This window comes from Schistocerca gregaria, chromosome 3 (assembly GCF_023897955.1).
Source record: "Schistocerca gregaria isolate iqSchGreg1 chromosome 3, iqSchGreg1.2, whole genome shotgun sequence".
Classification (NCBI taxonomy): Eukaryota; Metazoa; Arthropoda; class Insecta; order Orthoptera; family Acrididae; genus Schistocerca; species Schistocerca gregaria.
In genome coordinates, this window is record NC_064922.1 from 777,224,503 (window position 1) to 777,296,591 (window position 72,089).

Sequence of the window (72,089 nt, forward strand, 5' to 3'; positions counted from 1 at the left end):
GCCATATCATTAACGTCGATATGCAGCAGTATTTTGGAACATATTTTGTGCTCGAACATGAATTACCTCAAAGAAAACGGTCTATTGACACACAGTCAACAAGAATTTAGAAAACATCGTTCTTGTGAAACACAATTAGCTGTTTACTCGTACGAAGTGTTTGAATGCCATTGACAAGGGATTTCAAATGGATTCGGTATTTCTAGATTTCTGGAAGGCTTTTGAGACTGAACCACACAAGCGGCGTGTAGTGAAATTACGTGCTTATGGAATTTCGTCTCAGTATGTGACTGGATTCATGATTTTATGTCAGAGAGGTTATGGTTCGTAGTAATTGTCGGAAAGTCATCGAGTAGAACAGAAGTGATTTCTGCTGTTCCCCAAGGTAGTGTTAAAGGTCGTTTGCTATTCCTTATGTATATAAATGATTTGAGAGACAATATAAGCAGCCGTCTTAGGTTGTTTGCAGATGATGTTGTCGTTTATCGATTAGTAAAGTCATCAAAAGATCAAACCAATTTTGCAAGACATTGTAGGAACGATATCTGTCGATAAATCAGTCAAATCTCAAGGCCGTAAACTCAACTAAACACCTAGGAATTACAATTACGAATTACTTACATTGGAAAGAACACATAGGACAACCAAAGACTGCGTTTTATGGGCAGGACATTTAGAAAACGTAGCAGATTTACTAAGGACTGCCTACACTACGCTGCCTGTTCTATTTTAGAACCCTGCTGAGCGGTGTGGGATTCTTACCAGATAGGATTGAAGGAGTACATCGGAAAAGTTCAAAGAAGGACAACACGGTTTGTATTATAGCGAAACACGGGATATAGCGACACTGAAATAATATAGGATTTGGGGTGGACATAATTGAAACAGAGGCCTTTTTCGTAGCAGTGGAATCTTCTCACGAAATTTCGATCACCAACTTTCTCCTCCAAATATAAGGGAAATCAGGTGTGGGTGTTGGCTTTTCCCGCTTGCTGTTCGAGATTGGAATAATAGTGAATTATTGTGAAGGTGGTTCGATGAAGCCTCTTCCAGGCATTTAAGTGTGATTTGCAGAGTATCCATGTAGATGTAGATGTAGATAGTATGTAGATTAATTATATTAGGCGATGTTGAGGGAATAAGGATAGGAAATGAGACATTAAAAGTAGTCGATATATTTTGTTTTTTGGGCGGGACCGCCGAAACTGAGAGCATGTGAAATCTAGACAGTAATAAGAAAAATATTCCAAAAACGAGAAATCTGTCAGCATCGAATATTAATTTAAGTGAAACAATCACTTTTGTGCAAGCGACTGTCTGGAGAGAAGTCTTGTACGAAAATAGTACGTGGATGATAAGCAGAAATGAAGAGAAGCTCGGTGGATCGAATAGCTAAAGAGGAGGTTCTGAAGGGAATTTGAGAATAAAAGCAATTTATAGCACAACTTGGCTAAAGGAAGGGGTCGATAGGATAGGAAACGTTCTCAGGCATCAGAGAATCGTCAGGTTCATAACGCAGAGAAGTGTTTGGGGGGGGGGGGGGGGGGCTGAAAATTGTAGATAGTAATTCGTATGACCCCTTTAGTAATTGTTTACTATAGTTAAGTTCTTTTATCTTGGTGGCTCGCGCATGCCAGCCCAGACGCGGGAGATTGCTGCGTTGCCAGTTGCACACGACGCACGCGCCAAGAGAAGCAGCGCCATTTTGAAGAGTTTGCAGAGGTAAAAGTCCATAGAGTATACTTTCCGTATGGTCCATTTCACTTGCCACAATGTTGGGAATGAAATGTGGACAAGATACCTAAATTTTATATAAAATTTACTGTGTAACAATATCTCATTTAAGTACCACATAGGCGTCATATGTAATATTGAGAAATATTCTGTCTTTCGCGACTGTAACAAAAGTTTTATTTACATTGGGCACGTTTGGCTTTATTTCAAAGCACTTCAATCAATCAAAAGGAAGTAGACAAAATACATTAAACAAAACTGTGGACTTACAAAAACATTAGGACTTGAATACAGTCCTGGAAATTGAAATAAGAACACCGTGAATTCATTGTCCCAGGAAGGGGAAACTTTATTGACACATTCCTGGGGTCAGATACATCACATGATCACGCTGACAGAACCACAAGCACATAGACACAGGCAACAGAGCATGCACAATGTCGGCACTAGTACAGTGTATATCCACCTTTCGCAGCAATGCAGGCTGCTATTCTCCCATGGAGACGATCGTAGAGATGCTGGATGTAGTCCTGTGGAACGGCTTGCCATGCCATTTCCACCTGGCGCCTCAGTTGAACCAGCGTTCGTGCTGGACGTGCAGACCGCGTGAGACGACGCTTCATCCAGTCCCAAACATGCTCAATGGGGGACAGATCCGGAGATCTTGCTGGCCAGGGTAGTTGACTTACACCTTCTAGAGCACGTTGGGTGGCACGGGATACATGCGGACGTGCATTGTCCTGTTGGAACAGCAAGTTCCCTTGCCGGTCTAGGAATGGTAGAACGATGGGTTCGATGACGGTTTGGATGTACCGTGCACTATTCAGTGTCCCCTCGACGATCACCAGAGGTGTACGGCCAGTGTAGGAGATCGCTCCCCACACCATGATGCCGGGTGTTGGCCCTGTGTGCCTCGGTCGTATGCAGTCCTGATTGTGGCGCTCACTTGCACGGCGCCAAACACGCATACGACCATCATTGGCACCAAGGCAGAAGCGACTCTCATCGCTGAAGATGACACGTCTCCATTCGTCCCTCCATTCACGCCTCTCGCGACACCACTGGAGGCGGGCTGCACGATGTTGGGGCGTGAGTGGAAGACGGCCTAACGGTGTGCGGGACCGTAGCCCAGCTTCATGGAGACGGTTGCGAATGGTCCTCGCCGATACCCCAGGAGCAACAGTGTCCCTAATTTGCTGGGAAGTGGCGGTGCGATCCTCTACGGCACTGCGTAGGATCCTACGGTCTTGGCGTGCATCCGTGCGTCGCTGCGGTCCGGTCCCAGGTCGACGGGCACGTGCACCTTCCGCCGACCACTGGCGACAACATCGATGTACTGTGGAGACCTCACGCCCCACGTGTTGAGCAATTCGGCGGTACGTCCACACGGCCTCCCGCATGCCCACTATACGCCCTCGCTCAAAGTCCGTCAACTGCACATACGGTTCACGTCCACGCTGTCGCGGCATGCTACCTGTGTTAAAGACTGCGATGGAGCTACGTATGCCACGGCAAACTGGACGGCGGCGGTGCACAAATGCTGCGCAGCTAGCGCCATTCGACGGCCAACACCGCGGTTCCTGGTGTGTCCGCTGTGCCGTGTGTGTGATCTTTGCTTGTACAGCCCTCTCGCAGTGTCCGGAGCAAGTATGGTGGGTCTGACACACCGGTGTCAATGTGTTCTTTTTTCCATTTCCAGGAGTGTATACTGTCTATCAGTGAAGTGCTCTGAGCTATGTCAAATATAATTTTTGTGTGTGGCACACACAAACATCATTTATTTGCTAAAACACTGATCAGCCAACACAAACGTTGAATATTGTGTTACCGCAGCACAAAACTACGAAAGGTGACTAGGCAATGGAGGGAGACAAAATACTGTTCACTGAAGGTGCTTCAAAAGAGAGAAACGCGTCTGGTCTAAATAAGTCGCTTATTACAGTTGCAGAAGAGGAATATATTTCAGTACCATTGGTAAAACTGCGACTGTGGTACAAAAACAAGAAAGAGAACACGAGTACCATTGTGTATGTGCCAGACCTTTCACTGACTGAAGTGCTTTAAAATAAAGCCAAACGCGTCCGGTGTAAATAAAACTTTTATTACAGTCGCGAAAGACGGAATATACCTATGTGGTACTTAAATTAAATGAGATATTGTTATACAGTAAATTTTATATGAATTTTAGGTATCTTGTCCACATTTCATTCTCAACATTGTGGCAACTAAAATCGACCATACGGAAAGTATACGCTATGGACTTCTACCTCTGCAAACTCTTCAAAATTTCGTGCAATAGTTAACTACATTTAATGCTGCACAATAACTGCGTTGAACATTGAAACAAAATTCATTTATGGGGGGAAGGTATCATTCAAGAAGACGTGTAAAAATCAAAATTTTTGGGCCAAATAGTTTTTGTGAAATCGAATGATAAGTGTGTCAAAGCAGTGTGAACACCATGTGTCTGCACAGGCGAGCAGTGCAGTGATGAGAAAATCGCGCACAGCGCGGAATGCGGGGAGCACGTGTCTGCAGCAGCGAAAGGGTTAATGAAGAGACAAAGCACTAGAAATTTCAAAAAATTGCATTCAAACGTATATAATTCGTGAAGTAAGGCACTTCGATATTATTTTTAAATAATTTTTTATTTTTTTTATTCACCGGAAACAGTAACAAGTTTTGAACTCATAACCTTTCACGTAGAAGCCAAACACCTTAACCGTTACGCTAACGCAGCTTGTCTGTTTACAGACCGCCATGCGGACTGTAACATGTCACGCAAAATACTGACAGACACTGTTGGTATGACTATGATTTACTCTCGCTTTGTAGAAGTACAATAGGAAATAAACAATTACCGCTGTTCTTTATTGCGAAAAAGCGGTTCGTGAGATTGATACAAGCACCTTTCCTTGCTGTTGCCTGAATTAGGCGTCTTATTGCTTGTTTGGTTTAATTAATTAATAGAATATGAAGCAATTGGTATAAAGAATTCTTTTTCCAAACTTTCTATAAAAGAAAGTCTGCTGTCAAGACATTGCTTTCGTTCTATTACTTTATTTATGACTGAACGTTTCTAAAACTGAAGACACTTGTCCATGCTCTGCACTGCAGTCGAGATCTGGCAACGTCGTTCTCTGTTCATTGGCTGACTGTGTTTTGTGACGTCAGATGCGCAAAACGAACCTAAACTCGGCCGCCAACATAAATGACGCGCACTTTAACAGCTTCTCACACAGTTGCAGATGGCATACTGTTTGCTGAGTAAAAACGGCAACAGAAAAAAAAGCGCACAGAAAATATGTCGCCAACAGCGAGAATAATTTTGAGAAACAAGTTGTAACATACAATAAATAAGATAGTATGAACGTATCCATAGAAACTAATTTCAAAAAACGAATAGTAAAACTGTAATAATGTGCCACTGTGTTTGTGTACCCATGCTATTTTCTGCATGTTTTTAGATTAAAAAACCCAGTGATGATGGTGATGTTTGTCGCCGAAATTAGTTTGGGAGAGAAATGAATAAACGAATAACAAGGTGTTTTGCATCAAGGCGGACTCAGTTTCTGATATTGTTGTTTTTCTATGCAAACACGGACCAAATGGAAGAGATCCAAGATAAAATTATAGTTAGTGAGGATGTGAGTATCCTCTCACGCAGGACTGTGTTTGCTTGTGTGCGCGCGTGTGTATCTGTGTGCGGAGTAACCATAAATGACAGATGTAGACCACCTAGCAATGAAAAGCAATCTGCACGAAATTCACTTAAGCCTTCCACTCACGGGACGTGAAAATGCATGTGGACGGTGAGCTAGTGACGTGACAGCGTGGATACCCGCATACCACTACATTGCGAAGCGAGAAATGAAGGATACGGCATGAGAGAATTTTGTATCCTGATGAAGAAGGTGGCCAATGCGATGCGATATCGCTTCTACGTCGCAGGTGGAACTTAGGAGCCGCCAATTATATTGAGTTAAACTACGGATCTTGTGGCTTTTCTTTCCCACAGACTACGTAGCATTTATTTACGCTATTTCAAAGCATCAGCAAACTGAAGATTTCTCGAAAACGCGTCATTTTAGATACCATTGGTTATATTAAAACGCCATGAAACTGCATATCGGCTTCTTGTATTTGATGTTTTTAGTGCCATGAAATTATAGCGTTTCAGTACTACGGCATAATGATGATCTATCAAAAGCGACTTGTTTTGATACAGTTTATCGTAGTTAGATATCGAATAATGAGAATTGTAAATTTATTTTTTATGCAGTATATGCCATATACAGAGGCTGCGCTCTCATGTCGGAGGTGTAGCGAAGTTGATAGTACGATGAGCTGTGAAAAGAGAGATAAGATAACAGGTTCGCGTCCACCTCCTTCCAATCGTTTTCACATTTTGTTTTCTAACAGATTGTGAGTCTTTCTTAATGATTTAACAGAAGTATTACCAGTGGTAGTCGACGTTATTTATTAGAAATAACGTGTCTGCTGCAATTATTATTGCAAAGGCGAACTAGTGAAATGTTTCCCAAGTGGTCAGAAATCTTAACGTGATTGGCAGTCTTTGTTAGAAAGTAAACACAAGATAACACTGGATGTTTTTGCTATCATGAAACTTTGTGCAAAATAGATTGTATACTTGCTTCTATAGACTGCGTTAAGTTCGTATCTTGTCGATAAATAACTTTTTTGGTGATGGTCATCATCTCCGAAAAAAACTCGTCTTGCATTGAAAGCAAATAACGAAACGAATATGAATCTCGAACTATATGTGATGAAGCACGTTATTTCAGAGTATTGGTAGCCAAGAAAACATCGACAATATGGGTTTTACCCACACACAAACTGAGATTAGACACTAAGTTTATTCAGTGTAAAACCTAAACTGGGATGACAACAGAGGGGTATCTGTTGAGAGGCCAGACAAACGTGTGATTCCTGAAGAGGGGCAGCAGCCTTTTCAGTAGTTGCAGGGGCAACAATCTGGATGATTGACTGATCTGGCCTTGTAACAATAACCAAAACGGCCTTGCTGTGCTGGTACTGCGAATGGCTGAAAGCAAGGGGAAACTACAGCCGTAATTCTTCCCGAGGGCTTGCAGCTTTACTGTTTGGTTAAACGATGATGGCGTCATCTTGGGTAAAATATTCCGGAGGTAAAATAGTCCCCCATACGGATCTCCTGCCGGGGACTACTCAGGAGGACGTTGTTATCAGGAGAAAGTAAACTGGCGTTGTACGGGTCGTAGCGTGGGACGTCAGATCCCTTAATCGGGCATGTAGGTTAGAAAATTTAAAAAGGGAAATGGATAGGTTAAAGTTAGATATAGTGGTAATTAGTGAAGTTCGGTGGCAGGAGGAACAATACTTCTGGTCAGTTGAATAAAGGGTTATAAATACAAAATTAAATAGGGGTGATGCAGGAATAGGTTTAATAATGAATAGAAAAATAGGAATGCGGGTAAGCTACTACAAACAACATAGTGAACCCATTATTGTGGCCAAGATAGATACGAAGCCCACACCTACCACAGTATCACAAGTTTATATGCCAACTAACTCCGCAGATGATGAAGAGATTGATGAAATGTATGATGAGATGAAAAAAATTATTCAGATGGTGAAGGGAGACGAAAATTTAATAGTCATGGGTGACTGGAACTTGATAGTAGGAGAAAGGAAGAGAAGGAAACATAGTAGGTGAATATGGAATGGGAGGAAGGAATGAAAGAGGAAGCCGCCTGGTAGAATGTTGTACAGAGCATAACTTAATCATAGCCAACACTTGGTTCAAGAATCATGAAAGGAGGTTCTATACATGGAAGGATCCTGGAGATACTGGAAGGTGTCAGATATGTTATATACTGGTTAGACAGAGATTCAGGAACCAGGTTTTAAACTGTAAGACATTTCCAGAGGCAGATGTGGACTCTGACCACAATCTATTGGTTATCAACTGTAGCTTAAAATTGAAGAAACTGTAAAAAGGTGGGAATTTGAGGAGATAGGACCTGGATAAACTGAAAGAACAAGAGGTTGTAGAGTGTTTCAGGGAGAGAATTAGGGAGCGACTGACAAGAATGGGGGAAAGAAATAAAGTAGAAGAAGAATGGGTAACTTTGAGAGATGAAATAGTGAAGGCACCAGAGGATCAAGTAGGTAAAAAGACGAGGGCTAATAGAAATCCTTGGGTAACAGAAGAGATATTGAATTTAATAGATGAAAGGAGAAAATACAAACATGTAAATGAAGCAGGCAAAAACGAATACAAAGTCTCAAAAATGAGATCGACAGGAAGTGCAAAATGGTTAAGCAGGGATGGCTAGAGGACAAATGTAAGGATGTAGAGGCTTATACCACCAGGGGTAAGATAGATACTGCCTACAGGAAAATTAAAGAGACCTTTGGAGAAAAGAAAAGCACTTGCATGAATATCAAGAACTCAGATGGAAACCCAGTTCTAAGCAAAGAAAGGAAAGCAGACAGTGGAAGGAGTATATAGAGGGTCTATACAAGGGAGATGTTCTTGAGGACAATATTATGGAAATGAAAGAGAATGTAGATGAACATGAAATAGGAGATGTGATATTGCGTGAAGAGTTTGACAGAGCACTGAAAGACGTAAATCGAAACAAGGCCCCGGGAGTAGACAACATTCCATTACAACTACTGACAGCCTTACGAAACTCTACCATCTAGTGAGCAGACGTATAAGAAAGGCGAAATCCCTTCAGACTTAAAGAAGAATATAATAATTCCAATCCCAAAGAAAGCAGGCGTGGACAGATCTGAAAATTACCGAACTATCAGTTTAATAAGCCACGGCTGCAAAATGATAACACGAATTCTTACAGACGAATTGAAAAACTGGTAGAAGCCGACCTCGGGGAAGATCAGTTTGGATTCCGTAGAAATGTAGGAACACGTGAGGCAATACCGACCCTACGATTTATTTTAGAAAACAGATTAAAGAAAGGCAAACCTACGTTTCCAGCATTTGTAGACTTAGAGAAAGCTTTTGACAATGTTGAGTGAAATACTCTCTTTCAAATTCTGAAGGTGGCAGGGGTAAAATACAGGGAGTAAAAGGCTATTTATAATTTGTAGAGAAACCTGATGACAGTTATAAGGGTCGAGGGGCATGAAAGGGAAGCAGTGGTTGGGAAGGGAGTGAGACAGGGTTGTAGTCTCTCCCCTATTTTATTCAATCTGTATATTGAGCAAGCAGTAAAGGAAACAAAAGGAAAATTCGGAGTAGGAATTAAAACCCATGGAGAAGAAACAAAAACTTTGAGGTTCGCCGATGATATTGTAATTCTGTCAGAGACAGCAAAGGACCTGTAACAGCAGCTGAAAGGAATGGACAGTGTCTTGAAAGGAGGATATAAGATGAAAATCAACAAAAGCAAAACGAAGATAATGGAATGTAGTCGAATTAAATCGAGCGATGCTGAGGGAATTAGATTAGGAAATAAGACACTTAAAGTAGTAAATGTGTTTTGCTATTTGGGGTGCAAAATAACTGATGATAGTCGAATTGGAGAGGATATAAAATGTAGACTGGCAATGGCAAGGGAAGCGTTTCTGAAGAAGAGAAATTTTTTTAACATTGAGTATAGATTTTAGTGTCAGGAAGTCCTTTCTGAAAGTATTTGTTTGAAGTGTAGCCATGTACGGAAGTGAAACGTGGACAATAAATCTTTTAGACAAGAAGAGATTAGAAGGTTTCGAAATGTGGTGCTACAGAAGGATGTTGAACATTAGACGGGTAGATCACATAACTAATGATGAGGTATTGAATAGAACTGGATAGAAGAGAAAATTGTGTCTCAATTTGATTAGAAGAAGGGACCGGTTGGTAGGGCATATTCTGAGGCAGCAGGGGACCACCAATTTAGTTTTGGAGGGGAGCGTGGAGGGTAAAAATCGTAGAGGGAGACCAAGAGATGAATGCACTAAACAGTTTCAGTAGGATGTAGGTTGCAGTAGGTACTGGGAGTTGAAGAATCTTGCACAGGATAGAGTAGCATGGAGAGGTGCATCAAACCAGTCTCTGGACTGAAGACCACAACAACATCAACAGTTTGTATGTCAGATCTTCGTACAGCATTACACGCCGTTCAGGCCATGGACGAACACAGAACCTTCTACGCGATTTCCTCCATTCTTCTACGACAATCGCTAACGCAGCATTTTTCTAGCGCCCCTTTTCGTAAGAAACTGTTAGGTTACGTGCCAGATGCCGTGGACTGCCGCTGGGGAGCGCTTAGGGTCGCAAATCACGATGAGGAGCACGCTTCGGAAGACGTACAGGTGACAATGATTGAACTATATACGAAATAAAATCGTCTTCTCAGTGGTTTGCGTTAGGACGCTCAAACTGTACGGTTGGCCGCGGGGCACAGTGGGAATTTGCATGGGCCTTGTTGTTGTTGGCTATTTGCACTTGAAAATGTCACGGTACAGCGTACCTGAGCGAATAGCGCGTGTGAAGGCCTACTGTGCGAGCAATAACAGCCCAACTGCGGCTCAAAGAAAAATTGTGACCGAATTCAAGCTGAAGACAACTGGTGCAAGTGTGCTAACAGGTAAGAATTTGATTCGCAAGTGTGAGAGAACAGGTAGTGTTCGTGATGACAGTGTTGGCAATGTCGGTCGTCCAAAAAGGGTGAAAACGCCCGAAAACATCGAGAAGACACGCGCTGTGTTTCAAACCATCCCCAGGAAATCGGTCAGATCAGCAGTACAACATGTGGGAATTAACCAGGAGACACTGCGACAAATTGGTGTTGGAGACCTGCATCTCTTCCCATACAAAATCCAAACGCATCAGCCATTAAGCCCCAGAGCCACGGGACAGCGGTTGTGTTTCGCCAACACTAATGTCCACAGAATCGACGAACAGGACTTTGATGTGAATATAAAGCCCACTTTCTTTTGGATAGGTTCGTCAATAAGCAAAACTGGCGCATTTGGGGGACTGAATCGTTATTGTAAATTTGTGGTAAGATTTTATGAAACCAAACTGTTTAGGTCATCGGTTCCTAAGCTTACGCACTACTTAATCTAACTTAAACTAATTTGCGCTATGGACAACACACACACCTGTGCCCGAGGGAGGGCTCGAGCCTCCGACGGGAGAGCCGCGCGGACCGTGACAGGAGGCCTTGAACCGCGCGGCTATCCCGCGTGGCTTGGGGAACTGAGACTCTGCATTCCGCGATCAAGATGTCTCTTCTCTCTCAACGGATGACTGTGTGGAGTGCAATGTCCAGTCACGGAATGATCGATGCGATATTCCTGATGGTACGGTGACTGCCGGACGGTACGTGAGGGTTTTGGAAGATGATTTCATCCCCATTATATAAAATGAGCCTGATTTCGACAAGATGTGGTTCGTGCAAGACGGAGCTCGATCCCGTCAGCGCAGGAGAGTGTTTGATGTCCTAGAGGAGGACTTTGGGTATCGCATTCCGACTCTTGGGTACCCAGAGGCCATTGGCATGGAGCTCGATTGTCCGGCATATTCTCCGGATCTGAACACATGAAACTCCGTTTTGTGGGGGCCGTATTAAAGACAAAGTATACAGCAACAACCCCCAAACCATTGCTGAGCTGAAAATAGCCATTCTACATCTACATCTACATCTACATCCGTACTCCGCAAGCCACCTGACGGTGTGTGGCGGAGGGTACCCTGAGTACCTCTATCGGTTCTCCCTTCTATTCCAGTCTCGTATTGTACGTGGAAAGAAGGATTGTCGGTATGCTTCTGTGTGGGCTCTAATCTCTCTTGATTTTATCCTCATGGTCTCTTCGCGAGATATACGTAGGAGGGAGCAATATACTGCTTGACTCTTCGGTGAAGGTATGTTCTCGAAACTTCAACAAAAGCCCGTACCGAGCTACTGAGCGTCTCTCCTGCAGAGTCTTCCACTGGAGTTTATCTATCATCTCCGTAACGCTTTCGCAATTACTAAATGATCCTGTAACGAAGCGCGCTGCTCTCCGTTGGATCTTCTCTATCTCTTCTATCAACCCTACCTGGTGCGGATCCCACACTGCTGAGCAGTATTCAAGCATTGGGCGAACAAGCGTACTGTAACCTACTTCCTTTGTTGTCGGATTGCATTTCCTTAGGATTCTTCCAATGAATCTCAGTCTGGCATCTGCTTTACCGACGATCAACTTTATATGATCATTCCATTTTAAATCACTCCTAATGCGTACTCCCAGATAATTTATGGAATTAACTGCTTCCAGTTGCTGACCTGCTATTTTGTAGCTAAATGATAAGGGACCTATCTTTCTATGTATTCGCATCACATTACACTTCGCTACATTGAGATTCAATTGCCATTCCGTGCACCATGCGTCAATTCGCTGCAGATCCTCCTGCATTTCAGTACAATTTTCCATTGTTGCAACCTCTCGATACACCACAGCATCATCTGCAAAAAGCCTCAGTGAACTTCCGATGTCATCCACCAGGTCATTTATGTATATTGTGAATAGCAACGGTCCTATGACACTCCCCTGCGGCACACCTGAAATCACTCTTACTTCGGAAGACTTCTCTCCATTGAGAATGACGTGCTGCGTTCTGTTATCTAGGAACTCCTCAATCCAATCACACAATTGATCTGATAGTCCGTATGCTCTTACTTTGTTCATTAAACGACTATGGGGAACTGTGTCAAACGCCTTGCGGAAGTCAAGAAACACGGCATCTACCTGTGAACCCGTGTCTAAGGCCCTCTGAGTCTCGTGGACGAATAGCGCGAGCTGGGTTTCACACCATCGTCTTTTTCGAAACCCATGCTGATTCCTACAGAGTAGATTTCTAGTCTCCAGAAAAGACATTATACTCGAACATAATACGTGTTCCAAAATTCTACAACTGATCGACGTTAGAGATATAGGTCTATAGTTCTGCACATCTGTTCGACGTCCCTTCTTGAGAACGGGGATGACCTGTGCCCTTTTCCAATCCTTTGGAACGCTTCGCTCTTCTAGAGACCTACGGTACACCGCTGCAAGAAGGGGGGCAAGTTCCTTCGCGTACTCTGTGTAAAATCGAACTGGTATCCCATCAGGACCAGCGGCCTTTCCTCTTTTGAGCGATTTTAATTGTTTCTCTATCCCTCTGTCGTCTACTTCGATATCTACCATTTTGTCAACTGTGCGACAATCTAGAGAAGGAAGCACAGTGCAGTCTTCCTCTGTGAAACAGCTTTGGAAGAAGACATTTAGTAATTCGGCCTTTAGTCTGTCATCCTCTGTTTCAGTACCATTTTGGTCACAGAGTGTCTGGACATTTTGTTTTGATTCACCTACCGCTTTGACATAGGACCAAAATTTCTTAGGATTTTCTGCCAAGTCAGTACATAGAACGTTACTTTCGAATTCATTGAAAGCCTCTCGCATAGCCCTCCTCACACTACATTTCGCTTCGCGTAATTTTTGTTTGTCTGCAAGGCTTTGGCTATGTTTATGTTTGCTGTGAAGTTCCCTTTGCTTCCGAAGCAGTTTTCTAACTCGGTTGTTGTACCACGGTGGCTCTTTTCCATCTCTTACGATCTTGCTTGGCACATACTCATCTAACGCATATTGTACCATGGTTTTGAACTTTATCCACTGATCCTCAACACTATCTGCACTTGAGACAAAACTTTTGTGTTGAGCCGTCAGGTACTCTGTAATCTGCTTTTTGTCACTTTTGCTAAACAGAAAAATCTTCCTACCTTTTTTAATATTTCTATTTACGGCTGAAATCATCGACGCAGTAACCGCTTTATGATCGCTGATTCCCTGTTCTGCATTAACTGATTCAAATTGTTCGGGTCTGTTTGTCACCAGAAGGTCTAATATATTATCGCCACGAGTCGGTTTTCTGTTTAACTGCTCAAGGTAGTTTTCAGATAAGGCACTTAAAAATATTTCACTGGATTCTTTGTCCCTGCCACCCGTTATGAACGTTTGAGTCTCCCAGTCTATATCCGGCAAATTAAAATCTCCACCCAGAACTATAACATGGTGGGGAAATCTACTCGAAATATTTTCCAAATTATTCTTCAGGTGCTGAGCCACAACAGCTGCTGAGCCCGGGGGCCTATAGAGACATCCAATTACCATGTCTGAGCCTGCTTTAACCGTGACCTTCACCCAAATTATTTCACAATTCGAATCTCCGTCAATTTCCTTCGATACTATTGCACTTCTTATCGCTATAAACACGCCTCCCCCTTCACTGTCCAGCCTATCTCTGCGGTATACATTCCAATCAGAGTTTAGGATTTCATTACTGTTTACGTCTGGTTTCAGCCAACTTTCTGTTCCTAGTACTATATGGGCGTTGTGACCGTTTATTAATGAGAGCAGTTCTGGGACCTTTCTATAGACGCTTCTGCAGTTTACTATTAGCACATTAATATTGTTATTCCTTGTTGCATTTTGCCTACTCCTGCCTTGCCGCGTCTCAGGAGGCGTCTTGTCGGGCCTAGGGAGGGAATTCTCTAACCTAAAAAAACCCCATGTGCACTCCACACGTACTCCGCTACCCTCGTAGCCGCTTCCGGCGTGTAGTGCACGCCTGACCTATTCAGGGGGACCCTACATTTCTCCACCCGATAGCGGAGGTCGAGAAATTTGCACCCCAGCTCTCCGCAGAATCGTCTGAGCCTCTGGTTTAAGCCTTCCACTCGGCTCCAAACCAGAGGACCGCGATCGGTTCTCGGAACGATACTACAAATAGTCATCGACAGCATCGATGTTCGGACATGAGCGCGTCATGCAGAATTTCGCTATTCGTCTGCGCCACATCATTGCCAATGGTGGCAGGCATATCGAACAAGACAATCTCTGCAGTGACTTTTACATGTTGAATAAAGTATGTGCAGACCATAGTTTGTAACTAATAGTTAAGTAATTGTTATCCTGTAGCAGGTTGTTCCAGACGTACACCACACCTGGCGGGATTCGGAATGAGAAACACGTCTCGTGTGAGGACAGCTGTGGTGGTGTCCTGAAGGTAGATCACCAACACAGTCTTTGTCATCTCTCTACAGCACACTTCAGAGAGGTTGAGATCTATGCCAGACTCTGGAACATTAAGTTCGTAATCATGGATTACTGTCACAAAAGCTCACTTCAGGAATTCGGATGAGACTGCGATTTTTAGTAATTACATTGCCATGGTCGGTTGACGAAGGCCTTGGAAAGAAGGGAGGATCAAAAGTAAATAATTTGTGAAATTTGCGGACCAGAGGAAAGGAAGAATAAAAACGTGTTAGAGCTCTGGAACTATAAAAATTAATAAGAAGCAGAGGCAGAACGACTTTGTAACTCCAAAGGAGGGCTCTCAAATACTGACGACACAGTATATTTGTGTATATGAGCTGGATGTGCACTTTGTTACTGGATGGCAGAGTGCACATACAATCACTTGGCTGATACCTAGCAGGCAGCATGGTATGGGAGGGGACGATGGTAATGGCGAGAATTCCCTTGAACCGTGGCCCGGACCGTAGTGGAGTTGCAGCAAAAGTAAAGTATAGAGCATGTGTGTAATGGAATTATGTGTCAGTCCGATGCTTTATGGAAATCATATCTTACAGCCGAAATGGAGACAGAATAGATGTTAGAATTTATTTGCAATACACATCGGTCATAAAACTTCGAAACCGAAATTAGGCTGTCGAAGGACTCTTATTCATAAAATGTACTTACTTTATTGTTGGGAGTGTAGAAAAATCCAGCATATTTCCACGCCTTCTACTAAGATGAGCAAAGTGTGAGAGATTTTTTCTTTCTTTTTTCAGTTCTAGCAGTTGTTAAGTGTTTAATTTCTTGTGTATCTGTTGCTGTATGTATAATTTTAAATAATGACAGCATTTGGAATAAGAGTGGTCGCTGGATGAGGGTAGTTGCGGGAATGAAGACAAAACATCTTTCAAAATGAACAGGACGATGTGAAAAGCTCATTTCCTTCGCATCGTAAACTTGCCATTTATTGTTTATGACAGTAATATTTACACTACCCTGTTGCTGACTAAATTTAATAATTAATGAGCGAATACAAACACAAAATAAAAGAAGTAAAGAAATGTAATTTACTGCTTATGAAAATATTATTTGACTGTCATCATTTGCTTGTAATTTCTAACTTTCGACCGTAGTATTTACATTTACCTGCTGCTGAAGAGAAGTTTTACGAGAAACACGAATATAAAATACTGAGACGTAAATAAGTGCTAATTGTATAGTTGAGAACGCAGTGTTTACTTCTCAACTGGTATATCACTAAGGCCACAATAACCTCAAATTGTGTTTTGAGATTTTAATTGTTCTTCGTGCATTATGTAAAAGCTTTAGGGCGTAGTAGCAATAGGTAAATCACAATTCAAGGCGAGATTGACAAATATGTTTCTCGTTTCGGTAAGTATATTCGTTTAGAAAAGTCAACTTGCACGACGGGAAGAGATAATGGATTACCGCAGTTGTCACGGTTATTATCTACAACAATACTGTATACAGATTTTCCAGTTAATAGGTGCTTTAAAATAAATACAGTGGTATTTTTGGTTATATGAACATCGATAATAAGTTAGCTTCGTAACATATAGGTATGAAGCTTTTGCCTATGATAGTTAAAAGTCCCTTTTATGATAAAATTTTTCATAAATAGTAAGTCATAGCGAAAAATCGATATGCAGTTCCAGAAGCCGGCTAAACAACTTTCTAACAGTACATCATTCATTCCTGTACGATTAGTATATGTTGAGAAAAAGGGAAGTTGACCTGAGAAATAATATGTATGATCTATACTATTATTATTTATAGTCTTGCTTCTTCTATTAGAAATGAGTATCTTAAACGTATAGGGAACATCTTCTATGCTACTAACAAAAATAAATTAACAAAATTTTCATGAACGTCATTTGCTTTATTTTGCATTATCGTGTTGTATTCCCTTAGGCAACTAAAAATCACGTTGCATGTTTTAGGTATTATTTTAGACACTGATTGTGTGGATACAACTGCACCGAATTTGTGATCTTCGTAAGATCACACGTAGCTAGAAACCGTTACGTTGCCAACAGTCTCTCTTCCTAGATTACACCCTCTCTAACGACTGTATTCTTTTCCATTAAGAATGGTTTCATAATATTCAGTAGCCCCGTAAAGCATGTTTCATCCACTCTTAGATAACTACGAAAATCATCGGCTACCAGCACGGAATGTGGATAAATTTCTTTCTTTGTAGTAACGCCTTCTTCGCCGACAGCTTTCGCTCGGTTTTTCTTAGTCGTCTTACTTCTAAAACAACAAAGGCAAATCCCAGTATTTGTTTCTGTGTCAAACCAAGCGGCATCTCGTCGCATATAATCTCAGTGAACGTGCTGTAAACAATTCTCAGCCAGTGATAGAAAGGGGACGGCTTTGTAATCGCTGAGTGAAATCTGTAGAGACGTGTGTACGCTACTCACGAACTGACCAGTCGTTCGGTACGTGTGCAGGGCCTAAAACACTCGATACAGCCACGAAACTCGATAGCAATCGACAGGTGAAGAACTTCAGAGACGCCATGTTGGATCTAGTTGTTTTTACCGCAGGTCTGAAGCTCATGCAGGGACTTCCGTTAACATGACCTCAGTGCGCTGCCAGGCCACTTGGAGCACTGCAAGTTTATCAATCTATCCTCTCGCTTTTTTTATTGGCTGATTTTTAGTCTCCCATGTAGTTTTCGTTTCGTAGTTAACACAAGGTAGTTTTATCACATTTTGCTACCCATTACAACTCCTCGTGTGACGCACTCTTTTGACTGCAATGTATATATGTTGCTCGTATTCTGATTTAGTTCTGCTAGCATCATCTGGGTGCGGTAAGTGATTCAATATTTGGTTTTTTTTCACATAAAACCGAACTAGTTTCATCATATGGTTGTTGTTGTTGTGGTCTTTAGTCTTGAGACTGGTTTGATGCAGTTCTCCATGCTACTCTATCCTGTGCAAACTTCTTCATCTCCCAGTACCTAAAGCAACCTACATACTTCTGAATTTGCTTGGTGTATTCATCTCTTGGTCTCCCTCTACGATTTTTACCCTCCACGTTGCCCTCCAGTACCAAATTGGTGATCCGTTGATACCTCAGAACATGTCCTACCAACAGATCCCTTCTTCTAGTTAAGTTGTGCCACAAATTTCTCTTCTCCCTAATTCTATTCAATAACTCTTCATTAGTTATGTGATCTACCCATATAATCTTCAGCATTCTTCTGTAGCACCACATTTCGAAAGCTTCTATTCTCTTCTTCAGAAAGGCTTTCCTTGCCATTGCCAGTCTACATTTTATATCATCTCTACTTCGACCATCATCAGTTATTTTGCTCCCCAAATAGCAAAACTCATTTACTACTTTAAGTGTCTCATTTCTTAATCTAATTCCCTCAGAATCACCCGACGTAATTGGACTGCATTCCATTATCCTCGTTTTGCTTTTGTTGATGTTCATCTTATATCCTCCTTTCAAGACACTGTCCATTCCGTTCAACTGCTCTTCCAAGTCCTTTGCTGTCTCTGACAGAATTACAATGTCATCGGCGAACCTCAAAGTTTTTATTTCTTCTCCATGGATTTTAATTCCTACTCCGAATTTTTCTTTTGTTTCCTTCACTGCTTGCTCAATATACAGATTGAATAACATCGGGGAGAGGCTACAACCCTGTCTCACTCCCTTCCCATCCACTGCTTCCCTTTCATGTCCCTCGACTCTTATAACTGTCATCTGGTTTCTGTACAAATTGTAAATAGCCTTTCGCTCCCTGTATTTTACTCCTTCCACCTTTGAAAGACAGTATTCCAGTCAACATTGTCAAAAACTTTCTCTAAGTCTATACAAATGCTAGAAACCTAGCTTTGCCTTTCCTTAATCTAGCTTCTAAGATAAGTCGTAGGGTCAGTACTGCTTCACGTGTTCCAATATTTTTACGGAATCCAAACTGATCTTCCCCGAGGCCGGCTTCTACTAGTTTTTCCATTCGTCTGTAAAGAATTCGCGTTAGTATTTTGTAGCAGTGACTTATTAAACTGATAGTTTGGTAATTTTCACATCTGTCAGCACCTGCTTTCTTTGGGATTGGAATTATTACATTCTTCTTGAAGTCTGAGGGTATTTCACCTGTCTCATACATCTTGCTCACCAGATGGTAGAATTTAGTCAGGACTGGCCTTCCCAAGGCTATGGTGTTTTGTCGAATTTTGCGTATTTGTTACTTCTTACAAATATGTGTGTGAACTGCAGGATTTAAATGCATATTAAATATATTTCTCTTATTCTACTTCATTTTGTTTGCATCCTTTTCGTATTTTCTTGCATTTAATTGAGAACTGCGTGTTAGCAGGTTTTGAAAGTACTGGTATTCAACTTTATTACGTCGTGTCATGGAACGGGGATGTAATTTTGCTTTTACTGGTGTTGCTTCTTGCCACTGAGTGCCACGCATTTCACGGTAGCTTGCAGAGTACGGATGTAGATGTAGATGAGCAAGCTTTGCCGTCTTGTTGATTAGAGCATTCTCCCGTGCATGTTAAAAATGTGACAGTAGTTACACAAATGTTTTCACACTTTATATGCTGGTAGTACAGACTGTACATTTTAGCAGAAGTCGGCGAAACTTTCGGTGGTCTCCGTTAAATGCGATAGTACAAGAAATGAATGGGAACAAAAATAACGTAGAATACGAGCAATGTAGTCTACTTACACTGCCTTTAAATCGAGCAGTTCACACGTGGATTCTTAAGCAGTAACGAATGTACGTGAGTTCGCAGAATATCATGAGACGAAACCAACTTCTGTTTCAAATGAAACAAAAACTTATGGAATCATTTATCTCATCCAATATTGCGGATGAGAACAAAAATTAAGCAGAATACGAGCAACATATTTAGAATGCAATTTAAAAGTACAATACACACAAGCAGGTCGTATAAGGAAAATGATTTCCACTAGATAACTGTCACTCGTTCGAAACTGCAATATTGGGCTTTACATTTAAGTATCCTTTACCATCAGGCTACCAAACTCATCCACAGAGTATAAATGAAATATATTATCGTCTAGTACTCGTATTTCACAAAGCAAGAATAGAGATATCGTGCCATATTTTTCCGAATTCGATGTTCAAGGCCAGGCTACTACGAGCGCTACTGTCGAGCTCTGTTTCCGTGTGGTAACATGGGCCTTGCATTCCGATAGCCGGTGTGGCCGAGCGGTTCTAGGCGCTTCAGTCTGGAACCGCGTGACCGCTACGGTCGCAGGTTCGAATCCTACCTCGGGCATGGATGTGTGTGATGTCCTTAGGTTAGTTAGGTTTAAGTAGTTCTAAGTTCTAGGGGACTGATGACCTCAGATGTTAAGTCCCATAGTTCTCAGAGCCATTTGAACCATTCCGATATTTTTGTGTTCTATTGTTTCTACTTAGGTCCTAAGGATATATGCTGTTACAATCACATCACTCTTGGTGTGATTTGTTATCATTAAACGCCAGTTAATGACATACCAACCTTCAGAGATACTAAAATAAAAGTGTAGGATAAAATCCTAAGATGAAAGTCAAAAGTTGTATCGGTTCGCTGTAACGAGGGGGATATAGACGTGCAGTTACAAAGTCGTAAGAACTGAGTTCACGTCCTGCTACAGTTAAATAATTTTTTAAGCACCTTCACGTTTGTAATCCTTTGACTTATTTATTACTTTGATGGAAGTATGTTATGTAATATTCGATTTTAAATGTATACAAGACCGTTCTCTCTCGAGAGTGGATTTAGCGTTCTGATGCAAGTAGTTTCTGTAGTCACTAGCAAACATATCCACTATCATGCAGAGTATGTCGCCAATAAGGGGCAAAAGCTGACCAGGGCCTTGTGCCCCCTCTCCTGCAGTAGGAACTTAACCTGCCTACCAAGCTCCGTATCTACTGGGCAGTTATCCTGCCTGCCCTCACATATGGCTCCACTGCATGGGCCACGATTAGTGTCACCAGGATGCGGACGTTGCAGCGCCTGCAGAACAAGGTTCTCAGGTGGAGCCTGCACGCCCCGCCACTCAACGTGGATTGTGACTTCCATGAGGAGCAGATACCGTCCCCCTCAAGGAGACCATTCGCAACAACGCGCGGCGGCTCTATGAGGAAGTGGCTGCCCTACGGGACACGGTCCGTGGGCTACACCACCTTGGGACTACAAATCCACGTCGCTGGCATCGTAATCCGGTTCCGCTGACCATCCTCGAGGAATCGGCTTCCGAACAGGAGTAGCGCGCTGGCCTGGCACGCCCACCACAGCTGCCTCCTTTGCCGGGGCTAGCCCTCCATTCCACGTCCACGACTTTACAATCTTACCTGCCCATGTCGGACTACGTTTTTATGCCGGGCAGAAGAGTACTGTCACCGTTGCAGGGCGGTATGGGACTCTAAATCCCACCGCCACACCTCCAAAGTGTATTGCAGTGACGCAATGTCACTGCCCTATGGTTTATATTTACTGGCTCACCAACACAGTTAGACCGCGGAAGCCTGGTGATGCTGTAGTGTACCGTATCACAATTTTTGTTAAAAAAGCAACCATATACAAACTACTAGAGTTTTGTGATCATTTTCGTTTTTTCATCATGTTCAAATGTGTACTTTACAGCAAATTACCTTGTTTCTTTTGCTGCCAAAATAATTACACGCGTTTATGGATTCTACATGCACTTGTAAGTGAAATAGTATTGCATTTCATTTTCAGCTGTAAAAATAACTGGAACGCATTTGTAAAATGAATTTTTTTACCGCGAATGAATCGACGGGCAAAGTATAATTAGTTCGCAGACGACAACGTAAGACATTATGATTTTTCTATGTGTTAACAATAAGCTTTCTGAATTGACGCCAAAATGAAACGCGTGAGTTCATACATCTTGGGATCTCCTGAAGGCTTTTACTGCCAATGTGTGACATTTAGTTGTAAGATTCAAGTGACACAAGCTTCCTCCCTTATAAAAGCGTTCCGTAGGTGCTGGCATTCTGTCAACACGATCACATTATTTATCGTTAGCGGGAAGAGACCTCGTCATTATCGAGGCAACTTCAAGTGAAACCTCTAATCTTCAAACTATCTTAGTTGCCGCTTTCATGCACCTTACTTTCCTAAAAGTCGATGCGACCCCGAAACTCGATAACAGTCGACAAACGTACTGGACAAGTACACGTCGTTTTGACGTCACTTCCCAGTCAACTTCAAGTGAAACCATCTTCTTCCTCAACATTCAGGACGATAACGCTTTTCTGCGTCGCCCATGTACGTCTGCTCGTGCTCTGATCTTACTGCGTAATGAAAGCAAAGTCGTACATCTACTTGGTTTGAAGAGTAATATAATGCAGACTGTTATCGATGCGAGACATTTTCTTATTATTAATACTGTATGTGTCTAAGCGAATTTTTCTCACACTAACTCTCTCATTTTGTTATAGGATGGTGTGGTGTATAAACGGCAGTATTCCACTACCAGAATGTAAGGAACGCTGATTTAACCACTGCTGTCTGTTATTTATGGAGATATTTAAAGTACACGGTAAGTGCTACCAAGTCTAAGTTCAACTGTACATGTAGTAACAATAAATTAGTAGAAATTGGTATGATTGCTTGTGTCTACATGAAATTCAAAATATTACTGTGAGTCAAAAATGAAAGGTACTGGAAAAGGAACACAAGCGCCGATAACCAGCTGTGGATCAGGAGTAAGAAATTCAGAAAATTACACAAAATAGGGTCAATGTTGCTAGATATAGGCCAAAAAGGTGAAGAAGAATACGTAACTACTCACTTGGAAAGTCGACGAACATTTCATTTTGCCTAGCTCCTCTCGCTCCTCTCGTGGCAAAGCAGTTGATATTTCACCATGCTAACGACAAGTACCGTGTGGTTCCAACAACAATTGAATTAAGTGCTTGGTAGGACAGCGATACATCTAGAAAATATTTGAGATGCAAGCGTGGAAGGATGGAGGACTGGAGTTTAATGTCCAGATTGTATCAGCAGATTCTAGATTTCAGCCCTACGGAACCTCCTGGTGACACTGTTGGTGACGGTAGACCTACGAACGACCTCTCAAGAGTAGTTTGTTGTCCAGCGGCAGCACCAGCGGCCCGACAGCACCGCCGTGAAGGTAGGGGCAATTGCCGGAGCTTTCAAGCATCCAGATGTCAGAATTACTGCAGGTGGTTAATACATTTATTACCAAAACCTGAGGGATCTAAGATCCCTGCCGGTTGGTGTCACAACTGTAGAGAGAGGCGTTAGTTCTATTACAGTAAGCAGGTTCAAGTGCATCAATGCTGCAGTAGTTCCACAGCAATGAAGATATTTGGACACACTGGGCTACAGTGGAGAGGCACATCAAAAAAGTCTTAGTATGCAGACCATAACAAAAGAACCAATTTGGTATTTTACGTGTCTACTTATGTTCTAAGATAGCTCTGCAACAACACATTTCAAAGCTTTCAGATTTTTAAAATGAGTTACTGAAACGGTAACTAATGATTATTTTACTAGTCGGGTGGTAAAAATGACCACATCGGTTTAGATCCCTGTAGGCTTATTATAGTAATGTTCTTAATTTAATACAGAGATGCTCCACTGCTATGCAGCCCTTTCAAATTCATGTACCTGTGCTTTAGATCATTTATTTCAACTATAATAGTTAGTAAGTGAAGTTAACTTCTCTTTCATTTTATAACGTGCGAAGAAATGCTGTGACAGTCCGTAAAAAGGAAACTTTCCCTCAACGTTTCCTGCACGCGTGGAGAGGCATTAGCGATCTTTTCGTCCTGCCCTTACAAAGAAACAATACCGAATAATTCAATTAATATATAATCCAATCAAGGATTCCTATAATCCAGTGACTGAAATCAAGGGTCAATTGCGTGTTAATAAGTCGGAAACTCGATATGCAAATTGTCAATATAAAATCAACTAGCTGGAGCATAAAAAAGTTGAATATGCTCCTCTTTCAAAGATTATGACGGAAAAGTGAAGAAAGATAGAATCTGTATCCATCTTTTGTTCTTTTGAGGCCGAGTGTCTTTCCTAAAATTTTGTGTTCTTGCTTTAGGATATCTTCTAGATCACATTTTCTGTGGAGTCTCAGCGTTTCGCTAACTTGCTTCTGTGGTCAGATTTTAAGTAGGATGTTTTGAGCAGATGTACTTGGAATTTCCGAAGGATATTTGGCGACTAACTTTTCCAGCGCATTACTTGGAAATGTTTATCCAGCCTAAAAGCTAAAGACCTGGCGGAGCATAATTGATGCGACTTCTCGCAACTTTATGAAACATAATTCTCGACTGAATGATCTTTAGTCACTGAACCGACACATTGGTGTCTTCATGTTGATCATTCTTTTTCACTTACATCACTGCAATGTGACTGCTGCTTTCCATTATTTTACCCGTTTGTTGCCACTGTTGACATTTCACTTGGGCACAATGTCCCGCTAGAGATATATAATTTCAGAAATTTCTTTCTGAATTCTCCAAGAGTATTTAATACAATTGAAGATCTTTTTTAGAGGGAAGTTACTCGCCTGCGGGCAAACTGATTGGTATCTTTCTTGCTTGAACTTCTTTGTGTAATCTTGTTTCATACAAAACTGAATTACGAATTTCTATTGCGTATTCTGCAATTTCAATGTTTAGAATGTCGCTTTTCGTATTTATCGTATTGGTAAATGTTTTCAGCAAGCACTATAACTGCCGTCAGTTAAAATTTTTTGTCTTCTCTTATATCTAATCGCAATTCTGCCGTAAGTGTCCTGGGCATTCTACACTACTGGAAATTGAAATAAGAACAACGTGAATTCATTGTCCCAGGAAGGGGAAACTTTATTGACACATTCCTGGGGTCAGATACATCACATGATCACACTGACAGAACCACAGGCACATAGACACAGGCAACAGAGCATGCACAATGTCGGCACTAGTACAGTGTATATACACCTTTCGCGGCAATGCAGGCTGCTATTCTCCCATGGAGACGATCGTAGAGATGCTGGATGTAGTCCTGTGGAACGGCTTGCCATGCCATTTCCACTTGGCGCCTCAGTTGGACCAGCGTTCGTGCTGGACGTGCAGACCGCGTGAGACGACGCTTCATCCAGTCCCAAACATGCTCAATGGGGGACAGATCCGGAGATCTTGCTGGCCAGGGTAGTTGACTTACACCTTCTAGAGCACGTTGGGTGGCACGGGATACATGCGGACGTGCATTGTCCTGTTGGAACAGCAAGTTCCCTTGCCGGTCTAGGAATGGTAGAACGATGGGTTCGATGACTGTTTGGATGTACCGTGCACTATTCAGTGTCCCCTCGACGATCACCAGAGGTGTACGGCCAGTGTAGGATATCGCTCCCCACACCATGATGCCGGGTGTTGGCCCTGTGTGCCTCGGTCGTATGCAGTCCTGATTGTGGCGCTCACCTGCACGGCGCCAAACACGCATACGACCATCATTGGCACCAAGGCAGAAGCGACTCTCATCGCTGAAGACGAAACGTCTCCATTCGTCCCTCAATTCACGCCTGTCGCGACACCACTGGAGGCGGGCTGCACGATGTTGGGGCGTGAGCGGAAGACGGCCTAACGGTGTGCGGGACCGTAGCCCAGCTTCATGGAGACGGTTGCGAATGGTCCTCGCCGATACCCCAGGAGCAACAGTGTCCCTAATTTGCTGGGAAGTGGCGGTGCGGTCCCCTACGGCACTGCCCAGGATCCTACGGTCTTGGCGTGCATCCGTGCGTCGCTGCGGTCCGGTCCCAGGTCGAGGGGCACGTGCACCTTCCGCCGACCACTGGCGACAACATCGATGTACTGTGGAGACCTCACGCCCCACGTGTTGAGCAATTCGGCGGTACGTCCACCCGGCCTCCCGCATGCCCACTATACGCCCTCGCTCAAAGTCCGTCAACTGCACATACGGTTCACGTCCACGCTGTCGCGGCATGCTACCAGTGTTAAAGACTGCGATGGAGGTCCGTATGCCACGGCAAACTGGCTGACACTGACGGCGGCGGTGCACAAATGCTGCGCAGCTAGCGCCATTCGACGGCCAACACCGCGGTTCCTGGTGTGTCCGCTGTGCCGTGCGTGTGATCATTGCTTGTACAGCCCTCTCGCAGTGTCCGGAGCAAGTATGGTGGGTCTGACACACCGGTGTCAATGTGTTCTTTTTTCCATTTCCAGGAGTGTATCTAAAGATGGTTCTTTTCTTCAGGCTAGAAGGAATAAGTCACCTGCAAACTTTCGCAAAATAAAGGTCTCAGTTGTATACAGATTAGTTTAAGACCAACTATTTATTGCAGATAGCAGTGACTCGTAAACTTTGCTATCTGAATAACATTCTTTAGGCTTTTAGGCCACGTAATTGTTGCGCTGTTTTTATTGTTATTGTCTTCATCTCGAATATTGGTTAGATACAGATCTACATGCTATATTCCGTGTAGGCCTCTTTATCTCTGCGTAGCTACCGCAAACTGTATCTCTATCAACCAGCGTACTGTATTCAAGCCTTTTTCCCATTCTAAAATTTTTGCCCCACATATTTCCTTCCACTACCAAACTGATTTGTTTTAGTGAAGTTTTGACATAAACTTCTTTCCCCAATTCGATTTATTACCTCACCTATTTGTTATTCCATCTATTCATTTAATATTCAGCATTCCTCCACACAACAGTATTTCAAAAGCTACTATTATTTCCTCGCCTGAATGCTCATCGCGCGCGTTTGACTTTTGTACAAGGTTACACTCTAGACAATTACCTCCAGAAAATACTTCCTAGCACTTAAAGTGATACCACATGTTAACAGTTTTATGTTCTCAGAAATACTATTCTTGCTATTGGCAATTTGTCTCGCGGTAGTGTTCTCTCTTCCCGAGCACGGGGTCCCGGATTCGATTCCCGACGGGGTCAGGGATTTTCACCTGCCTCGAGATGAATGGTGTTATTGTGTCGTCTTCATCATCATCATTCATCCCCATTACGGTCCGAGGCAGGCAATGGCAAACCACCTCCACTAGGACCTTGCCTAGTACGGCGGTGCGGGTCTACCGATCCGTCCTCTACGCTCTGTTACGGAGTATGGGACTTCATCATGTCATCCTCTCTACTACGATCATCAGTTATTTTGCTGCCCAAATAGAAAAACTCGTATACTATTTTTAGTGTCTTACTTCCTAATCTAATTACTCAGAATCGCAGTATTACCCTTAACTTATTTTTGTTGATGTTCAACACATAACCTCTTTTCGTGCACTCTGCATTGCGTTCAACTGCACTTGCGACTCCTTTATCGACTCTGACGGAATAACAGTGCAATTGGCAAAACCAAAAGTATTTTGTTTCTCCATGAACTTAAATTCCCTTTCCAAATTTTTCGTTTTTTTTCGCAGAGTTCTCAGTGTACAGCCACAACAACATCGGGGATAGGCTATAATCTTCCCTCGCTCCCGTCTCAACTACCTCTTCCCTTTCATCTCCTTCAACTCTTACAACTGCAGTCTGATTTCTGTACAAGTTGAAAATAACTTTTCAATTCTTTTATGTTGTCTCTGCTACCTGCATAATTTGAAAGAATATATGACAATCTACATTGTTCTTATCTTTGTCTAAAACTACAAATGCTATAATCGTATGTTTGGCTTCCTTTAACCTATCCGTTAACATAAATGGTAGGGTTAATATTGCCTCGTGTGTTCCTTTGCTTCTACGGAACCCAGACTGACAGCAGCCTCTGGCAGTTTTCCCATTCTTCTGTAGATAATTCGTGCCAGCATTTTTCAACCATGACTTGTGAAATTGATGGTTTGAGAGTATTCATACATGTCATCATCTACCTTTTTTGGAAATGGAATTATTACATTCATTCTAAAGTCTGTCGGTATTCTGCCTATCACATTGATAACTGTATATTAAATTTCACTTTCAGTTTTTACCCACGGTTTGATTTTCTTGAAATCGGGAAATGGTCTTTGCAATAGTGATCAAAGACATCCTGTAAATATTATCCATTATTCTTGCAAAGTCTTTATGTTTCCTCTTTGTGGTGTGACTGTAGCACGTTTCACCTTTGGAAATGGTAAGGCGCTCGGTCGTCGGCCAATAATGGTATCGCACGATCGATTGGGTCATGTGGCGGTGAGGATTTGAATTTGCACTGTGTTCCGGGAGTCGAAGCGAGGGATTTTGGAGGTGGTGGCTGCAATATTGGAGATTTTGGTGAGGTCAGTTATTTTGCCGTGCTTGTTAACAGGAAATGTTAAGATAAATTCAGTCGTGTGATAAAAATACTTGCACAGTTATTTTGCAATAATTTCACGTGCAAAACTTTTAATCAATTGTAACGCTATTGCCGCGCGGGATTAGCCGAGTGGTCTTGGGCGCTGCAGTCAAGGACTGTGCGGCTGGTCCTGGCGGAGGTTCGAGTCCTCCCTCGGGCATGGGGGTGTGTGTTTGTCCTTAAGATAATTTAGGTTAAGTAGTGTGTAAGCTTAGGGACTGATAACCTTAGCAGTTAAGTCCCATAAGATTTCACACAAATTTGAACATTTTTAATAACGAGATTTGGTACTCAAGCGCGAAGACTCAAGAGAAGTTTCCAGAATGAGATTTTCACTCTGCAGCGGAGTGTGCGCTGATATGAAACTTCCTGGCAGATTAAAACTGTGTGGCCGACCGAGACTCGAACTCGGGACCTTTGCCTTTCGCGGGCAAGTGCTCTACCAACTGAGCTACCGAAGCACGACTCAGGTCCGGTACTCACAGCTTTACTTCTGCCAGTATCCGTCTCCTACCTTCCAAACTTTACAGAAACTCTTCTGCGAAACTTGCAGAACTAGCACTCCTGAAAGAAAGGTACTGGACGTGAGTCGTGCTTCGGTAGCTCAGTTGGTAGAGCACTTGCCCGCGAAAGGCAAAGGTCCCGAGTTCGAGTCTCGGTCGGCCACACAGTTTTAATCTGCCAGGAAGTTTCATATCAGCGCACACTCCGCTGCAGAGTGAAAATCTCATTCTGGAAACATCCCCCAGGCTGTGGCTAAGCCATGTCTCCGCAGTATCCTTTCTTTCAGGAGTGCTAGTTCTGCAAGTTTCGCAGAAGAGTTTCTGTAAAGTTTGGAAGGTAGGAGACGGATACTGGCAGAAGTAAAGCTGTGAGTACCGGACGTGAGTCGTGCTTCGGTAGCTCAGTTGGTAGAGCACTTGCCCGCGAAAGGCAAAGGTCCCGAGTTCGAGTCTCGGTCGGCCACACAGTTTTAATCTGCCAGGAAGTTTCATATCAGCGCACACTCCGCTGCAGAGTGAAAATCTCATTCTGGAAACATCCCCCAGGCTGTGGCTAAGCCATGTCTCCGCAGTATCCTTTCTTTCAGGAGTGCTAGTTCTGCAAGTTTCGCAGAAGAGTTTCTGTAAAGTTTGGAAGGTAGGAGACGGATACTGGCAGAAGTAAAGCTGTGAGTACCGGACGTGAGTCGTGCTTCGGTAGCTCAGTTGGTAGAGCACTTTCCCGCGAAAGGCAAAGGTCCCGAGTTCGAGTCTCGGTCGGCCACACAGTTTTAATCTGCCAGGAAGTTTCACTCAAGAGATGGTTCGTTTTTCATGACTGTGACGCTCGTTGCGGAACCGAATCATATTTACATAATCCTATGAGTTATGCGCTCAATCTTTCCATCATCTCCTCCACTTCTGATAGTTCATTGCTTACTGAAAGACATGTCTAGAGAATTTTTCTAAGATTTGGTCTTACAGAACTCCGATTCATATCACGTGTATTGAGAACCCCACGTGGTTTATGTTATTTGTCTGAGCAATTTTAAATCACCATAGAATATGGATGCAGTGCTATTGCTAGTTATTTCTGTTCTCTCAAGTAATTTATTTAATTCTTATAAGTAAAATTAGGTGAACGCATTATACGGCACCATCTTGCCTCTTCAGTGATTAATCAGTATAGGAACAATCACACAGTTCAGTCGTATACAGCCCTCTCACTTCATTAGTAGTAAATATTCCTCTCTCAGCATGTATAATTTCCAGGCACAGAAAGAGAACTTTCGATGCTGTTTCCAGGATGCAGATCGCTGTGCTTGATTTTGTAGAGTCTATATTCATATCTTCATCGTCTTCCTGGGTCTTACCAGCAGCTCGCCATGCTTCTCTGTCTTCGGCTTTCCTTTTGAGAGCGCTGTTATAGATTCATATAACAGAAGGATAGTTCTGCGTAGAATTATGTTAGTGATATCTCACCCCTTTCTCAATAGTACATGCTGATTTTATCTTTGGACTACAATATGATTCAATTGCTATTTCAGTGCTAGGTCAATACAAAATACAAATTTTGTAATTACAGCCAAGAGGAAACATCCTCACTGAACAGCGTTTGCCTATTAAGCTAAATGTTTTCACACTATAAATTTGTGTAGGAGTACTTACTGTTTAATGTTCAGTTTTATAAGCTGCACATATCCGTTTTCCTTTGTGCAGGTCTATGTAAGTATGTGCTACTGTGACAGATTACTAATTGCAGTCAGATGGTGTTTACAAATTGAATGTTGGGTCAGGAATGTTCATATAAGAGGGCTTAATTTCATAGAACAGGACTTTGTCTAACTACTCAAGATTGTAAATCAGTTTCGTAACACGGCACACACATCTTAAACCATATATATTGCATCGCAGGGGTAATAATTTTGTTATGTCTGGCTGTTCCAGGGATCTCAGTAATTCTGAGGGACTGTAGTCTATTCTGGGGGTCTTGTTTCCACTTAGGTCTTACAGTGCTCTGTCAAATAGTTCTCGCAGTACCACATCTCCCATCTTATCTTCACCTACTTCCTCTTCTCTTTCTGAAATTTTGTCCTCAATTTTGTTTCCCTTGTATAGGCCCTCTATATATTCCTTCCACCTTTCAGCTTTCCCTTCTTTGCTTAGTACTGGCTTGCCATCTGAGCTCCTCTGCTTTTCTCTCCTAGGAAAGTCTCTTTAATTTTCCTATGGGCTGCGTCTATCTTTCCCAGAGTTCTGCATGCTTCCATAGCCTTGCATTTGTCCTTCAGGCATTCTTGCCTAGCCATGTTGCACTTCCCGTGAATCTCAATTTTTAGGCATCTTTATTCCCTTTTTCCTCCTCCATTTGCTGTATCTTTATATTTTCTCCTTTCATCAATTAAGTTAAATATCTCCTGTATTATCCAGGGGATATATGTTTGTATTTTTATTTATATGATACTCTGCTTTCTATGTTTCATCTTTCAGAGTTATCCATTCGTCTTCTGTTGTATTCCTTTCTCCTGTTTCAGTGTAATGTTGCCTAATGCTCCCTCTGAAACTCTCACAACCACCTCTGGCACTTTAAATTTATTCAAATTCCATCTACTTAATTTCCTGCCGGTTTGCAGATTATTCAGTTTTAATCTGCTGTTTATAATGTACATATTATGGTCAGAGTCAACATTTGCCCCATGAAATGTTTTTCAGTTTAACATACGGTTTCAGAATCTCTGTCTTAGCATTATGTAATTTATCTGAAACCTTCCAATGCTTCCAGATCTGGACCTAAACACACTTCTTTCATGATTCTTAAACCAACTGTTAGCGATGATGAAATTATACGTAAGCAGCAGATTTCTACCAACTGGCTTTCATTCCTCTCCCATAGTTTATGTTCTCTTAGCTTTTTTCCTTCTGCTCCTTTCCCTACTACCGTATTTCAATAACTCATTACAATTAGATTTTCGTCTCTTTTAACTATATCGGTAATTTCGCTTACCTCATGGTGCATACTTTTATTCCTTTCACCATCTGCAAATCTAGTGGACAAATAAAAGTATAATACTGTGGTTGGTGTCGTGTCTATCTTGGCTACAATAATATTCCGTTTATGCTTTTTGTAGTAGCTTAGCCACAGTTCTATCTTTTGATCATTAGTAGGTCTATTGCTACATTACCCGTACTTGATTTTGATAAGACTATTCTGACTTGTCTAAAGATCCTATTCTTCCTGTAGTCGCGCTTTACCAATTTCATTATATCTAACTTAAAACTATACATTTCCCTTTCTCGATACTCTCTAACCTGCCTACCCAATTAATGGATCTAACGTTCTACACTCCTACCCGCAGAATACCAGTCTTGTTTTTTCTGATGACTACATCCTCACGACTAGTCCCCGCTCGGAGATCCGAATGGTGGGTGGGGGGGCGGGCTATTTTTACCTTCGAAATACTTTACCCAAGACGAAGCCATCATTAAGCCATACTGTAGAGTTACTGCCCTCTGAAGAAAACAATTGCTTTAATTGCCCCTTGATTTCAGCCGTTCTCAGTACAAGCACAGCGAGCCCATGTTGACTAATGTTACAGAGCCAGATCAGACAATCAACTGTTGCTCCTGAAGCTACTGGAAGGGCTGCTGCCCCTTTTCAGAATACTCTGGCCTCTCCACAGATACACCTCCACTGTTTCGTTGACGCACAAAAGCTACCCCACCTTGGCTAGTTCCATGGTTCACTGGAGTAGGGAGGGAGGGGGAGCGACCTCTTTTTTTTTTTTTTTTTTTTTTTTTTTTTTTTTTTTTTTTTTGAGTCATTAGTCTTCTGGCTGGTTCGATGCGACCCACTATGAATTCCGCTCCTGTGCCAACCTCTACATCTCAGAGTAGCACTTGCAACCTACGTCCTCAATTATTTGCTGGATGTATTCCTATCTCTGTCTTCCTCTACAGTTTTTGCCTTCTACAGGTACCTCTTGTAACATGGAAGTCATTCCCTGATGTCTCAACAGGCGTCGTATCACACTGTCCGTTCTTCTTATCAGTGTTTTCCACATATTCCTTTCCTCTCCGTTTCAGCGCTGGACCTCCTCATTCCTTACCTTATCAGTTCATCTAATTTTCATTACTCGTCTGTAGCACCACATCTCAAATGCTTCGATTCTCTTCTGTTCCGGTTTTCCCACTGTCCATGTTTCACTACCTTACAATGCTGTGCTCCAAAATTACATTCTCAGAAACTTCTTCCTCAAATTAAGGCCTATGTTTGACATTAGCAGACCTCTCTTAGCCAGGAACGCCCTTTTTGCCAGTGCTAGTCTGCTTTTGATATCTTCCTTGCTCCATCCGTCATTGGTTATTTTTCTGCCTAGGTAGTGGAATTCCTTCACTTCATCTACTGGGTGACCATCAATCCTGATGTTAAGTTTCTCACTGTTCTCATTTCTGCTGCTTTTCATTACTTTCGTCTTTCTTCTACTTACTCTCAATCCATATTCTGTACTCATTGGATTGTTCATTCCATTCAGCAGCACATGTAATTCTTCTTCACTTTGACTTTGGATAGCAATATCATCAGCGAATCTTGTCACTGATATCCTTTCACCTCGAATTTTAATTCCACTCCTGAACCGTTCTTTAAATTCCATTATTGCTTCTGCCAAGTACGGATTGAGCAGTTGGGGCTATAGGCTACATCCCTGTCTTACACCGTTCTTAATCCGAGCACTTCGTTCTTGGTCATCCACTCTTATTATTCCCTCTTGGCTCTTGTACATGTTGTATATTACCCGTCTCTCCCTATAGATTACCCCTACTTTTCTCAGGATTTCGAACATAGTGCACCATTTTACATTGTCTTACGCTTTATCTAGGTCGACAATGGCTCTGGACGTATCTTGATTTTTCTTTAGGATTGCTTCCATTATCAGTCGCGACGTCAGAATTGCCTCTCTGGTGCGTTTACCTTTCCTGAAGTCAAACTGATCGTCATCTAACACATCCTCAATTTTCTTTTCCATTTTTCTGTATATTATTCTTGTCAGCAACTTGGATACACGAGCTGTTAAGCCGATTGTGCGATAATTGTCGCACTTGTCAGCTCTTGCAGTCTTCGGAATTGTGAGGATGATATGTTTCTACACACCCACGCGATTAGTCGTTTTGTTGCCACTTCCGCCAATGATTTTAGAAATTCTGTTGAAATATTATCTATCCTTCTGCCTTATTTGGTGTTAAGTCCTCCAAAGCTCTCTTAAATTCTGATTCTAATACTGGATCCCCTATCTCTTCTAAATCGACTTCTGTTTCTTCTGTCACATCAAACAAATCTTCCCTCTCATAGAGGTCTTCAATGTACTCTTTCCACCTATTCGCTCTTTCCTCTGCATTTGACTGACAATGGAATTCCTGTTGCACTCTTAATATTAACGACCTTGCTTTTAATATCACCGAAGCCTGTTTTGATTTTCCTATATGCTGAGTCACGATGATCATTTCTTTATATATTTCTTCGCATTTTTACTGCAGCCATTTCGTCTTAGCTTCTCTCCACTTTCTGTTAATTTCATTCCTCAGCAACTTGTATTTCTATATTCATGAATTTCCCTGTACATTTTTGTGCTTCCTTCTTTCATCAATAAACTGAAGTATTTTTTCTGTTGCCCATGGTTTCTTCGCAGTTACTTCCTTCATACCTATGTTTTTCTTTCCAACTTTTGTGATCGCCCTTTTTAGAGCAGTCCATTCCTCTTCAACTATACTGCTTACTGAGCTATTCCTGATTGCTGTATCTACAGCCTTACAGAACTTCAAGTGTGTCTAAGTCATTCCTTGGTACTTTCATATCCCATTTCTTTGCATATTGATTCTTACTGACTAATCTCTTAAGCTTCATTACTGCTAAATTGTGATCTGAGTCTGTATCTGCTCCTGGGTAACCCTTACAATCCCGTATCTGATTTCGGAATCTCTGCCTTACTGTTGTGTACATAGTTCCGCGTAGTCAGCGCGTACACAACTTTCCCACTAGAGCGCGCCCCGCTAAGCACAACAGTGCAGGCGCAGCGCTCGTCCGTGTCCGCACTACGAGATGGCGCTGTCTTAGAGACGGACCAAATTCTGCTTCCGCCGATCCGCGTATTAATATGTAACGCAGCCAATGAGATTGCTGCTAACGTAGAACCTTTTCTCCTTGCGGATCACACTCGCGCAGTGATACCTGAGCGCCCGAGATATTATAACGAGTGTACAGACCTCCGATTAGTCTGCATTAGTCTGCCTTAGTCTGTAGCCAAGTTTCAGTCTGCGCCTAGTAAGATTATCATAGTCGTGTACATAGCCATGAAGATAAATGAATAGACACTTTGTCAAGTATCAGAGATATGTGAGAATAAGATTAACGTACCAAGACCAAAGGAACTTCAGATTGTGAATTGTAAATAGCATCCAGAACCAAGTTAAGTTATTTTTATGCTTGTTATTATTATAATAAATGTGTGTGAAAAGTAATCAAGTTCTGTTTAAAGTTGGTCACCTTCAATCTGCTACTCGAAGCGTGCAAGCGACATTTCTATCGTCTGACCTAACGGCAGAAGATAAACACACCACGATAACATATTGCTGACACTCGCCTACTTCGTTAGAGCGGCAAGTCAAATAATCTGATGGTGTGTGTACCGAAGGTCTTACAGTACGCACACCACACTTACCATCATGTAATCTAACTGAAATCTTCCCGTACCACCTGGCCTTTTCCAAGTATACCCCCTCCTCTCGTGATTCTTGAACAGAGTGTTCGCTATTACTAGCTGAAATTTATCACAAAACACAATTAATCTTTCTCCTCTTTCATTCCTTGTCCCAAGCCCATATTCCCCTGAAACCTTTTCTTGTACTCCTTCCCTTACAACTACATTCCAGTCCCCCATGACTATTAGATTTTCATGTCCTTTTACGTACTGTATTATCCTTTCAATATCCTCACATACGTTCTCTATCTCCTCATCTTCAAGTTGTGACGTAGACATGTATAACTGTGCTATCGTTGTCGATGTTGGTTTGCTGTCGATATTGATCAGAACAACTCTATCACTGAACTGTTCACAGTAACTCATTCTCTACCCTGCCTTCCTATTCATAACGAATCCTACTCCCCTTATACGATTTACTGCTGCTGTTGTTATTGCCCTATACTCATCTAACCAGAAATCCTCGTTTTCTTTCCGTTTCACTTCATTGATCGCTACTATATCTAGATTGAGCCTTTACATTTCCCTTTTCAGAATTTCTAGTTTCCCTACCACGTTCAAACTCCTGATATTCCACGCCCCGTCTCATGCAGTGGTTTCCATTGCCTTCTGCATCCTCATGCCGTTGATCATTGCTGTTTCTTCCGCCTTTAGGGTCTGTTTCCCACCCCAAGGACAAGAGAGTACACTGAACCTCTGTCTGCTCCTCAGCCCTCTTTGACAAGGCCGTAGGCGGAATGAGGGTGACTTATTATGCTGGAAGTCTTCGGCAATGCTGATTATTAATCAAAATTTAAGCCGTGGCAGGTTTCGAACTCGGGACCAACAAAGTTTTTATTACTAATCAAAGACCCTATCCTTTTTTTCATTTTGTTCGTTGTTTATCGTTGTGTTTGGTTGTTGCGGACGTCACATGACATCCGTTCAAGTTCGTTTATTGATCCTTCCACTCAGGTTTTTATTACAGAGACCAACCAGCTCTCTGACCGAACACGCTGAGCTACCGTGCCGGCACCCCTAGACCACGGGAGCGTCAATTTGGGGCGCTAATACAACTGTAAAACAGACTTTTCGTCTGTGTTTGGAGCGGTCTCTTTCAAGACGACTAAACTGGCCATTGGCGAAGTTTTGTCGAACGATCATCCTGTCATGTTTATTGTATCCGAACTCTTCTTCCTGTTGCATTCTATTGACGTATGTGAGGCAGATAGTCACGTAAAACCATGTGAAAAACTCATGTACTCCACAGGGTCTCGCATGCCACGGACACGTTAGTGAGGTTCAAAGGAAGCATTAGATGCTGTTCATGGCTCCCGTAAGAGCTAAACTGTAAATGGAGCCGTCTTGTTCCTACCATGACGAGCCACTGTGTAGACTTACTGGGGCTGTTAAGTTTACGGCAGTAGGGGTGTAAATTCACAACGACTTGCGAGTATTTCCTTCATATTATTCTGGGATATGTCAAGGTTGAGAGCTCGTTTCGAGCCGTAAGCAAGCGACAGCGAATGAAGACATCAAATAAACACAGATTTTTTTAACTTTTAGCTGCACTATAAAAATTTGCAAAGAAGTTACAGGAGCTCTAGAAAATCGACATCACTAGCAGGAGGCAAGAATACAATCAGGCTACAGTTTTTCTTTCAGTCTTACTGCGTTGTACATATTTTATCACATGTAAGGGAACTGTAAAGAAAGTGAAATGGAGGTATGTGGGACACTTAGCAAGGCTGCAGTAGGGCGGTGTTTTAATAAGTTCGCTAGCAGTCAGTGAAGCAAGCTGCAAATTAAAATTCACCTACCTCAGAACGGCTTCTGCTCAATGTCCCTTCACTCGGCAACGTGGATATTTACAAGATGATGTGAAAGCAGTGTTGACGTAAAACACCACCTAATATCTACAATTACTGAGGCCGTGCAACTCTAGTTATGAAAGAAATTTCTGTAGAAATACAGCATTAAAAATTTTATCGGGAGGTAAGAAGATGGATTGACTTCTGGAAAATAATGTCCGAAATTTCCATTCAAAAAATGTTTATTTTGTCTTTGACAGCCAAAGAAAAGGTACTATTCAGTCCACATTTAAACTATTGCCTTTTTCCTTCCAGTTCACAATTCATATACACATTTCACACGTACAGCGGCCAGAAATCTGCCCAAACCTGACCCAAATTAAACAACGTTTTCACAGTCATTAGATTTCTAAAAAAGAAGCTGCTCGCCAAAAAGTACTCCGTGGTTGAATACTGAAACATGTCACGCAGATACTATGAAGGCCAATATTTCACACACGAATATCTGTCCAACAGTTTTAGTCAAAATCTCTGAAATTTTGTCAAGCAGTCCTCGAAAACAACTGCTATCGACTTAGCTCATCAGTAACTCAAACACCAAGTAATTCTTCATCTTACACATTATTCTGACTGGCACTAGTAACACAACCGTCTTCGTTCAAAGCTAGCGAGCGACTCCATTCTTCCAGCCTCACTCGTAGTGGTGGTGGTGGTTAGTGTTTAACGTCCCGCCGACAACGAGGTCATTACAGACGGAGCGCAAGCTCGGGTTAGGGAAGGATTGGGAAGGAAATCGGCCGTACCCTTTCAAAGGAACCATCCCGGCATTTGCCTAAAACGATTTAGGGAAATCACGGAAAACCTAAATCAGGATGGCCGGAGACGGGATTAAACCGTCGTCCTCCCGAATGCGAGTCCAGTGTGCTAACCACTGCGCCACCTCGCTCGGTCACTCGTAGTATATCTATCAGGTAATGAGTGGGAACGATCTCAATTCTTATTGGCTGACCATACTCGCTGCCAATCAGAATGCTCGTTCATTATCATACTCGCGTCAAAACTGGCCTGCACCAACCCTTACACACAGACGCATTTGCGTCAATCCGACATACAAATATTAAAGTAATGTTTAATAAACGAAAACGAAAATACAATAATTCTGGAAATATTTTTTATATACAGATTTTACTCCAGCTGACTTTCTGGCTGCTCTGTTACAATAGCAATCACACGTAGACATACGTCATCAGCAAAGTGGGTAAATCCCCTGGGATCATTTTCCCACGACAGGCTTGTGTAACTCTTGCGGGTTACTAAAGCTAGTATATAATTCAACATTAAAATTTGACGATTGTCCCACGTACACACTCTCATTTACTCAAATTTACTCCCACAGCAATATTAGACACAAATAATAATTTTGACTGATTTTTATATTACGAAAACGAAAAATAATTAAAGTTTTAATATGAAAATCTCAATTAATTAATTCTGCACACTGAGAGTTCTGTTTATGTTTTTTAAATGATACCAAAAGATATACTATTATAGTTCCTAACTTAATTTAATTCCCTAGTGTCGGTTTTTGAGTTTTTAACTAATTTTTACTATCTCAGAAACTGTAACAGTTACAATGTTGAAATTTTTATGCAATCTTCTCCTGAATAACAAAAGGTAGTGTACCGATTTTGAAAATTATTGAATAATATTTAATATCGTTTATTTAGGTTCTTATAGATGGTGAATGTACGCGTTCAGTAAGAGACATTGAATAACTTCCCCACGGCAGATAGTGCCAGGTGCACATGTGTCTCCCAGGTAGGCCGCTAGATGTCAGCCCCCGAAGTTACATGCAGCAAGCTATCCTAAAACAAACGTTCGCTCGGAACAACTTGCGGCGCTACAAGGCCAATAAATACTTAATTTGTTGGATTTGAAGAGGTCAGAAAACATCTGGATAACGACTTAATAGAAGATGGGTAGACGTCATTGAAAAAATATAACGTAAAATGGATAGCTATCATTGAAGATAGTAATTGTACAAGTTTGAAGAAGAATTTTGCCCAGCAATGTTAAATGGCTGATAATGCTGACTGTGAACAAGAGACTTTGTGGGAAATCAGTGTTGCAATGTATACTGATCGATAATTTTCAATATATTATGATCTATTCTACGAGAGGTATTCACTCCACAAATAGATCTTTAAGAGATTAGAAACTAAGCTCTTTCTTTTTATCTTCACTAGATTAGTCAGTTAATATAGCCACCATATTGGTTCTCGCAATGATGAAGACATAACCAGAAGTGCGTCAAAAAAAGGAAACAGCGTGATACTTATAACAAACAAGACACTTTGAACTTTATAAAATGATAAGGAACCATAGAAATTAATGTTGCTTGGAACCAATTTTGAACACTCGGAAAGGTTTAAATAGTTACGTCCAATCGACTTTGCAGTAGGATCATGTCGATGGATAAGTTTTGGTGCTTAGATTTAAAACGAACAATGTGCATTTCATTGCAACGAAATCGAACGATTTATGTTAATCTGTCCCGAGAAATAATTTTGGTCCACGTGGCTGAAATAACAGAAGAAATATTATTTAACAGAAAGAAAAACAAATTACATTTTGAGTACAGTTACAGTACGTTGTGGACCCATCGTGTGTCGCAATGTGAACCTCTAAACTTTTTGTCATGCAATCAGAAATATGTATTTACTATTTACGTAATTTACTGTTTCAAGCAAAGCTCATTTCACTAGAAACAATGTTGAATTAGGTGCACAACTTGGTGTGGATTGTCGCCCAGTAAGAGTATACAAGTGTATGAAATAATGATGTTAAAACAGGAGATTTGCTTAATAATAAAGAATTCGTAATATAAAATTTAATTTGATACGTAAGATATGTAATTGTTACGTTGTTGTTATTGTGATCTTCAGTCCAGAGGCTGGTTTGATGCAGCTCTCCATGCTACTCTATCCTGTGCAAGCTTCATCATCTCCCAGTACCTACTGCAGCCTACATCCTTCTAAATCTGTTTAGTGTATTCATCTCTTGGTCTCTCCCTACGATTTTTACCCTCCACCATGCCCTCCAATTCTAAATTGGTGATCCCTTGATGCCTCAGAATATGTCCTACCAACCCATCCCTTCTTCTAGTCAAGTTGTGCCACAAATTTCTCTTCTCCCCTATTCTATTCAACAACTCTTCATTAGTTATGTGACCTACCCATATAATCTTCAGCATTCGTCTGTAGCACCACATTTCGAAAGCTTCTTTTCTCTTTTCGTCTAAACTATTTATCGTCCACGTTTCACTTCCATACATGCCTACGCTCCATACAAATACTTTCAGAAACGACTTCCTGACACTTAAATCTATACTCATGTTAACAGATTTCTCTCCTTCAGAAACGCTTTCCTTGCCATTGCCAGTCAGCATTTTATACCCTATCAACTTCGAACACCATCAGTTATTTTTCTCCCCAAATAGCAAAACTCATTTACTACTTTAAGCATCTCATTTCCTAATCTAATTCCCTCTGCATCACCCGATTTAATTCGACTACATTCCATTATCCTCGTTTTGCTTTTGTTGATGTTCATCTTATATCCTCCTTTGAAGACACTGTCCCTTACCTTCAGCTGTTCTTCCAGGTCCAATTGTTACATAAGAACAGGAATTCACAGTTCTTTTATATGGAGACAAGTGAAACAACAAATACACTGTCGGATCAAAATCATCCAGTCACCTAATAGTGGACATTAGTCTCCACCCTTCGCCTTTATGACGGCTTGAATGCTGCAGAGGAATGGCAGCCCATTCATTCTCAAGAGCTGAAACCAGAGAAGATACTGATATTGGACACTGGGGCATGAACGAAGTCGACGTTATAACTCATACCGAAAGAGTCCTATTGGATTCAGGTCGGGATTGTGGGCACGCCTGTTCATTTCAGGAATGTTGGTGTCCACAAACCATTGCTCACAGATACTTCTTTATGACGGGGTGCATTGTGATGGTGATAAAACAGTCATCGTCTCCGATCAGTTTCCCCACTGAATGCAGTACACAGTGCTATAAAATGTGCACTTATTCTTTCACATTTGCGTTTTCTTAAGAGCAATAGTGGGACGACACACTAACCACGAAAAACACCCCCATACCGAAACACTTCCTCCTGTGTACTTAACTGTTTGCGCGACACGTGGTTGCAGGTAACGTTCTCCGCCAATCCCAAACCCAGTCTCTTCCACAGGATTGCCACAGGATATATCATGATTCCTCTTTCCACATCACTTGTGTCCAATCATCCACTATCCAGTGCCATCGCTCTCTACACCACCTCAAGCGTCGCTTTGCACTGACTATACAAATGTGTGGCTCATGAGGAGCAAAGATAGCAAAACGAAAGCCGAAGTCTTAAATTTCGGCCAAGAAATCGTTCACTCAGGAGAATCGTACGAACATACCGTCATTTGACCATCGTACAGATTCCCATACGGACGACATAGTAATAAGCGTCCGTGGCGCAGAGAAACAACTGAAATATTTGAGAGCAAATTAAGTCACCAGGTCCGGATGGAATCCCATTTCGGTTTTACAAAGAGTACTCTACGGCAGCAGCCCCTTACCTAAAGTTACTAAAGTTAAAATCTTCTGCGTTGTTAGGTCGCGTCATATTTTCTCTAAAATAATCGACGTTTCGACCCTTCTACTGAGATCTACTTCAGGTACTTCTGTTGTCCACTATTGCTAGAACACAGCAATAGTGGACACCGGAGGTTCCTGAAAAAGATCCCAGCAGAGAGGTCGAAACATCGATTATTTTAGAGGAAATATTACGCGACCTAACATCCTAGAAGATTTTAACTTTAGCCCCTTACTAGTTTGCATTTGTCCCGAATCTCTCGCCCAGCTCATAGCTCCAACTGACGGGAAAAAAAGCACAGGTGACACCGGTATATATGAAGGGTAAAAGAAAGGACCCGCAAAATTACAGACCGATATCCCTAACTTCTGTTTTCTGCAGAACCCTTGAACGTATTCCCAGTTCGGATACATTAAACTTTCTTGACACCGAGAAGCTTATGTCAACGAATCAGCATGGTTTTAGAAAGCATCGCTCGTGCGAAACTCAGTTTGCCGTTTTCTCACACAATTTCTGCGAACTATGGATGAAGGGCAACAGGCAGGTAGCATATTTCTAGATTTCCGGAAAGCATTTGACACGATACCCCACTGCAGGCTGTTAACGAAGTTACGATAAATGTGAATGGCTCGAAGACTTCTTAAGTAATAGAACCCAGTATGTTGTCCTCGACGGCGAGAGTTCATCAGATATTAGGGTACTGTCAGGAGTGCCCCAGGGAAGTGTGATAGGACCGCTGTTGTTCTCTATACACATAAATGATCTGACCGACGTGTGGGCAGCAATCTCCAGTTGTCTGCTGAAGATGCTGTGGTACACGGTAAGGTGTCGAATGATAATTACATCAAGACCCCAAGCTGTCGACAGGCGTTGATATACATCAAGGGACGGCTCAAAATGTGTGCCCCGACCAGGACTCGAACCCGGGATCTCCTGCTTCCATGGCAGACGCTCTATCCGTCTGAGCCAGCGAGGGCGCAGGGGGTAGTGTGACTGCAGGGATTTGTCCCTTGCGCCCTCCCCGTGAGACCCACAGTCCCAACTTAATGTCCATACAATACACTCGTAGTGTCCCTGCCCATTACACTCATTACTCGCGGCAGACAATCTTACCGAGTCCTGTAAGAGTTCCGGCAATGCGTGTGCATCCAGCACAGAAGAAGGTCAATGGCCAGTTAGCCTTAACTATATGAAGATGGTATCTGTTCTTTCGGACATCTGCGCAAGAACAGATACCATCTCCTTATAGTAAGGTGTCTAAGTTGAGTGACTGTAGGAAAATACGAGATGATTTATACAAAATTTATAGTTGGTGTGATGAATGGCAGCTAACTCTAAATGTGGGAAAACGTAAGTTAATGCTGATGAGAAAGACTAAACAAACCTTAAATGTTCGGATAACGCATGAGTAGTGTGCTGCTTGACGCATTCAGAGCGATGTTGCAGAGCGATATGGAATGGAACGAGCTCGTATGGACTGTGGGACTGTGGTAGGGAAGGCGAATTATTGACTTCGGTTTATCGTGAGAATTTTAGGAAAATGTGGTTCAATTGTAAAGGAGACCGCATATACGAAGCTAGTGCGACCTCGAATACTGCTCGAGTGTTTGGGATCCGTGCAAAGTCTGATTGAGGACATCGAAGCAATTCAGAGGCGCGCTGCTAGATTTGTTACAGGTAGGTTCGAACAACACTTAAGTATCACAGAAACGCTTCGGGAACTTAAATAGGAATCCCTGGAGGGAAGGCGAAGTTCTTTTCGAGGAATACAATTGAGAAAACTCGGAGTACAGGCATTTGAAGCTGACTGCCGAATGATTCTGCTGCCACCAACATCCATTGCGCGTGGGATCACGAAGATAAGATACGAGAAATTAGGGCTCGTACGCAGGCTTGTAGCCAGTCGCTGTTTGCCTCTTCTATTTGCGAGTGGAACAGGAAAGGAAATAACTAGTAGTGGTAGAGGGTACCCTCCGTGACGCACATTACCATGTCTTGCAGAGTATCTGTGTAGGTGTAGATGTAGACATCGTACCCCATTCTTTTTAAGCCCTACACGCCAGCGTTGTACTAGCTGGACTGCTGGTTGTACTTTGGAACTCACGAGTGATTCCTTCCGAAAATTTCATGCGATTTTTTATAACCACTCTCCGCAATCAAATGTGTGTGTGTGATTTCTAAGGGACCAAACTGTTTATGTCATCTGTCCCTAGACTTCCACACTACTTAAACTAACCTATGCTAAGAACAACACACACATCCATGTCCGAGGGAGGACTCGAACCTCCGGCAGGAGGGACCGCGCAGTCCGTGACATGACGCCTCAAACCACGCGGCTACTCCGCAATCCTCAACAGTACCTGTCCACCAGTAAATGAAGTCGGCCTGGTCTTGGTTTACCGGTAGTTGTTACTTCGTCTTTCCACTTCACAATCTTGTCTCCAACATTCGACTTAGGCAGCTTTAGGAGAGTTGAAATCCCCTTGATGGATTTTTTACTCAAGTCACTTTCAGTAGTCAGTCAACGTTCCAAGTCACTGAGCTTCCTTGATCAACCCATTCTGCTTTTATTGTTTCTCTACTGACGACACAGTACCCCCCTCCCCGCTCCCCTCTCACGTCCTTTTATACTGGCGGGTCCGTCTCTTGCGTTACCTAGGAGTCAATTCTGCATAACATATAGGTGTCCGGGTACTGTTGATCAGACAGTGTGCATTTACCCAGCTGGAACATTGAAGAAGGTAAGAGGAGAAAGGTACTCAGTAGGTTTTAAAATATTGTACAGCAGTGTTGCTCAACTTTCTTACGTGTTCAGGCACATTTAACTCACACCAAAGGTGATGCTGGCGCCGCCACCATCATAATAAGGAGTACGTACTGGGCGGCGACCGAGAGAGGTGGTGGCGCGAGCGGGGCCCTGCTGTTGGGGGTCGTCAACTGCTCGCCGCGTGCTTTGCCCGACCTCTTGGCTGTCAAGGGCTAAGTCTGCCTTACCCGCATGTACGTGGCTTATGAAGCTTAGAAGCCGTGGTGCAGATCAGCGCGTGGGACCGTATGATTTCCTACTGGTCGTTGAAACCCCTGGCAGCGGTTGGCTCTGACGAGCATTTGGGAAGTGCGACGTGTTCCCGGTCCTGGGGTGGAATGTGTGTTTTCTGCAACAGAGTTATATACACTCCTGGAAATGGAAAAAAGAACACATTGACACCGGTGTGTCAGACACACCATACTTGCTCCGGACATTGCGAGAGGGCTGTACAAGCAATGATCACACGCACGGCACAGCGGACACACCAGGAACCGCGGTGTTGGCCGTCGAATGGCGCTAGCTGCGCAGCATTTGTGCACCGCCGCCGTCAGTGTCAGCCAGTTTGCCGTGGCATACGGAGCTCCATCGCAGTCTTTAACACTGGTAGCATGCCGCGACAGCGTGGACGTGAACCGTATGTGCAGTTGACGGACTTTGAGCGAGGGCGTATAGTAGGCATGCGGGAGGCCGGATGGACGTACCGCCGAATTGCTCAACACGTGGGGCGTGAGGTCTCCACAGTACATCGATGTTGTCGCCAGTGGTCGGCGGAAGGTGCACGTGCCCGTAGATCTGGGACCGGAGCGCAGCGACGCACGGATGCACGCCAAGACCGTAGGATCCTACGCAGTGCCGTAGGGGACCACACCGCCAACCGCCACTTCCCAGCAAATTAGGGACACTGTTGCTCCTGGGGTATCGGCGAGGACCATTCGCAACCGTCTGCATGAAGCTGGGCTACGGTCCCGCACACCGTTAGGCCGTCTTCCGCTCACGCCCCAACATCGTGCAGCCCGCCTTCAGTGGTGTCACGACAGGCGTGAATGGAGGGACGAATGGAGACGTGTCGTCTTCAGCGATGAGAGTCGCTTCTGCCTTGGTGCCAATGATGGTCGTATGCGTGTTTGGCGCCGTGCAGGTGAGCGCCACAATCAGGACTGCATACGACCGAGGCACACAGGTCCAACACCCGGCATTATGGTGTGGGGAGCGATCTCCTACACTGGCCGTACACCTCTGGTGATCGTCGTGGGGACACTGAATAGTGCACGGTACATCCAAACCGTCATCGAACCCATCGTTCTACCATTCCTAGACCGGCAAGGGAACTTGCTGTTCCAACAGGACAATGCACGTCCGCATGTATCCCGTGCCACCCAACATGCTCTAGAAGGTGTAAGTCAACTACCCTGGCCAGCAAGATCTGCGGATCTGTCCCCCATTGCGCATGTTTGGGACTGGATGAAGCGTCGTCTCACGCGGTCTGCACGTCCATCACGAACGCTGGTCCAACTGAGGCGCCAGGTGGACATGGCATGGCAAGCCGTTCCACAGGACTACATCCAGCATCTCTACGATCGTCTCCATGGGAGAATAGCAGCCTGCATTGCTGCGAAAGGTGGATATACACTGTACTAGTGCCAACATTGTGCATGCTCTGTTGCTTGTGTCTATGTGCCTGTGGTTCTGTCAGTGTGATCATGTGATGTATCTGACCCCAGGAATGTGTCAATAAAGTTTCCCCTTCCTGGGACAATGAATTCACGGTGTTCTTATTTCAATTTCCAGGAATATATATATATATATATATATATATATATATATATATATATATATATATATAGAGAGAGAGAGAGAGAGAGAGAGAGAGAAGGTTTTCAAGTTCTAGTGAAGTGTATGAGTTTCTTCACCAGTGGTTTTGTTGGGGTCGTTCCACCACAGTTTTCGTTTGCCTGTCCGCGGGAATGTGGTAATTGCTTCTTGGTCGGGCCGTTTTCATTCACACCTCGATTGGGTGATTTAGGGTCGGTGTCGCGGTCTCTGTGGTTCTGAGTCTGTGCAGGCACCGTCCTTGCTACATATTCTGGTTTTGAGTAACTTGGGGAGGTGGCGGCTTGTAATGGAAGTTTTGCAGCTGATATACTATGGCCCTGTAGACCACCAGTAACTATTCCTCCTATTGTGATTTGGGCCCCTTTACACGTGTCACCCCCTCGCCGAGCTAAGGATTTTTTTTTGAACTGCCTTTAATGTGAAGGTTTGTGTGCTGGCTTATTCACATTTATCTTGTAACAAATATAACTTATGTAACTGGCGAGAGACCACTACTTTGCTTAGTACAAGTTCGCTACTTAATTTTTTTTTAGAATTGTTCCCTTATTGATATAACAAGTTTAAAATCTTCTTATTTTTAACGTCAAATCTTGCAATATTCTTTACATAGAGCTATTTTTAGGAGTTTTTTTGCTGTAGGTCTATGTAAAGAATATATATATATATATATATATATATATATATATATATATATATATATATATATATATATATCAAGTTAAAGTTAGAAGTTTTATTACTGTTGTTATATATATAACAGTAATAAAACTTCTAACTTTATATATATATATATATATATATATATATATATATATATATATATATATATATGTTAATGTCATACCTGTTAATCTCCTTTTCATAATGAAAATTGTCAAGCTATTATAAATTGTTTTGAAATAATTTTTTAAAGAAATGCCAGACTTAAAAATTTATTATTGAGAAGATTTTAAAATAAAAGGGTATCTTTAGCAGAGTGTATTATTTCACCAGCAACTCCTGGCGCCTACTTCCACGATAACTTTTTGGAATAACACGTGTACTTGAGTTGTTGTTTGTGTACCGCCCTAATTGACGGTTCACAATTGAATGAGCACTCTGGTCACTTTGGAGCGCTGTAGTTGGTGTAGAACTGGTAGGAAGCGGTGAACGTGAGCTTCCACTGCTGACGTATGCCAAGACAGTGAAATCGTCAGCATTTACCAGTCGGTTGTATGGAATCAACGCAGTAAAACTGGTCACCGTGGAGCCCAGACTAACTGACAGAAAGCAGTTATCGTGTTTCGACGTTTCCAGAACCAAACAGTGAACGAAGTTGCTCCATTGATTTGTGCCTTGAGGAGGACAGTGCAGTGTGTCTACAAGGAATGGTGTAACACTCGCGGCCAAGTAAGGCTGCATAAGAACAGTGGTCCTAATAGACAGGGACCAGAGACAGTTTCTGAACCGATAGGAGATGCTGCTGTCAGTAATTGCAGGTCCACCTCAAACCGTTTCTTAGTGAGCTTTGAGAACGGAACTGCATGTATTGGACATTTGAAACTCCAAGGCCATTGCTTACGTTGGCGCATAGTACTGCACTCGTTCAGTGGTCCAAACGACGCAAAAAGTGGGCAGTAGCTGACTGGGGAAAGTAGTGCACTCAGACGAGTAGCGGTTTTGCCTCTTTTCAGATGACGAAAGGCGTCGAGTGCGTCGGCTCCAGTATGAGGCGCAGCTTTATTTGGAGGGGATGGTTCAGGCTGACGATAGTTCTACGTTATTTTTGCAGTGTTATTCGTACCATGACTTGGGCCCACTCATCAGGTTACCTGAACGTCAACCAGGATGTTTATTTCAAAACTCTCGATGACCAAGCGTTGCGCTCGCTTCTACATCTTCATGACGACTATGCTGTAGACACTTCCCTCTTCCATGATGCCAACACCCGTGTTAAATAGCACTGTCGATTTCCTTCCCCGCCGGCCGCGGTGGTCTCGCGGTTAAGGCGCTCAGTCCGGAACCGCGCGACTGCTACGGTCGCAGGTTCGAATCCTGCCTCGGGCATGGATATGTGTGATGTCCTTAGGTTAGTTAGGTTTAAGTAGTTATAAGTTCTAGGGGACTGATGACCACAGATGTTAAGTCCCATAGTGCTCAGAGCCATTTGAACCATTTCCTTCCCCATCCTTGACACAATGCAAGCTTGTGCTCCGTCTCTAATGATGTCGATGTCGACTGGACGTTAAGCCCAATCTTCCTTCCTTTGGTATCGTGTGCACCCACGCACCGGCATGCTAAACCATCCGACCATCATCTCATAGAAAATTTCTGGAACTATTTGGAATAGTAGCAATCAGCATTCGCCCCCTCCCCCCAAATCACCCAATTCCTAGCACTACGGGATTTAATCATTTACGACTGACTTCACCCGGTTACGACGTACCTGAAGCAATGGATGGATTCTCTTCGTTGCCGAGCCGTCACTATCAAAGCTAGAGGCCGCTTTACACTATTTTTTGAACGGCGTGTTTTCCGACAGCGTTTGTATGAATGTTGAGCTGTTGAAAAGCAGGATGCACCATTTCGTGAGATTTTAGAAGTATTCATACTCTGCCACTGGCTCGTACCAACGTATATTCAGTAACATTATTCATCATTGAGACGTGCGCACAGTGCAACATGATGTCTGGATTGCGACGCCGTGACAAAATGCACAGCACGAGATTTAAGAGTCTGTTCGGAACTTCTTCATTAACATGAACAAAAACTACGAAGAAGGAAATATTCATAGTATTTGAAAGTAATACTAAAAAAAGTACATTGAAGTTCGAACACATCTGGCGAAGTCGTTATTTCTTTGCAGTTCCGTTCATCAGAGACGTAAAGATCCCATTGGGAATAGAAGAGGCTTCCGTACACGAAGACCTGTAAATATTTTCGCTTTCATGCAACTGACGATAAAGCTAACTGTTGGCCACTTCGCAATAAGAACAAAATTGAGAAATATAATAAATACATACATAGACAACTATATAGCCACCTACGATTGATATACACATCTCACCCACTGTGCCACTCTGTGCAGCGCACTGTCATCTTGTCACAAGCATATTTTCATGGCTAGATCACTGCGCTGCATAGAGTGGCACAGCGATTGAGGTACTCTCTGAGACACACACACACGCACAAAAAAGAAAAAAAAAATCTACTCACTACGAAGGAATCATCCGAACAAGGTTAAAATCGGTAGTTGTGATGAACTTGTAGAGACGACCAAGTGGTTACACTTTCAGGAAAGCTGGAAGTCTCGTCCAAGAGAAAGAGCTTAACAAATTGAGCAAGTCAGTAAAGCCTCGGGCCCTTAAACAAGCACTTATTCGACTTGGTATTGTTTGATGGAGTTGCTGGATGTCCATCTGAGGGATATCGTGCAAAATTACGTCCAGTTAGCGCGTGTAATCAACAAAGGCCCGAGATGGTTGGAAAGCCCAGCACATAAAGCACCAAACATTCTCAATTGGAGAGAAATCCAACGACCTTGCTGGCCAAGATAGGGTTTGGCAAGTGCGAAGTAGAGACTCTCGCCGTGTGCGGGCGGGAATTATCTCGCTGAACTGCAAGCCCAGGATGGCTTGCCGTGAATGTCGTCGACGTACCTATGTGGCATAGGGATGCCGCGTATGACAACCAAAGGTTTCCCCACTGTAAAAAGAAGTGGCACCTGGATCACCAATCTTGATTGTGATCGTATGGCGGGCGAGAGTCAGGTTGGTATCCCACTGCTGTCTGGGGCGCCTCAAGACACGTTTTAGCTGGTCATAGGGGCTCAGTTCTAAGCGTGACTCATTACTTAAGACACTTGTACTCCACTCAATGAAACTCTCCATCGGTGGGATACAAACCTGTCAGTCGGGGGCCATTTCTTTTCATAGCACGCTTTTCTTATCATCCGATGCACTCTTACCGCACAGCGGTACGTCCACGATGTTTTACGACTCCTTTCCTTGCCCTTCATGGCAATACATTTTGGGCTTACATTTCAGCGAGGTAATGGTCGCTCATGCACTGCGAAAGATTCTACTGCTTGCTGTCATGCTGGCCGAGCCCAGCCTTGGCCAGCTACCTACCCTGGATCTTTTCCCAATTGAAAGCTTTTGGAGCATTATGGACAGACCTCTCCAACCATCGCGCGATTTTGAGAATTCCAAGCGCCAATTGGACAGAATTTGGCACTATATCCCTCAGGGGGACATCCAACAACTCTATAATTCAATATCAAGCCGAATAAGTGCTTGCATAACGGCCAAAGGTGGACTAACGCGTTATTGGCTTGCTCAGCTTGTGATGGTCTTTCTCTTAAATAAATCACCCATTTTATTCTGAAATTGTAATGTTTGTCTGTACATGTACATTACAGCTACCGACTTCCGGTCCCATTTGGATAATATCATTGTAGTGCGTCGTATTTTTTGTCTTAAGAGTGTAAATAGATGATCTGAAGATGGAAATTTAAATTAACGAAGCAAGTTTACATATTTATGTATTGCGATCAGGGGAAATAAAAACTACCCTAGTAAGAAGATTATATGTTTCAGATTTAGAGATCGTTCTCCTACTGACAATGTCAGGTAACAAGTAACAAAATTAATCAAGTGCAGTACATCGGCGGAAAGTAATCGCGTTTTCGTCCAATAGCCACTATGGCTTGCTTATGCTTCCAAATTTATTAATTGTGTGACGGAATGCAGAACGTTGAGTAAGTCGGTAGTCTGAATGCTCCAGGAGGTAGAATACGATTCACAAGGGTGAGATTTGAGCATCACTCCGGAGAAGAAGAACGATAGTTCTGGTAATAAGTACTCCATTGGTGATGTGGACAGATAAATTCTGAGGCAACAGTTTAAATAAAATTATGAAACGTTTTTGCGCTTCATAAGTAACAAGAAACGTTTAAGAATATCACAGCGCGTGCTGTTGCTATGTTCGTCCGTATTAATCAGGTGTAAATATGGACGACGGCGATTCAATGGCTGTTACTGCAGCTAACCTGCCTAGGGTAATAACAGACACATGCTCTCTGACAGCGTCCCTCTCAACTGTTGACTGCGCTCCAATGGCTGTTACTGCAGCTAACCTGCCTAGGGTAATAACAAACATATGCTCTCTGACAGCGTCCCTCTCAACTGTTGACTGTAATTAATGCCTCTCCCATCCATCTCGGGTAATTACATCTCCGATACAACCCGAGTGAGCTAACTGGTTCGTAGTACACGCGGTGTCCAAGGACGAAGGGCCATTAATTATTCGCGGAGGTGATGGAAATGATCGATTGATTCAAAAGTTATATATATATATATATATATATATATATGGTTTTCCAAATAATAATAATACATATAATGCACTTCATATTTGTGAGTAGATGTGTGTGACTTATCTTTTGTCCACTTTGGCTTTTTGTTCCGAGCCTCTGCCCTCTGAAAGTGTTTCTTGCCACGAAACCTAGACATTGAATTAGCACATATTGAATGTGAGCAATTGAAGGCGTGCATGTGATCCGTGAGATAGCTGGTTATATCAGTAACATTTTGGCATCCAATCATACAAAGAAATCCTAAGAGGCGTTGATCCCGCGTTGAGTCGGTAAACGGATCAAAATCATCTGTTTAGTCGTTCATCGGCCATTCTGATACCGAAACGGAAGATGACAGAAAGGGCTTAATAATGCATTGGAGTTCCGAAGCTGTTTCGGCTCGGAAGATTGTAATACGTTTCCTCTATTCAATCATCGCACGAACCACGAAATAATGAATACAGAAATAAGTGATTGCGGAATTCAAAATCAACTACGATGAGTGTTCAATAGGCCGAGTGGTTCTAGGCGCTTCAGTCCGGAACCGCGCTACTGCTACAGTCGTAGGTTCGAATCCTGCCTCGGGCATGGATGTGTGTGATATCCTTAGCTTAGTTAGGTTTAAGTATTTCTAAGTCTAGGGGGCTGATGACCTCAGATGTTAAGTCCCATAGTGCTCAGAGACATTTTATTGCTGGGCTAGCACTTGGATTGGTGACCATCCAGTCTGCTGAGCGCTGTTGGCAAGCGAGGTGCACTCAGCCCTTGTGAGGCTGAGGAGCTACTTGGTTGAGAAGTAGTGGCTCCGGTCTCGTAAACTGACATACGGCCGGGAGAGCGGTGTGCTGACCACATGCCCCTCCGTATCCGCATCCAGAGACGACTGTGGTCTGAGGATGACACGGCGGCCGGTCGGTGCCGTTGGGACTTCATGGCGTCTTCAGACGGAGTTTAGTTTAGTTTTTTCTATTAAATGGAAAATCTGTATATTGTATTGTCATAGATAATAACCGTGACCACTGCAGTAATCGATTATGTCTGCCGGCCGTGCAAGTTGACTTTTCTAAACGAACATACTTGCCGAAACGAGAAACATATTTGTCAATGTCGTCTTGAATTGTGATTTACCTATTGCTGCTACGCATAGTGCTGAGAGCCATTTGAACCATTTCTGAGTGTTCAATAAGTAATGCAACACATTCACATTGTTTTCTGAAGGACAGTTGATTTTATTCTGGATTCCAATGCACCGCATTATTCGGCACTCTTTTGGCTACAAAACCCTATTTTTTCACTATAGTCTCCGTTCAGTGCAACGGCCTTACAAATGGCTCAAATGGCTCTGAGCACTATGGGAATTTAACATCTGAGGACATCAATCCCCTAGAACTGACAACTACTTAAACCTAACTATTCTAAGGACATCACACACATCCATGCCGGATGCAGGGTTCGACCCTGCGACCGTAGCAGGCGCGCGGTTCCGGACTGAAGCGCCAAGAAGCGCTCGGCCACAGCAGGACGGCCTTACGCCACCTTACTGGGAGCACCTGTATAACCACGTGGTATCACTCTACAGGTCGACGTCAGAGCCAACGTCTTGCTGTATCACTGACCTCCCCATCATCCACATTCTATTTCCCGCAGTGTGCATCCTTCATTGTGCCAAACAGATGGAAGTCGGTAGTTGCGAGATCTGGCCTGTAAAATGGGTGAGGAAGAACAGTCCATTGAAGAGTGTCAGTACTACCAACAGAGACGTCCAGTTGTGCAGCGAGGAGTGTTACTGGGATCTGTCAGTCACATTGAATGGGAGTGTCTGCATGTTCCAACACTGCAGGAGTCACAGCTGTGCGCGGCCGACCGGCACGCCGTGGATAGGACAGGATTGCGCGATCTTGGTCCGATGACAGACGCCGTACCCAACGATTCACCGTGCCGCTGTTCACTGCAAGGTCTCCGTAGACATTCTGCAAGGGCCTGTGAATATATGCGATGCTCTTGTTTTCCACCAACAGAAACTCAGTGCCAGGTCCCTGCTTGGAACACATCTCCGTTACAAACGCCATTTTGGAGGCTACCTATAACGCTGCCACCCATCGGAACTCCATGAACTATGGAGGCTGATGCGGGAATATTCCACGATGCCTCACAACAAATTCTGTGTTTTTTAAACTGAAACTCGCCGAGAAGAAAAGTGTTGCGTCACTTTATGAACGCCACTCATAAAATTACTAAAAATGGCTCTAGGCACTATGGGACTCTACTGTCGAGGTCATCAGTCCGCTAACTAACCTAAGGACATCACACACATCCATGCCCGAGGCAGGATTCGAACCTGCGACCGTAGCAGCAGCGCGGTTCCGGACTGAACCGATCAGCCACTCCGGCTGCCCATAAAATTACTCAACACAGGAAAAAAACTTATAGAATGGATGAGGCTCTGTGCGATTTTGTAGCAATTATGCGAAAGTATTTTCTTCCCGTTTAGCAGCATTTGAGGATACATCGCTGAAAAAACGAAGGGGCATGGAATGATTAGAAAAACGCTCCTGCCATTCCCATTTTCAAGGAAGGTAGTCGGAGAGATACTCACAGTTTTATATAGCTGACGTCAGTATGTTGTAGAATTACGAGACGTGTTTTAGGCCACACATTAGGAATGTTTCGTAGATTGAAAATCAGTTGTAGAAAAATCAACAGGTTCCGTAAACAGTGATTTGCGAAACTCAGCTCCCTATGTTCGCCCATGATAGCCAGACCTCCGTAGACAAAGACACCCATGTTGACGCTTTGTTCCTCGGCTTCCGTTCCGTTCCTGCAGCGTTATTTTACGCTGTTGAAGCTTCAGAAACTTTAGATCCATCGTTAAGGGTTACTTTTCACGAGAGAGTCAGCCTCGTAGCTGCTTCAAATAACGCACTACGGAGGCAGAGTGCCCTGGAGGTTTCAGAGAAAGCTGTAAGTGGCCGAGAAGAACAGAGTGTACGACGCTAAGACGAAAACCCATCCAAAAAGGCAGACCGGGGAAAAAGCAAATGGAAATCCAAAAGAATCGTCAATAGCGTGCGAACAAAACCAGGATCACAAAGCAAAAGAATAACCTAGAACAAGCGTGCAGTAGGAACGTCGGCAACCGGAAAGTTTGAATACCTGAACACAACTGGCCGAGGAACGCGCACTTTGTGCTCCTTGTCTACGCCGCCAGAGGGTTTTGCCAACTCATGTGGCGCGCGGGGTAGCCGTGCTGTCAAATGGCTCTGAGCACTATGGAACTCAACTACTAAGGTCATCAGTCCCCCAGAACTTAGAATTACTTAAACCTAAATACCCAAAGGACATCTCACACATCCATGCCCGAGGCAGGATTCGAACCTGCGACCGTAGCGGTCGCGCGGTTCCAGACTGTAGCCGTGGTGTCTTAGGCGCCTTGTGACGGTTCGTGCGGCTTCCCCGTCTGAGATTCGAGTCCTCCCTCGGGCATGGGTGTGTGTATTGTCCTTAGCGTAAGTTAAAGTTAGATTAATTAGTGTGTTAGCCTAAGGACTGATGATGGTTCAAATGGCTCTGAGCACTGTGGGACTTAAATTCTGAGGTCATCAGTCCCCTAGAACTTAGAACTACTTAAACCTAACTAACCTAAGGATATCACACACATCCATGCCTGAGGCAGGATTCGAACCTGCTACCGTAGTGGTCGCGCGGTTCCAGACTGTAGCGCCTAGGACCGCTCGGCCACCCCGGCCGGCAGGGACTGATGACCTCAGAAATTTGGTCCCATGGAACCTTACCACAAATTTCCAAAATTTCCAACTCATGTACCGTCTGCGCTGCTCGCGAAGCGGTTGTGAAACGCCTTGGACGGGCAACGCTGGTGCTTTCGTCTCGGTATCGTTGTCGAAATCCGGCGACGATTTCTAAGGCGCTGTAGTCATGGACTGTGCGGCTGGTCCCGCCGGAGGTTCGAGTCCTCCCTCGGGCATGGGTGTGTGTGTTTGTCCTTAGGATAATTTAGGTTAAGTAGTGTGTAAACTTAGGGACTGATGACCTTGGCAGTTAAGTCCCATAAGATTTCACACACAGCCAACCTACCAACCAACCGGCGACGATTCTTTGCTAAACTGTTGTTTTTGAGTCATCAGACTTCTGACTCGTTTACTGCAGCCCCCCACGAATTCCCTATTCGTCTCTTACGCCAACCGTGCACCCTACGTCCTCAAGTACACTCTAAGACAAAAAAAAAAAAAAAAAAAAAAAAAAAAAAAAAAAAAAAAAAAAAAAAAAAAACCGGAACGATGCACCACGAAGGAATTATAGGATTGTATGGAAATCGATAATGTGTGGTGTGCATGTATACACAATCAAATGATGAAAAGAGAAGTTGGATGATTCATTCGAGAGAAAGAGTTTCACAAATTCAGCAAGTCAGTAAAGCGTTAGTCCAATTCTAGCCCTTACGCAAGTAGTTGTTCGGCTTGGCATTGACTGATACTTTTGGATGCCCTAAGGCATATCATGCCAAATTCTGTCCAATTGGCGCATGATATCGTCGAAATCCTGAGATGGTTGGAGGGCCCTGCCCATAATGCTCCAAAGGTTCGCAGTTGGGGAGAGATCCAGTGACCTTGCTGGCCAAGGGAGGATCTGGAAAACGTGAACACAAACAGTATAAACTGTAGCCACGTGCGGGGAGGCATTATCTTGCTGAAATAATGGGCAATAAAACGGGGCTTCGAATATCATCGACGTACCGCCCTACTGTAAGGGTGCTACGGATTACTGCCAAAGGGGTCCCGATGTGAACATAAATGGCACCGCAGACAGTCACGCCTGGTGGTCGGACCGTACGTTGCATGACAGTGACGTTGGTATCCGAGTGCTGTTCATCGCGTCTCCACACGCGTCTTCCGCCTGAAATCTCATTCACTTGAGTAGAACTGTCAACAGTTGTGAGTCTCGCTTCGAACTGAGTCCCGTTGACCAGCCAAGGCATGTCTGGAGGCGCCCTGACAGTAGTGGTATACGGGACTGACTGTTTCACTCCAGATAACCCGACGACCAGCAGTAATGTGTGGTGTGCCAGGACCTCTTTGGTGTCATCCGCGGCACTGTTAAGCTTGCAGGGTGGCTGGTCGACGCTTCGTTGTATAGGTATGAAAAGACACTTAAATCGTCTGTGCGTCCTTTACATCTACCTTCGCCATTTACAAGATCCAGAAAACTATTTTTGCGGTGAGTGAGAAAGCGATGGAGATCATACTGCCCATAATTTTCATTCTGAAAGTCCCAATTAATCTTTGTGCTCGCAGAAACCGTTCAGAAGTTACGAAGATTTTATTTCTTATAGTTCAATAGTTGTCACTCTATATATTGCGGTGCAGTCAACTGCCAAACGGAACATATGCTATCAGCACAGGCAGCAGTATCTAAATGGCCCCCTCCACGAACGCGTATTACTTAACAGCTCTGTCGTTCAACAATTTACAATCGTCTTAATTTTTATATATATATAGACTTAATTTTGCTTCAGTTACAGAAAAAGTTTTATTTCAACTGCATCTAAACTTTTCTGGCTAGAATTTTGAATGTAACCAGCAATACAATATTGTCTTTGAAGTGCTTTTATAAGATTACTTGTTATCATTGTCATTTACAATAGAGTCTTTAAACTAGCTACAGCTGTATTATTGCGTGAATGTAACCGAGTACTGTAATTGGAACATTCTATTACAAATATAAATGATACTTAATCTTCCATGATTGAGGACATTTTCGTTCCAAATTTGGTTTTTGGCCAATAACTTGAAAACCAACAGAGATGACTTTTAGGTGTCACATATTTAATGTTTTTACATGAAACGGAGGCTACAAACATATTTTAAGTTTTCTGAGAATAATGTTTAGCGGATTAAATTTTTCGTAAAAATGGCAATTAATATGACGAACAGTTTTTTGTTTTGTTGTTTTATTATTCAACGCCATTTTTTTTGGTCGTTTATTTTTGCCTAACATATTCATTTGATCATTCAGGGACTTTACTATGTTTACATGAATATAGTCAAGGATGCACTAACGAAGTTTGGTGAGGTTATTTTAATTTTTAACTTAACTCATATATTATGGCGCAGTCCTCTGTATGTTAGGAACAAGCGCGTTATGACGAAATGGCGCTGGCGAGTAGTGAAATGGGGTAAGCTCCGGCATACTCGCTTCAAGCACAGCGGTACGTCGACGATATTCTACACATCCTTTTATTGCTCTTCATAGCAAGCTATCCTGAGTTTACATTTCAGAAAGATAATCCCGGCACGCACACGGCGAGAGTTTGTACTGCTTGTCTTCGTGTTTGCCAATCCTGGCAAGAAGTGCTCTCCCCCCAACTGAGAATGTTTGGAGCGTTATGGGCAGGGCCTCCCAGCCAGCTCGGCATTTTGACTATCTAACGCGCCAATTGGACAGAATTTAGCACGATATTCCTCATAGGACATCCAACAACTCTATCATTCAGTGCCTAGCCAAATAACTGCTTGCATATGGACTAGATATGTACCAATGCGTTATTAACTTGCTCAATTTGTGAAGCTGAAATTTTAATCACTTGTTTGTCTACGTACGAGGCATGTTTTTTTTAAGTAAGTACCGTTTTGAAATTAAAAAAAGACGTGCTAAGATATCTCAATAATTTAATTTTTTTAAATTAAAAAAGACATGCTAAGATATCTCAATAATTTTATTTTTACGTGAAAGCCTTTACCTGAATCTAATTTTCTACATAATTTTCGTCAATATTGAGGCACTTGTCATAACGTCGTACCAGCTTTTGAACACCCTCCTCATAGAAATCTGCTGCCTGACTTGTTAACCACTGCATCACCACTGTTTTGACTTCGTCGTCGCCTTCAAGTGCAGGAACAGATGGTAGTCACTGGACGCAAGATCGGGGCTGTACGGAGGATGACCTGGAGTTTTCCATCGAAAAGATGTGATGAGATCTTTGGTCTGATTCGCCACTTGCGGACGGGCATTGTCTTGCAGCAAAACGATGCCCATGCTCAACTTCCAAGGACTGTTGCTTTGATTCTGGTGTGACGTAGGTCACCCATGTTTCATTGACCGTAACAATTTGGCTTAAGAAATCATCACCGTCGTTGTGGTACCGCTCAAGGAAAGTCAATGCGCTGTCTAAACGTTTGGTTTTGTGCACATCCGTGAACATTTTCGGTGCCCAACGTGAGCACAATTTTCGGTAATTCTAGTGCTCTGACACAATGCCATGCAAAACACTACGAGAAACATTAGGAAAGTCATCCCGCAACGAGGAAATCGTAAAGCATCTGTTTTCGCTCACCTTATTGTCCACTTCCTGCACCAAACTTTCATTAACGACCGAAGGACGCCCACTCTGTTGTTCATCATGCACATTTCTGCGGCCATCTTTAAATGCTCTCACCCACTTTCTTACCTTTCCATCACTCATAATGTTTTCAATGTAAACTGCACAGATCTCACGATGAATATCGATCGCTTTTAGGCCTTTAGCATTAAGAAATCTTATAACAGCCCGTGCTCCACAGTCGGCGGGACTCAAGCTTATCGGAGACGTCTTAAACACTCACTACACAACATAAACAAGGAAGAATCAGCCTGTAATGGCGTCAGTTCGTAGATTAAGGTACAGGCTTTCATGTAAAAATAAAATCATTGAGATATCTTAGCACGTCTTTTTTAAATTTCAAAACGATACTTACTTAAAAAAACACGCCTCATACATCACGTCTACTGATTTACGTCCCATTCGGATGATTCCTTCTCGTACGTCGCTTTTTGTCTTAGAGCTTATTTTGTGGGTGTATTCCAATCTCTGTCTCTCTCTACAGTTCTCGTCCTTTGCTCTCTCTCTCTCTCTCTCTCTCTCTCTCTCTCTCTCTCCCTCCCACCCTCTGTCTCTCTCTGTTTCTGTTTCTGTCTCTGTCTCTCTCTTCCTGTAGTCGACTCTGTATGACTCCAGCAACTAAGGCACGTCAGTTTCTTCTGTCCTGCATTTTCTCCCGCACACTTTCCAGTTGAAATCCGTCACTTCTGCGATGCCATCTATCCATCTGATCCGTTGCCGCCCTCTTCTCTTGTGCGTGCAATTTTCCGCAGCATTAACGTGTTTCTCAGCGGATCATGTTTTCCTGTTATGTGCCCAAAGAAGGTCAGTTTTTGTTTCAGTATCAGACCTTCCAAGGAGCAGTCTGGTTTTGACAGTGCGACGACCGCAGGTCAAATGCACTGCATGGTCATACCCCGAGGTGATTTAAACCCACAAACCGCGCACCAGAGCGCTGTTTCACCATGTATCAGCATTATCCTTAATTTATGAGCATGAGTGTATTTAGCGTTTAGTGGTAGTCTCACAGTGCTTATATCTCTTTCCGTAGATGCTTACGCCGTTTCCAAGATACTTGTAGACAGGCACTGCACAATACAATTTGCTCTTTGTCAGAGTCGCTTATTTATTTATTATTCATTTATTTATGCATTTATTTTACCTGGCAAGATTAGGGCCTTAGGCCCTCTCTTACACCTAACCAGGCATACTCAGATTGAACGAGTTACAGTTTCTACAGAACATTAAGGACATATAACGTATTATACAGTATTGATGTTGAAGAAAAAAATAGAGATTATAGCAGTAGTACAATGATAATTATAACAATCAAAAAATAATTATAACAATCAAGGATAATAATGATAATAATAATAATAATAATAATAATAATAGTAATGACTATGTATATGAAAGTAAACATACTTTTCTTTTGTGAATGTCAGTCCTATTGTTAGTTGGGAATTTTCTCGTTATATTCTTGCAACTTGTGAGTTATTCTCATCGAGCAGAGACGATAGAATGACGTGAAAGAGATATGTAAGAGGTGGATAGGTTAAAGGAAGAGAAATAGAATGGTAAAATTCGAAGTTGTGATGGAGAGGAGAAAGAAAGAGATGAGAGGGGCACAACAGTGGTGGCTATACCGTCCCTAATATGTAAGTTATCTCAATGGAATTTCCCATTTGCAGCCCATATCTTCGCTAGGGTGATCCCCCGTCGGTGTCTGCTCCCCTTTACACTTTTGTTACCGCGTCACGTGCCTGCAACACCACAAGCAGGCGATATCGGACTACGCAGTGGGCAGTGGTCATAATGTTTTGGCTTATCAGTGTATCACGCCGTCAGACAAGTCCTGCTCTCATAGAGGCCTTCGATGCATTCTTTCCAACTATCCGCTCTCTCTTCTGCGTTTAACAGAGGAATTCCTATTGCACTTTGTTACCATCATTGCCTTTAATTTCACCGAAGATTGATTTGACCCTTGTGGATACTACTCCTTCTTTCGGCCATCATTTCTTTTTCGATTTCTTGACATGTTTCCTGCAGCCATTTCGCCTTCCCTGCCCTGCACTCCTAATTTATTTCATTTCTAAGTAGTCCATATTGCTGTATTCCAGTTTTTCCCGGAACATTTTCTGTACTTCTTCCTTTCGTCGATCAGTTGAAGCTTTTCTGGGTTACTCAAGTTTTTTTTTTTGGTGTTACCTTTCTTGTACCTATATCTGATTGTCTAACATCTGTGACTGCGTTTTAAAAGATGTCTACTCTTCTTTTATTAAAGCACCTACTGTGATATTCCGTTATCACACCATCCAAAACTTTAGCGAACTTCAAACCGCTGTCATTATAAGTCAGTGTTTCAGTATCCTCTTTCCTCCCATACTGATGATTCCATAAGATTCCGATAAACCTCAGTCTGCACTTCATCGCTTGGCTACAGCGGCCGGCTGCTATGACGCATCATAGCCTATACAGTGTTATGGGTTTGTAATGAGAGGGCGGGAGGAAGACAGTAGGGGCTGTAATAAATGAATCTGATGTGCTAAACTAAAATTTCGATTGTGTCATGTATCACTTTCTATCTAAAGTCCTTGATGTATTTTTGTTACTCAATTTAAAAATAACTGAGGCACGTGTAGCATCATGCAACTAATGTTAATCGGTGCACTACTGCTGCCAGCTGAATCGAGTGTTGCCACATAGAGATAGGTTTCCCGTGGCATCGAATATGCGCCCATTTTTAAGACTGGCTGGAATTTTAAGTCAAACACTGGGCATATTTATATTAATTTCGAGTATAAGACGCACCTGAGTTTTGGTGGCAATTTTTCGGAGAAAAAGGTGCGTCTTATAGTCCGTAGAATACAGTAATAAGAAAATGCTTTCTTATTTTGGGGACAGAAGGAGAAAGACAATATTCATGAGGCTATAAGTGTCTCAGTTATTTTTAAATTGAGTGACAAAAATACATCAAGGATTTTAGATAGAGAGTGGTACATGACACAATCGAAATTTTAGTTTAGCACATCAGATTCATTTATTACAGCTCCTACTTTAAGGCCATGGCCGACTACTTGTCCATCCTTGTCAAACTAGACGTTATTTTTGTTGTTCTTAAATTGCGACATTGCCAGAAATACTCTCAGCCACGCACCGCCGGTTGGCTTGCACAGTGTTGATAGATGAAGAAACAAAATTCTTACTACTACTCCTATAACAATGTTTCCAGGTAATCGAACAAATTCAGGATTACCGACGTGAAGAATCGATTTAGTCTCTATATCGCTGTAAACTAGCAAGCTGCGAAGTGCCGCATGCCGTGGTGGGCAAAGTCCCGGCTTTCCTTTGCATTATTGAGGGAAGCTAATAGGAGAGGGCGTGCGAGACCCCCCCCCCCCTTTCCTGCTGTTGGCTGTGGGCTGAGCCAGTAGTTAAGAGCTGGTGGTAGCGTAGTTCCTGTTGTTCTTGTTGCCTATGAGCAAACCACGGGATTAATGGTGTCATAATGGACAGGGGAAAAAATAAGGGGAAACTCGTAAACATTTGCATCTCCTCTGGAGGTACGACGTTCTGTTGGAAGCCAGTGTGAGGAAGGTTCATAATAAACCAAGAGACTTTATTACCTACGTATTCCCATAGAAATAATGCCGCATACGTAAGAAAGGTTGTATTTTTTTGCCCTTTCCTTTGACACACAGTGAGAGCTACGTTATCGGCCATTATTTTGGTAAGGGTGATTATAAATAAGCCTTTTGTACTTGAGCCAGTGTGGGAATGATGTTCGGACTTTGCGGATTTGCGTTTCTAGTACTCTTAGTGTCACGACGTGCTGTTAAGCATCGGTACTCGTACGTAGCCGTGGGACTGAAGCATAAACATCTGTTGCGTCACTGTTGAACACAGTCAACATGAGTCTAGACAAGGTGATCATGTATTTACTCGTAAAGCTGTTTTATCAAAACAGCAGCAATAGTGCTCTTGCTCTACGCAGGCGTCGATGCATTACAGGAATAGAGATAGGGTCTTCTTCCGCGCCGGGGTTGAAGAATGTGACTCAAAAGTTCGAATCAGCTGGCGATTTGGAAATTGTTCCTTGGAGATACCGACAGCAAACTGCGCCACAAATTGTTCAAGAAGTTACTGTTGCCATGTCTGAAAATGCTGCACGCAGTATGCGATCTTCAAGCTGCACACGAGTTGTGTCACAACAGCAGAACATTCCATTGTCAATCGTTGTTTAGGGCAAGAGTAGAGCAATCTCTAGTGCGGTTCCAGGCTGTTGTGACTGCCTATGGTCGTCACACTGAGCAATGTTTGTACCCTGGAACATATTCACGGTATGCAATTACTAAATGTTACCATCTCGGGTGAAAATTAAAATGTGTCTCTTTCGCTAGTTTATTCGGTATTTCTCTCCCGCATGTCCTTACAAATGTTTCCACAAAGTTTCATTGTCCTACAATCACTCGTTTGACATGGGTGCCTTCTCAAGCGGCGAATGTGTACTTATTACCACTCTGAATGTAGGTGACATCAGAATGCGGTGAAGAACTGGCGTGTTGCTTTGTATGTCCACCTCAGCTGGGCAGAAAATACTGTCGCCACGTACAGGAATGATTCCGCTTGCCTGCACGTCTTACAGTAATACCCATATCTACCTACCAAAAAGTGAGGCACCTAGAAGACATGGTCGCACGTCAGTGTAACTTCGTACACGTACCACCATCAATGGGTACGTAACTGATTACGAGATGCCATTCTTTGTGACAAGTAGAACGATCACCAGAGAGGGCTAGTGTTGTCGTTACACGACGTGGTGGGATATGCAGGGTGATTAAGGGGTTCACGTCGAAAAAAATCGATTGACGGTTTTCATCGTATTTCGATAGATTAAGTTTTTATTTAAGCACTCTGAAAAGGATTTTGCTGAAAAAAATATTTTTTTCGGGCATTTAAAGAGCATTTTCCTACCACGTGTGTTTATGTGCCACGCCCACTTGTCTGTCACCCACTTTTCTGTCACTCACTTTTCTGCATATATTTTAGATCTTTATATCCTCTACATTGCACGTTAGGGATTTTTTTAATTCCCGAGTGTGTTGGCTATCCTTGGAATGCAACGGTCGGTATTCTTTTGTTTCTGTTGTTTGTAAACAACACACTTTCAAGCACGCCGTTAGTATTGCTCAAGTGTTATTGCAAATAGTTGTTATTCTTATGTTTGCAGTGCTGGTTTACCTGTGTTTTTTTGTGTTTATTGAAGATGATGAAACGTAAAGGCATTTTCAAGAAACGACAATTTACAGGAAAGCTTTCTGTCCAAGAGGTAGTGCAAATACAATAGGGCTCAGGCAACTGGAGGATCTTATTCTTACCAGCATTCTCTTCCTGCTGCTGTTATTACAACAATTAAACCTATTTTCAGAGACTTGGCTCATCCTGACCTTCTAGGGAAATGTCCGCATGGCCAGGCACAGAACCCAAATAAATGTTTCAACAGCATAATTTGGAACCGCCTTCCTGAAACTGTATTTGTAGGCATGCATACAATGAAACTAGTAGTTCATGATGCTGTTATTTCATTGAGTTGTGCTAATATTGGAAAGTGTTGGGTACTGAAAAATCTGGAAATTAATCCTGGTTAAAATATGATCACTGGGCTGCAACATTGCGATAAAATGAGGATAGCCGATGCAGACAGGTGTGCATCTAATACGGCCAAGAAAACAAGACAAACATCCAGGAAGGTGAAAAAGAAGCTGGAAGACCTGCTAGAGGCCAAAGAAGGGCCTTCATATGCAGCAGGACAGTTTTAATTAACTGTAAGTAACAAAATTTAAAAGTTTTTTCTTTAAAGTCAATTTCCCGTAGACTAAAATTTTTAGTGCATATGCCTCGTTATATCAGAAACTATCGTAGATAAATGAATGAAATTTTCAGAGACTCTGCATAACGTAAAAATACAACTCTGGTACTACATTCAATAATATTCCCCCATTAGGAAGATCACAAAAAAATATTTTCTGCAGAAAAAACTTAACCTTTTTTGTTGATAAATTTAAAAAAAGTATTTCTTAAAAACTGTAAAATGTATGAAGTAGATTTTAGTGCAGTTGACACTGTTAGGATTATGTAACATACAGTAAAAATATTAAGGTCCTGCATCAAATAGTTTTTAGGAAATGGGTCAAATATTTGCCTAAATTAAAATGGGTTATATAGGCAGGGTGTGGTCTCCTTAAACTGTCTCTAACTGTGGGCTTCATGAAACCCGCGACCCATTCGAACACCACGTGCAAAATTTTCACTTTCTTTCGCTCACTACGCGCAAACTATTAGTACTACAGAAAGAGTGAACGGGACATCTTTGTACGAAATTTAATGTTGTTAAATTTTTAACTGGGATACAATTTCGCTAGAGTCCTTAGTTTTCGGATTATTCGAGAAAAACCTACAAAAGTGACCTTCAAACGCGTTTTTCTTAAATAATTCAAAAAATCTGACTCAGCAAATACGTACCCGGGTACAAAATTGAACGACATTGAATTTACTACAAAAAGGCCCTGATCATTTTTCCTACCAGTTTGTACGTAGCGAGTGAGAATATACGAAAATTTCGCGTGCGGTTTTTTAAGACATTGCTGATTGCATATAACATATAGGTAGGGGTAGTTGAATCAGCACATATAAGAGGTGCAAACTGCGACAGATATTGAGTGATACGCTGTGAAGGATTCGAGGGTGTCACTGACTCATGCAAGACTGTTTAATGAGCACCTGACTGAGTCTGAAAGGGTCATCATAATGGGTCCCCATTTGGCTGCCTGGTCAAATCGTGAAATATCCAGATTGTTCGGCATTTGGATGTGATAATGGTCCGATATTGCACTACATAGGAATGTGAGTGCAGACATGAATGTCATTAAGGTTCTGATCGACCACAGTAAGGAAGATCATATCATATTGTGCACCAGGCACATTGCACTCCTTGCAATGATCTGTGTCATCCCACACCACTGGCTGGAGACTAGCAGCAGCTGGATCAGGGAATTATAGTCCTACTCGTAGGGTGCCGTAAACAGCACGAGACGAACGGCTGCATTTGGAGTTGTGCCGTGGCCAGAAACTGGCACTGCTGTGTACACTAACCATAGTATATAAAGATGTGCTGTCACTTTAGCTCAGTCAGTAAGTAGCATTCAGCGATGAATTATGGTGCTGTACTGCCCCGCAACACCTTCGTTGGCAAGTATGGCAGCGACCTGGGAAGAGGTCCAACGCTCATTTGGGCTGTAAATTTTGTTCGTTAAGGATCTAGGTAATGACCCATAGGTGTGATTTTAATTACCATGATTTATGATCAAAGAGGGTCGCTGCGTAGTGCTGTTGGGCTCATGTTTACACAGATGTCTGATTGCTTTTAAACTAAACTGATGCCACCTTGATAATCGTAATTTATGTTTAATATTAATGGCCATAGCTTATAATTCACAAAAGGCAGTCTCCCCTCCCCCACTCACGCAGTGTATTCCTATTGCTCTCCTGTAGCCAGGTCCTCCTCCCTTCACTTGAAGGGTATCCACCATCATGAGGCGAGATTTAGCAGTCAACAGCAACAGCTGAAAATTCAGGTGATATTCGCAATTTTGCACCAGAATATCGCTTCCAGTGGTACTTTCTGCTATATATGGTGACTAATGTCTTGTGTGCACAACCACCACAACAACAGTTGGCGCTATTTACAATTTTGGGGCTGTTTATTAGAATTCTGCCAGTTTTCCCACACTGTTCAGGAATACAGATATGAATATGGGACTTCAAATGTTTAACAACTATCACCATCACAGTGCATGACCTGCAAGTACACCAACATATGACACTATTTACAGTTACAAATTAACCGCTTTTCTCCCAGTACTCCACAAATATCCACTTTTTAAGAAAACCCATGTAAATACGAGGTAGAAAATTTATAACAGCACCACCACAATATATATCCTCTAGGCACACCTAACTGTTTAATAACTAATACCACAGTGCAATGCGATCTAGCACAGTGCAATAATTACGCTCTTGCTATTCCATCTGTTAGAAAACATTGGCTACCCTGACACTATAATATTATAATAAATACTGATGAGAATGTTCATATACTGGGATAGGTGAACTATGAACTTCGTTATTATATCTTCCAGGCCAGCACTGCACTCGGCGAGGGGCAGAATGACAGGGGGTCAGCTCCAACTGTCCATCCACGTTGCTACTGATGTAGTGGTAGACTCAGATGGCTGGGGGTTGTGACGTGTTCTTCTTTTTGCTTGCATAAAAAGATACTCCAATACAGACGAGACTTTTAGAATATTGTGACATTTGACATGCATCATAGATGTCGTAAATAATTAACTTCGCCACTGTTGTGCCTTACCCTAAACATGATACATAGATCAAATTTTAAATGATACCATCTGATGGCGAAGATAAGCAACAGGGATATAAATCAACAGTAAAGTTTGTTTCGCATGTTGTGAATTTTTATTGAGTATTTAAAGTAAAACTCATGTTCAACCACTAAGTATTACTAATTCATTAATTACATTGTATAAGCAAATGTTATTTTTTAAATGTGTATGGCTACTATATTTTGCACCTATTTCATTATTCCATAGTGGATGATACATAATATCCAGTGAATTTCACAGATGCGACCAGCAAGCCAGTCCATAAACGATTTTTTGAAATCAGTAATGAAAATCTAGTTGACAATATATTTTGCATCATTTCAGGCAATTGTCGTATTTTAGATGTGCTAATAGCACATGCATAATTTTTTTGATATATATTTGTGGTCGTTCGGATACTTTTGTGCATACCCGAGACAGGGCTATATTGTGAATGGCTGTCTCATTTTAATGGCTGTTAAAATACTAGGCTCTGATTGTAAGAGGCGAGAGGGGAGGAAGACAGTACATTATGCAGTGTGTGTTTACACAATTTTATGTACTGTCGTGCTCAAAAGTATCCGAACGATCTGATCTGCGTTTCGCTTGATACGCATGCAGCCTACATAACGTAACTGTTTTTCCGGTACTCCAATCTCGTTTGGGTAGAGTCGCTGGACTACACAAAATCGTTAGCGCAGTTAACCACTAGAGAACAATGCTCTGCATGACAGTTAACTCCAGGTGTGAATTAATGCCACGATACTACAAATATCAGGGAATACCTGAGACTGTCCTTTACACTTACGACACAAAGAAGTTACATTTGTAAAAACTCAGTCATTCTTGAATTTCTCCTCTCTAAAAGATTTTCCATCCAAATATTAACGGCTGTTCATTTCTCGAGTGCATTTGCATAAACTGATTAATGAAAACCGCTTGGAAAAACCATGATTAACAGCGTAAAGCGCTGTATTCAAGCACTATATCGAAACCCCAGCATCAATGAAGTATCACTAATAACTTCACTATCTTCATGATGGAACTTTGATCTACGAGCAGCTCGGATAGCACCTGTTGTGTTGTTATGCAGCAAAAAGTGGCATTAAACGTCCAAGCTATTCATATGATGTGGCGCTCGGCTACAACACTAATCGTCATTGCTAACTAACCATAAAGAGACGTGATATAAAGCATTTTAGCCGGTATCATTTAGCAAATCTAAACTTTAAGTTACATGACGAAAATTTTTATACCAGATTGGGACAGTAATAAAGAAAGTGTTGTCCCCGTTAACTAACCACTAAAGATGTTACATATGGTTTTATTCCCAAGTAAAAACCTTCAAATGACCCAATGCAGTAGCGAAACGTCTGGAAACGCAGTGGCAAGAAAATTAATAATTTCTGTCTTCCTGGGATTCTAAACTAGCATCTATCGCCGTTGTTTTCTAGCCACGAATAGATATTAAATACAGATTTCTTTCATCACTTAAGACGTGTGTGTGTGTGTGTGTGTGTGTGTGTGTGTGTGTGTGTGTCTGTTTGAACTTGAAGTGAAGTGACGAAGAGCACAGTGATGACTGGGAATGGAACTCCGCATATATCGTTGTCCACTACACAAGAAGACACGTTAACTATCGAATTATTTTCGCCAGTGAATGAACAGACAGTAAATCTAAAAATACAAAAAAAAACAAAGAAAAAAAACTTTCATCAATAGTTAAGTGTGCTCATGCTATGTCTGAATGTCTGAAAGGACATTATGAAAATTTTTGTGCCGTGCGAGGATTAGAACCCTGACACGCGCCTTACGTTGCGAACTTGAAGTGTTTGTAACCTTGAGCAAACAAAGAACTGATGGCATTATGTCGTCACGAAGGGGTCAAATCCTGTGAAGTAGATCAGTATGTTCAACATCTCAAGCTGAACTAAAAGATATAATAAGCGCCCTGTGACCTTACAAGGCGTTCCGTTCTTTAACTAAAACAAACGTACTACCTTACGATAAGTGTAATGGTGACAGAGTTTCTGCATGCTGACATTTTCGCTTGTGTTATGACCCTACCCAACATTTAGTTGAAAGGGTACAGTACCGACCGACATTGAAAATAGGTACAACGTTCTTCGTTATTCTTGTCAGTACAACATATTTTTTCTAATAATAACTCAATTTCAATTGATAAAGCGAAGCCGGATACCAGTGTGGGAAAGAATGACAATTTATTTTTTATTGATCACAAGTGCACTCCCACAAAATAAATCCCTACATCCAGTTTGGTGAGATCCGTGAAATGAATGAATGTATGGTCGTATGCTAACCGCAGATAGTCAATGTGAATATACACTCCTGGAAATGGAAAAAAGAACACATTGACACCTGTGTGTCAGACCCACCATACTTGCTCCGGACACTGCGAGAGGGCTGTACAAGCAATGATCACACTCACGGCACAGCGGACACACCAGGAACCGCGGTGTTGGCCGTCGAATGGCGCTAGCTGCGCAGCATTTCTGCACCGCCGCCGTCAGTGTCAGCCAGTTTGCCGTGGCATACGGAGCTCCATCGCAGTCTTTAACACTGGTAGCATGCCGCGACAGCGTGGACGTGAACCGTATGTGCAGTTGACGAACTTTGAGCGAGGGCGTATAGTGGGCATGCGGGAGGCCGGGTTGACGTACCGCCGAATTGCTCAACACGTGGGGCGTGAGGTCACCACAGTACATCGATATTGTCGCCAGTGGTCGGCGGAAGGTGCACGTGCCCGTCGACCTGGGACCAGACCGCAGCGACGCACGGATGCACGCCAAGACCGTAGGATCCTACGCAGTGCCGTATGGGACCGCACCGCCACTTCCCAGCAAATTAGGGACACTGTTGCTCCTGGGGTATCAGCGAGGACCATTCGCAACCGTCTGCATGAAGCTGGGCTACGGTCCCGCACACCGTTAGGCCGTCTTCCGCTCACGCCCCAACATCGTGCAGCCCGCCTCCAGTGGTGTCGCGACAGGCGTGAATGGAGGGACGAATGGAGACGTGTCGTCTTCAGCGATGACAGTCGCTTCTGCCTTGGTGCCAATGATGGTCGTATGCGTGTTTGGCGCCGTGCAGGTGAGCGCCACAATCAGGACTGCATACGACCGAGGCACACAGGGCCAACACCCGGCATCATGGTGTGGGGAGCGATCTCCTACACTGGCCGTACACCTCTGGTGATCGTCGAGGGGACACTGAATAGTGCACGGTACATCCAAACCGTCATCGAACACATCGTTCTACCATTCCTAGACCGGCAAGGGAACTTGCTGTTCCAACAGGACAATGCACGTCCGCATGTATCCCGTGCCACCCAACATGCTCTAGAAGGTGTAAGTCAACTACCCTGGCCAGCAAGATCTCCGGATCTGTCCCCCATTGAGCATGTTTTGGACTGGATGAAGGGTCGTCTCACGCTGTCTGCACGTCCAGCACGAACGCTGGTCCAACTGAGGCGCCAGGTGGAAATGGCATGGTAAGCCGTTCCACAGGACTACATCCAGCATCTCTACGATCGTCTCCATGGGAGAATAGCAGCCTGCATTGCTGCGAAAGGTGGATATACACTGTACTAGTGCCGACATTCTGCATGCTCTGTTGCCTGTGTCTATGTGTCTGTGGTTCTGTCAGTGTGATCATGTGATGTATCTGACCCCAGGAATGTGTCAATAAAGTTTCCCCTTCCTGGGACAATGAATTCACGGTGTTCTTATTTCAATTTCCAGGAGTGTATGATCGTCTTTGAGACGATCTTTTGGTTACCTTTGGTGGAATCAAAGAGATGAAATTTACCAGAGCATTGAGCGCCTGAAATGTGGCTGACCAATGGGTAGCATGGTGTTCCCCCACCTCGGCGGAGGTGCGAGATGACCTGAAGAACGGCCATGTTTCAGTACTCTGCCGCTGGATCTAGTGTTGGTAAGACCTGTCTTAGGTGTGCTCCGTAAAGAAAAAAGAGTGGAGACATGGTATGCATGAGAAATACTTAAGAGTAGTTTGGAATAATTATTTCTCTATTACAGGAACTTTTGTGGGGAGAATTAAATGTCAGGCAGGTAATATTAAGGGGATCGTAGTAATCTTTGGAAGTGACCAACGGTGACATTGAAACCACGTGTAGCAATAAGTTGAAATACTTCCGAATGCTTAAGTTAAGCTGAATTACTAGCGTGTGTACTATAAGTTGGAAATATTTCAGAAATGGCGTGTGCAGGAATTGGAGACGTGGTGAGTACTGTGTGAGTCTCAATATGTGTATGAGACAAAGGATAAAGAGAAGTACTAGTCCATGGTATCAGTTGAGGACTCGCGTGTGTGATGAATATGTTCTTAATATTACTTTGCGTGTTATGTTTCCGTGTGACGCTTGATTCAAACTATAATACTCTGAGAGAGAAGCAAGGCGAGTCAGCCGTCTACCCAGCAACGCCACTTGGCTCGCATTGCACAGGAAGACGTGC